This window comes from Vigna umbellata, chromosome 4, assembly GCF_029865625.1.
Source record: "Vigna umbellata cultivar VRB3 chromosome 4, Vumbellata_1.0, whole genome shotgun sequence".
In the NCBI taxonomy this organism is placed as follows: Eukaryota; Viridiplantae; Streptophyta; class Magnoliopsida; order Fabales; family Fabaceae; genus Vigna; species Vigna umbellata.
Genome location: NC_142168.1, coordinates 39,183,700 through 39,255,788, shown reverse-complemented (window position 1 = coordinate 39,255,788; position 72,089 = coordinate 39,183,700). Strand labels below are relative to the sequence as shown.

The 72,089-nt window shown below is 30.8% G+C and overlaps 3 protein-coding genes and 1 long non-coding RNA gene across 4 annotated transcripts; 1 reads left to right on the top strand and 3 right to left on the bottom strand.

Moving 5' to 3' along the window:
* Window positions 1–7,517: 7,517 nt before the first annotated feature.
* LOC148200138 (uncharacterized) lies at window positions 7,518–8,611 on the bottom strand. Its single transcript, XM_088114653.1, has 2 exons — window positions 8,412–8,611; window positions 7,518–8,254 (listed from the first exon to the last, which is right to left on the bottom strand). Exons 1-2 carry the CDS (start codon window positions 8,566–8,568, stop codon window positions 7,611–7,613), a joined length of 801 nt encoding a protein of 266 aa, XP_087970779.1. The 5' UTR covers window positions 8,569–8,611; the 3' UTR covers window positions 7,518–7,610.
* Window positions 8,612–17,665: 9,054 nt separating this feature from the next.
* LOC148200137 (uncharacterized) lies at window positions 17,666–18,958 on the top strand. Its single transcript, XR_015786305.1, has 2 exons — window positions 17,666–17,823; window positions 18,755–18,958. It is a non-coding gene; the product is annotated as an uncharacterized LOC148200137 (long non-coding RNA).
* A 2,087-nt stretch (window positions 18,959–21,045) lies between these two features.
* On the bottom strand, window positions 21,046–22,912 carry LOC124840678 (uncharacterized). Its single transcript, XM_047316775.2, has 2 exons — window positions 22,334–22,912; window positions 21,046–22,221 (listed from the first exon to the last, which is right to left on the bottom strand). The coding sequence occupies exons 1-2, from the start codon at window positions 22,491–22,493 to the stop codon at window positions 21,344–21,346; spliced, it is 1,038 nt and encodes a 345-aa protein (XP_047172731.2). The 5' UTR covers window positions 22,494–22,912; the 3' UTR covers window positions 21,046–21,343.
* Window positions 22,913–27,195: 4,283 nt separating this feature from the next.
* LOC124840679 (agamous-like MADS-box protein FUL-L) lies at window positions 27,196–48,606 on the bottom strand. Its single transcript, XM_047316777.2, has 9 exons — window positions 48,447–48,606; window positions 48,125–48,316; window positions 38,615–38,690; window positions 29,036–29,100; window positions 28,515–28,614; window positions 28,334–28,375; window positions 28,222–28,263; window positions 28,035–28,126; window positions 27,196–27,525 (listed from the first exon to the last, which is right to left on the bottom strand). The coding sequence occupies exons 2-9, from the start codon at window positions 48,307–48,309 to the stop codon at window positions 27,426–27,428; spliced, it is 702 nt and encodes a 233-aa protein (XP_047172733.1). The 5' UTR covers window positions 48,310–48,316; window positions 48,447–48,606; the 3' UTR covers window positions 27,196–27,425.
* Window positions 48,607–72,089: the final 23,483 nt, after the last annotated feature.

The window sequence follows — 72,089 nt, the reverse complement described above, 5'->3', positions numbered from 1 at the left end:
TAAGTTCATATCATTGCTATTACATGGAGATTTTATTAAAAAGGGAAAAAAGAAAAAAAAAATGGAGAGCCGTGTGATAAAATTACATCTCAAGACAAAACAACACTTGTTATGAAAAAAAAAAACTTCATGATTTCTTTTAAAAAAATAATTTCATACTTTAAACTACTTCATATAATAAGAAAAAGATAAATTCTTTACCATATTAAAATATGTATCATTAATCCATCCTCTCATATTTCAAAAAATGTCTTTAATTTTTATAAGTCTTTTATCTATAAGCTTAATATTAAACTTTTTTGGCCTATTCTAACCAGTTTAGTCCCTCGGAACCATTATAATTGTCAGAGCCCATCACCAAGACAAACCTGTAATTTGATACTACTTTTGCCTATAAAAGAGCATGTTCATCAAGAAGACAAAATACCAATAAAATCTAAACACCATATATTGGGTAATGTTTATTTTATTTATTTATATTTTGTATTATTTTAAATATAATTCTTTTATAATTCAAAGTCAATATTTTTTTAATTCAATTAACTAACTTAGATAAAACAAAGTTACCTATAAGTCCTATTCTTATTTTTATACCTTCTCAAGTATACGTTTTTATTTCTCTTTGAATTGTTTTTATAAATTATATATATATATATATATATATATATATATATATAATATTGATCATTTATTCGTCATTTAATTTATTTTTAATCATATACTAGTCTTCTTTATTAATTTGTATTTATAATATTTAATTTACTTTTAATTAAGTATTGATCCTGCCCACACTAAATTAATTTTTTCATTAAATAAATTTTCAGTTATAAATTGATCTTATTGATTTTGTTTATTTGTATGTTTAATTTTCTTTCTGAATAAGTTAATATACATGGATATTTTATTAAAAAGAAAAAAAAATATGGAGAACACATGATAAAATTATCTGACATATAGGCAAAACAACACTTATTATGAGAAAGAAAAAACCCATGATTTCTTTTAAGAAAATTATTTCATACTTTAAATTTCATATATATTGAGAAAAAGATAAATTCTCTAGTATACTAAAAGATTTATCATTAGTTATTTATCTCAAATTTCAAAAACATCTTTAATTTTTTGAAGTTTTTTCTTTGGAGGTTTAGTGTTAACTTTCTTTGGCCTGATTTTTTTATTCTAAAATCTCTTTACATAAGCATTAGATCGGAGAGAGATTATTCTCATATACAAGTTATTTTGTAGTTCTCATATATTGGTTAAATTAAGTGAATATCAATGCTAGAAATTTTGGTCTTATGACTTGCTCTTTTAGAAGTTATGTTATCATTAGAATGACTTTAAAAGATATAGGCAATGTAATTAGTCAATATTATTTAATTTTATTGTTTCAAATATAAATTTATCCATAATTTAAAAGTATACTTATGTATTTTATGAAATAAAAAATATTAAATAAATCTAACTGACCGTTTTACTATTATGAAATTAGGTAATTTTGCTCATTGTTCGGTATACAAATAACTAATTATATTTTATATACTAATTATTATTATTTGTTTATAATATTTCTATAAATAAAAAAAAAGGTGTGGGTAATTCACATAATATTTTAAAGCAATCACAAAGAAAAAGTAAATATTTAATTTTAGAAAATAATTTATATTAAATATTAAATGATCTTTATGGTATATCATTTTCTAATCCTCATAAAATACTTTTTGTCTTTACGATCTGCTATAATATAAAAATACTGTGCCGTATATTACTACAATCCCTGCAGTGGTCGCTCCTCCAAACCAGTTTATCAGGTTCTATTTGCCTACTGCTAAAAGGAAGCATTACACAATGTTTGTTTCCTTCACAGCACTTTTAATATGAAATGTAAGACCCAAAAAAAAAAAAATCTATATATATATATATATATTTATAGTAGTAAATTTTAGTATTTTATTAGAAATAATAATTTTAATGGATAGAAAAATGTAAATTTTGGATATAAAATTTTAGTAATTTTAGAAGGAGAGGTTCAAATTTTTGGTAACTTATTTAGTAAATTTTTTTAAATTGAATAGTAAAAAGTAAATAGTAAATAGTAAAAAGTAAATAGTAAATAGTAAAAAGTGAATAGTAAAAATAAATTTTCAGCATTTGGATTTCTTAGCATGGAAGAAAGTAGTAGGTAGAAATTAGGATCAGATTTGGTGAGAAAATGATTGAAATATTATTTTTAAATAATATTAAAATAATAAATAATATTAAAATATTAATGAATAGTAAATTTTTTTTACTATAAATAACCATGGGAGGGAAGATTATTCTGCACCAAGAGAAGAGAAATCAAGTGAGAGAAAGTTAGAGAGAAATTTTTAGTTGCAAGAAGGGTAGAGGTTCTGAAAGGTTTCGGAGAAATAAATTCAGAGCAAGAGACGTCTGGAATAGAGGTAGGGGAGCTAACTTTTCTATGCTTTTATATTATGATTTAGTATTTCTATGCTTTTATATTATGACTTAGTATTGTTTTATTACTATTCATATCTTGAAATTATGTATGAATACTGTTAATGCTTACTGTATGTTTATCTATATTGAAATTCGGTGTTAATATTATATGCTGTTGTTTTGAATCTGTAAATAAGAAATTTGTTAAAAACTAGTTGAGGAACACTTTGGCTAAGGAAAGATTTGGTACTTAAGTTGTCCATTGTGACGCACCTCTCTTTCCTGGAAGTCTACTCGACAAGTTTTTAACTTAAATCTTATTGAACAGATTTTGTACTATTAAAATATTGTGCAATATATCTTGTTGGAATGGAAATGTCTGATGAATTCATTTTTGTGGTAGATATGGAATTATGAATTATAATTGTGATAATTGCATTTTATTATACTGCATTTGAATTTATGCATCTGAACATGTTATGGGTAGTATGGGGAGATTTTGTAAGGGTATAATGTGAGTTGAGGAATATTAGTATGGTATGAGTCTTGTGGAGAGATTAAATAAATGTTATGGTATTTGTGTATATGTTGATGTTGAGGGTCCCGTAGTTGGAGGTTATCCTGATACTCTAATAATCATCTAGTCTCAAGTAGAGAGGGATGAATTATGTGGTGAGAGGAGCAGGAGGTCCTGGTCTATGTGCCGGTTTTGGACATAGTGAGGGGATTAACCTTGTAAATGGTATGAAGTATTTTGAAAGTATATTAAAAAAAAGAAGTAGAAGTCATTACAAGTGCATAACTTCCCGTGACCGCTCATCAACGTATCATCCGGATGAGTGTCTATTGGGTATTGTGGTGTCTATTGGGTATTGTGAGACGAGTGTCTAATAGGAATTGTGGTATGAGAGTGTCGAACATAATTATTATATGATGTTTATATCAAGGTAATTATATATGTTTTATAAATGATTTGTTGCATGTTAGCTCACCCTACTTGTTTGTGTTTGTATGATGTGATTGTTGTATGATGGTATGAGTATGTATGACATAATTATTATATGAGGTTTGCATGCATGTTTCATAAATGATTGGTTGCATGTTAGCTCACCCTACTTGTTTGTGTTTGGGTATGTGCGATGATCGTATAATTCGTTATACGGGAGCAGATGAAGGAATGTTGCCTCACTCAGTGCCAAGGAAGGGAGAAGTAGAAGAACTATAATTAGAACATTTTTACATGTATAGACTTATATCAACTAGGAAATTTTAAGTGTGAGATTACGGGATGTTACCGTAAATGTAATGTTACAATATATAAATTATGAATTATCCAATGTGAGAATTTGGGATGTTACATTAATGGTATCAGAGCAGTTCGTCCTTAGGATGACCTCTGTGTTGTGGGTCTTCCGTGTCTTCTCTGTGAAGAATTGAGTCTAAATGGTATAATTTACCATTTCCTCTAAATCTAGATAGTAGAGTATTGTGTCTAACTATCATGACTTTTACCATAGATGATTTTCCTTTCTTAATTATGAGGGTTTGAGGAAATATATTAGAATTAGTTAAAGCCTTGATAGGGAGATATAATACTAGAGTTTAAGTTTCAAAGGATGAGTGAAGATGTTGGTGTTTAGAAGTAAATTTTTAGAAGTTTCTAGAACAAAATTAATAGATGAGATATCTTACGTTTCACAAAAAGGAGTTGAGTTCAAAGGCTAGATTAAGAGAAGCTTTGGATAAGCATGAATGTGGCAAGGTTTGAGAAATCAGTTTGGTTTAGTATATCAGCAACGTTAGAAGTCAGAAGAGAAGGAAGTATTGATGAGAAACAGAGTGGCATTGTGTGAGATTGGTAACATGGATTGATGTATCAGTGATGATTGGAATCTGAAGAAAGAAAATAGATGAAGATTTGAAGATAAAGCTTAAAATAAAAAGGGATAGGAATACTGAAGTAGATTAAGAATAAATCAAATATTAGACGAAGAAGAGTAAATAAGAAGTTGTATAAGGCATAAAGAGGATTGAGAGAAAGTTTAATAGGAGGAGAAATTTATAAGTTAAGAGAACACGAGGTCTTTAGAGAAGAATGAAGTATTGGAAGGATTCTAAGCTAAATGGATGATTAAAAGGAGATGGTTAGATTTTTTTCAGTAAATACATTAGAGATAAGATTTGAGAATATGTGATTTTGGTATGAGGAGTAGTGGAGAAAATCCAGGTACGAAAATTTTGGCTTTCGGCTTATGCAAAATATTTGGTATTTTTATGATAGGATTAAAATGTCATGATTTATGGTTGTAAATTTTATTGATTTTGGAATGTTAAAGTTAGTAGAGGTAGTGTAGGTGGAATTGATATTATTATGAATATGGCAAGATAAGGAAGAAGAAGAGTTTGGAAATAGATAAAAAGGAGGGTTGCAACACTAATGTGATTAGGGAATTAGGAATAATTAAGAAGTTGTAGGTTGTAATTGGAGCAATTTCATCAGGCATGTTATATGGTAGTATTCAAACCTCAATGGTGATGTCGCACCTTGATCTCTATCCAGTGATGTGTATGAGTGAACTTGTTGATAATTACTTTTAATTCGCATAAGATAAAAAAAAAAATTTTAGATTTAGTTAACACTAAATATCCTTGGGATATGGTTTTGATCTCGGGAAACACATTATAATTGAGGTAGGTTTAATGATGGTTGTGATAGGGCTAAAGTAAGAGTGTTTGGAAGGTTTATGATTTTAATTTTTGTGAGTACATTTCAATTTGAGATGCTAGAAATTTTATGCACAAAATAAGTAGAGAAATGATTCAGGTTATGAGTGTGAGACTTTTCTAGTTGAATGCGTTCAGATGAGTATTAAATTAAAAATTTTTATTTTTGAATTTTCGAGGACGAAAATTTTTGTTGTTGGGGAGAATGTAAGACCCAAAAAAAAAAATCTATATATATATATATATATTTATAGTAGTAAATTTTAGTATTTTATTAGTAATAATAATTTTAATGGATAGAAAAATGTAAATTTTGGATATAAAATTATAGTAATTTTAGAAGGAGAGGTTCAAATTTTTGGTAACTTATTTAGTAAATTTTTTTAAATTGAATAGTAAAAAGTAAATAGTAAATAGTAAAAAGTAAATAGTAAATAGTAAAAAGTGAATAGTAAAAATAAATTTTCAGCATTTGGATTTCTTAGCATGGAAGAAAGTAGTAGGTAGAAATTAGGATCAGATTTGGTGAGAAAATGATTGAAATATTATTTTTAAATAATATTAAAATAATAAATAATATTAAAATATTAATGAATAGTAAATTTTTTTTACTATAAATAACCATGGGAGGGAAGATTATTCTGCACCAAGAGAAGAGAAATCAAGTGAGAGAAAGTTAGAGAGAAATTTTTAGTTGCAAGAAGGGTAGAGGTTCTGAAAGGTTTCGGAGAAATAAATTCAGAGCAAGAGACGTCTGGAATAGAGGTAGGGGAGCTAACTTTTCTATGCTTTTATATTATGATTTAGTATTTCTATGCTTTTATATTATGACTTAGTATTGTTTTATTACTATTCATATCTTGAAATTATGTATGAATACTGTTAATGCTTACTGTATGTTTATCTATATTGAAATTCGGTGTTAATATTATATGCTGTTGTTTTGAATCTGTAAATAAGAAATTTGTTAAAAACTAGTTGAGGAACACTTTGGCTAAGGAAAGATTTGGTACTTAAGTTGTCCATTGTGACGCACCTCTCTTTCCTGGAAGTCTACTCGACAAGTTTTTAACTTAAATCTTATTGAACAGATTTTGTACTATTAAAATATTGTGCAATATATCTTGTTGGAATGGAAATGTCTGATGAATTCATTTTTGTGGTAGATATGGAATTATGAATTATAATTGTGATAATTGCATTTTATTATACTGCATTTGAATTTATGCATCTGAACATGTTATGGGTAGTATGGGGAGATTTTGTAAGGGTATAATGTGAGTTGAGGAATATTAGTATGGTATGAGTCTTGTGGAGAGATTAAATAAATGTTATGGTATTTGTGTATATGTTGATGTTGAGGGTCCCGTAGTTGGAGGTTATCCTGATACTCTAATAATCATCTAGTCTCAAGTAGAGAGGGATGAATTATGTGGTGAGAGGAGCAGGAGGTCCTGGTCTATGTGCCGGTTTTGGACATAGTGAGGGGATTAACCTTGTAAATGGTATGAAGTATTTTGAAAGTATATTAAAAAAAAAGAAGTAGAAGTCATTACAAGTGCATAACTTCCCGTGACCGCTCATCAACGTATCATCCGGATGAGTGTCTATTGGGTATTGTGGTGTCTATTGGGTATTGTGAGACGAGTGTCTAATAGGAATTGTGGTATGAGAGTGTCGAACATAATTATTATATGATGTTTATATCAAGGTAATTATATATGTTTTATAAATGATTTGTTGCATGTTAGCTCACCCTACTTGTTTGTGTTTGTATGATGTGATTGTTGTATGATGGTATGAGTATGTATGACATAATTATTATATGAGGTTTGCATGCATGTTTCATAAATGATTGGTTGCATGTTAGCTCACCCTACTTGTTTGTGTTTGGGTATGTGCGATGATCGTATAATTCGTTATACGGGAGCAGATGAAGGAATGTTGCCTCACTCAGTGCCAAGGAAGGGAGAAGTAGAAGAACTATAATTAGAACATTTTTACATGTATAGACTTATATCAACTAGGAAATTTTTAAGTGTGAGATTACGGGATGTTACCGTAAATGTAATGTTACAATATATAAATTATGAATTATCCAATGTGAGAAATTTGGGATGTTACATGAAATATGACGACTGTGAAGATCATGAAGACCTACTATACAACGTTATGTTGATGCAATGCAACTTACTTTATGAGATGTTACTGCTTTCATTTGTAACTGCTTATTATGAATCAAACATCTTAGTCTGAGCATTCGTAGATGCATATGCACAAGCTTATAATGTATAAAAGTGTTGTTTTAAAAGGTTTGAATCTTCATTGAATTCTCAAAATTCACATAGCTTTACAGACAATAAACAATCTGAAATGAATTTATTGTGATATGTGTGATCAACGATTATTTGAATCATGTTTACAACAATCTCACAAAAGTGTGATTAGTGTGGTGGCAGTGGAGTAGGAGGAGGTTGCACTGGATTTGGAGTCTGGGGAGGTAGAAGTGGACTTGGAGGTGTCAGCACTGGATTTGGAGTCTGTGGAGGTAGAAGTGGACTTGGAGGTGTCAGCACTGGATTTGGAGTCTGTGGAGGTAGAAGAGGAGGTAGGAATGGGTTGGGTGGTAGGAGTGGGTTTGGACGTAGGAATGGGTTGGGTGGTAGGAAGGGAAATGGAGGTAGGAGAGGAAATGGAGGTAGGAAGGGAAATGGAGGTAGGAGGGTGAATGGTAATGGAGGGAAAAAGGTATCTCCTGCTGCATTTTTATCTGATGGGTTTGAAACACTTTGCTTTTGATTGCAAAAGCTTGGTTTTTGAACAGGTTTGAATGAGAAGAAGCCAGCTGAGAAAATGTGTTCTTCTTGCTTTGTTGTAATGAGACTCACTGAAGAAGAGGTGGAAACTGAGGGCACATCACAATGTGTGTCACTGCTGCTAATGAGTTTGACAGTGCATCCCTTGATTCTCTTCTCATGCTTCCACACTTTGAATGGTAGCTTCACCTTGAATTCACCATGTTTATCTGTCTCCACTTCTTTCTTGAATACTGAATGCCCAACTTTGCATTCCACACCTACTTTGGCAGCTGCTCATGACAGAATAATACATATCAGTCAAAAGATCAAACACTTTAAGGGATATATGATATGATATATATTAGTCAAAAGATCAAACACCTTATGGGATATATGATATGGTATGTGAAACTGAAGCATGTTATCAATAAGAGAATCAGAATGAACCTGAAATGAAGTGGGTTTTGGGGTTGAAATCATGTTGAGAACATGTGTCACAGTACACAGTGCCAACTACAACAGCAGAATGGTCCTTCTTCTCATGAGCCTCTGAAACACTACCATAAGTGAGACTGAGAAACAGAACTACAAGAAACCAACACATTGTTCAAGGTTGGTTGTCTCAGAAACTTTCTGTGAGTGTAGGCCTAAAGATGATGGTATATATAAGGATGTTCTCACACTATTGGGATATGAAACAGTGTGATTAGTCAGAAGCAAGAGATAAATGTTCTGATCTTAGAAAAAAAGGTAAATTCATTTTTCCTACTTTTCCTTTTTTTTTCTAAAAAAGTTGAAAATAACTAGCATACTCTAATTCACTTTTGCACTAAATTGGAAAATACACTAAGTACTAATGTATTGTTTTAAGAAAAGTTCATAGTATATATATATATATATATATATATATATTATATATATATATATATATATATATATATATATATATATATATATATATATATATATATATATATATATTAAATAGGCTATATTAAATTATTAATTATATTTAATATTTTGTAATATATTACATTTACATGGATGTATAATAATTAAAATGTATATCATATTTTACATTTATATGATAAATTATTTAATGTAAAGATTTACTAATTATTAGTTTTTATATATTACTATTATAAATTAATGATCAAGTTATTCAAAGAAAATCTGGAACATGTTAATCTCTAAAAAATATTAAATTATAAATATATTAATACATAATATGAATGTATTGGTCAATGGATATATCAATTTATATCATCAATAATTACAAATATATTTGACTATTTAATTATATTCACACATTGTCATAAAAATGGTAAGTCCAACAACACGCATTAATTTATTGACGTATATACATACAAAATTATAAATTATAAATTATTAAATATTTTTTCTTGATAAAATATCAAAGGTGAACAAGTTGAAAATTATTTACTTTTTTTTTATCCTGTTTTACTGAATATACTAATTTAAAAATGACACTTACCATTGTTTTAACTTAACAGAGTGTTGAGACCGAGAAAATTATCATGGTAATACCATTAATTTAAAAGTAAATTATCAGGATTAAATTAGTATTTTTTTTAAAAATATTAGGATTAAAAGCATTTTTTTCAGGTATAACTTCAATAAAGTTCAATTTTGAAAATATCCAAAACTTATTCCATCTTACGTTTTCATTTTTAAAGTAAAATTTTAATGTGGAGAGCTAAATATTTCAAAACAGAAACAAAATGAAAATTTTGATATTCCATCTTAAGTTTTTATTTTTATAGTAAAATTTTAATGTGGAGAGCCAAACATATTCAAAACAGAAACAAAGTGAAAATTTGATAAGAAAGAAATTAAAAGTAATTATAGAAAATTAAAAGAGTATAATAATTTACCAATAAAAAACACTTAATTCTTACAAAATCATTATTTATATCAATTATATTTGGAAAAATATACATATGCACAAACACATGTACAGTCACTCGTTCATATACATAAAAGCATGCATGCAGAAGTCCACACATATAGATTCATATTATTAAAATATTCGTCAAGAAATATTTATAGATGTTTTTTCGTTATTCTCTATCAAAATTTAACATTTGACACATTTTAATATCTCACGTATGCAACCCGAGTATATGAATCAGGATGGATTTAAAACATACAGTTATTCAATACTCAACATTTTGGTTCCCTTTCTCATACTCCGACATGTGATTTAATGATATGATGAATTTTCATTCAACCTTTTACCGATGTTTTAATCTACGTGATTAGAGCTTAATCCAAATTAAGAAATCTTTGTTATGACTATAACATTTTTTTAATACCTCACAAATAGTTAGTTCATACTGTTAAAAGGTTTAAAAATAACCCGTCATACTTTAATATGCCATTTTTTTTTTCTCAGCATATATAAATACATACATAATATGCATAAATACATCCATTATTATATAGTGAATCATAATAGTAATCATCCAAACACACAATCAAGTTAGAGCAAAAGTACAACACTCTATGTTTTTTATTAACCGCTAAAATACAACAAAGCTTTAAAAACATGTCTTAGATGTTATACATATGGATAATTATGTAGTTTACTTATAATTGTATATCATTTATTTAGCATGAATTTGATGTAAATATTAATAAAACAACTCATTTTACCTTTAATTATGGAATAAGGAGCAAATAAGTTATAAAAAAGTGAAAATTGATATGTTAATGCTGCTTTTCCAGATAAAATGAAAGAAATTAAGAAGATGAAATGGAGCCCTAAAATTGACACTAAGCATTGAAAGGTGGTTTGTTGAAGATTCAAATTTGAGTCATGTAACTTAGCAACAATATTGGCACTGAGCCACACATAAAGAAACATTCACTACAAGAAAAACCTCAAGCCCATAATTGACAGATAAGCCTCAAGAGAAAACCCACATGGGAAGAAAGGAAGAAAACTCACATAGGGAGGAAATCTCATGGTTGATATATTTATCAAATATCCATATGGAATTGTAGAAAAATTGTTGGTAAAAGTAGACAAGTTTTACTTCCCAATAGACTTTTGAAAGACCTTTCATGATGATACCCAAAGTCATCATTAATGTTGACAATGACACGTTAAAAGTACGAATGTAGGATGATGGGGTAAATTTCAGTGTATTTAAAGCAATGAAGCATCCTAATGACAAGAAGCATTGTTTCAGAATGGATACATTTGATGAGGTATGTTGCAGATCAAAGAAAAAGCTACAATAACAAACTGCATAGAGAAGGTTTTAACAAACTAACTTGAAGGGTGGACTAACAAAAAGGAGGAGGTCATAAAAGTGTATTTAGAAAATCTAGACATGGCCAAAGAGATTTCCTCTGCTGTAACTCCAAAAGTGATGCTCAACTTTAGAAACAAAGGACAAGAGAAACAACAACAATTAGAACTGAAATAGCTACCATCTCATTTGAAATATGTTTTTCTTGAAGAAAATGGTGGAAACATGTGATTCTTAGCAATTCCCTCACAAGTGATGTGGAATCAAAGCTAGTGGAGGTTTTGAAAGCCAATAAAAGTGCAATAGGTTTGACCTTGTCAAACTTGAAAGGTATTAGTTCATCCTATTAAATGCAAAAGATTTTGGTGGAGGATGAATGCAAACGTATAGCTTAACCTCACTATGATTAAATTCTTACAACGATGCACTTTTATAAGCATCATATCATTGATCCAAATGTTTCGTCTATGCAATAGGCATATAACACATTTTGTATATCTTATTTCGTCTAATAAGCTAAAGCTTTGATAAAGAATAAGGATGCATAGTCTTAAATGCAACATCCCAAATTCTGGGATGTCACAGGTTTACAAAAATCGATAAATTTCAAACTTTCTTATAGCACGAAAACATATTTTTGGAAAACCTTAACCTTTAAACATGCATAAGCTATTTAAAACATAATAGTTCCAAAAGCCTTGTCCAAATTATATTATTTCAAAAGTAATTAAAATGACTAAGAAAATAAACTAGCTACAATTACATTATTTCAAAAGTCTATACTAAAAGTACTTTTTAAAGAAACCCAAATCTTTCCCCTGTCATCTCAAGTGGAATACTTAGGACTACACATTGTTTCAGGTCAAGGGGTGGTTGTAGATGCTTCTAAGGTACAAGTTGTGTTAGCTTGGCCTCTTCCTACTAACCTTAAGCAATTAAGGGAAATTTTGGGTCTTATGGGTTATTATAAGACGTTTATCAAGGGTTATGCATCTATTGCATCTCCTTTGACAAATTTTCTCAAGAAAGACAACTTTAATTAGGATGTTGTTGTTACTATAGCTTTTGAAACACTCAAGTTTGCTTTAACTCAGGCTCTAGTACTCGCTATTCCATATTTTTCTACTGCTTTTGTACTAGAAACAGATGCGTTAGGGACCGATATAGGAGTCGTGCTCAATCAAAACAATCATCCAGTTGCTTTCTTTTTGGAGAAATTAAACTCTAAACTTCAAAAACAATCAGCTTATACATGGGAACTTATGTCATCACTGAAGCGATAACAAAATTAAGTCATTACCTTTTGGGACACAAGTTCTTAATTAGGAAAAATCATAAGAGTCCTAGGAGCCTTAACCAACAATCATTACAAATGCTTGAACAACAAAATTTAACCAACAATGCCCAATCTAATGGCCAATTTGAAGTTGTCAATCATTGGTTGGAAATGTATTTACGTTGTTTGGCTTATGACAATCCAAAGATGTGGCTGAAATTTGTTACCTTGGCTGAATTTTGGTATAATACTTTGTACCACCTCAATATGGGTATGATGTCATTCAAGGTAATCTATGGTCGGGAGTCTCTTAGGATTGACAAGTATGTTACAGATTCAAAGGATCCTCCTACTTTGCAAGAACTGTTGCAACAACGTGATGTTGTTCTGCACTAGTTAAAAGGCCATTTTCATAAAACCCAACAATATATGAAGAAGCAAGCGAATAAGAGGAGACATCATGTGGAATTTAAAGTGGGAGATATATGGCGTTCGTTAAGCTCCAACCTTATAGACAAGCTTCAGTTGCTTTGAGAAAACACTAGAAATTGAGTATGTGATACTTTGGTCCTTTTCCTATTATCTAATCACTAATGCAAAAATCGCATACAGACATCAAATATTTTGGGCTTTTAACGACGAATTCACGAACGACGTCACATCAAGAGACGTTAAATTGACGTCGAATTCAAAAATTCGACGTTAAACTAACGTCGAATTTTGTCAATATACGACGTTAACTTAACGTTCAATTTGTCAATAGACGACGTTAATCAATTTTTTTTAATTAACTGTGATAGTTTTTTACAACTCTACGAGACCTGAAAATTAGAAAAACAACAAATTTCAGTTTTTGGTATTTTATAAAGCAAGAACTATGAACGTAGTACCAACAACAAACAACAATAAACAACAACAAACAAGTTCAATCAAACAACAACAAAAAAACAAGTTCAAGCAAACAACAACATACAAGTTCAACAAATAAGTTCTTCAAAACGAAAACGAAAACTAACCTTTAAAAAGTGTGTTCGTCGGAATAAAGTGTCGTTACTAGTGACAGAGAAAGCCAAATGCGCCTATGAATGACAAGAGCACGAAAATAATCGGTCAAAACAAACGAAAATCATACATAAAGTAGTTAATTAACATGCATTTGTATCAAATGAAAGAAATATTACATGTGATGGTCGTCAAACTTCGTTCGAGAAAAGTTTGAGAAGAGAAGAGGGTCTCGCGCGCTAAGATAAAGTGAATGAATTTTCAATCTCCCACTCAATTTTTTATTGAATTCACTAACCTTTTGATGTCTAACGCTGGGACATTCGATTTTTTATATCCTCTTATATCGAATTACAATTCTAAACGACGTTTAATAATTGTATTTATTTACAAAAATTTCATCGGTCATTTTTAACATTGGCTATTTAGTGGTTGGATGTTGAACGTGTGACGTTATACGTTGTTTTTTTTTTTACTAGTGAATGTATTGGTCTGTTGGCTTACAAGTTGTTGTTGCCATCAATTGCTCAAATTCATCTTGTTTTTCATGTGTCGCAGTTGAAACCATGCCATGGTGTTAATTAACAATCATATATTTCACTTCCTTTAGTTACTAATGACAGGGTCCTATATTACATCCACAAAAGATTTTGCAATCTCGAGTTATTCTGTAGGGCAACCATTGGGACGACATTGGTATAGAACATGCTACTTGAGAGGAATTTTCTTATGTGGAAAACGCTTATCCTAACTTCAACCTTGAGGACAAGGTTGATTTTAATGGGAAAAGTAATGTCACAAGTGGATAATAGTATAAGGGCAAATGAAGAAATAAATTTAGAGGAGAATAATCATGTTAAGAAGAATGAATATGTGTCAAGTAATCCTATAATTGTGGGTAACTAAAAAAGTGCAAGGATGAGGATGGTCAATTCACACATGAAAGATAGATTATGTGTGAGGTGGAAATAATTATATAAATATGAGAGGGAGTGAATTTTTTTTTGTTATATTCTGTTTTTTCTTACTTTGTCTATCTAATTACTATTATTGTGAAATAACACTGGTTTCTTATGGAAATAGAACTTTCAATAAAATAATATTTTAAGAGATTTTGCCAAACTATTTTGACTTTTTAACCTTTGTCATTGCAGCTTTAAATTCGCAAATCAAGATTTTGTTCAAATTATATCACCAATCTACTTAATTGTTCAAGTGTTAATTTATTAAATATATAAACTGCTCCATTTTAATGTGAACTCTTTAAGCAATCAAATATGTAGATTACAAAATTAAAAATAACTAATAAAAAGTAACTTACTTCTAATATTGATTCTAATTTAAATGTTCTTTCTCAAACCATAAGTTTAAAAACATTTTTAATAAGATCAGAGTCCAAGTCTTCTGAATGGGGAATAATATTACTATACCCTACCCTGGTGATCGATCGACTGAGGAGAATCCGGAGTCAAAACAGACCACCAACCGACTGTCAGGTAAACGCTAACCAGGAAAGGTAAATATCATTAATGGTTCATTAATACGTTTAATGGCCATATTAAGGAGGAATATACTGTATTTATGAGTGATTGACAAGTTATATTGGCAAAAAATATAATGCACTAATGGTTAATCAATAGACTTGGCTGCCACAAGTCCTATAAATATACAATTGGTATCGAGGTACATAGATCATTTTCTATCCTAATAAAATAATGACCTCTTCATGAAATATATCTAACTTGAGCGTCGGAGTGTCTTCTGCAGGTCAACAACCCATCAGAGTGGATTGTGTTCTCAGAAAGGATTGAAAATCAAAAGAGAGCAGAACAAAGAAGAACGACCAACCCTCGGACTAATTCAACTGAAATAAATATGATTGTAAAAAAACATACAGCAAAAAAATATATTTTGAATAACAATTAAAAATAGACAGTTAGATTCTATTGCAGAAAAAATAGCTTCTCCTAGTTAAAGCATGTGTGAAGATTTTGTAAAATAATATTTTGAATAACAGTTAATTCCTAAAAGAATACACATTACGAAATACCAATTAGCATAACACTTTTTGTAGTATCTTTCTTTTACAGTTATTAAAAGTATTTCTATAGATAAACTTTATATATTATAGTAACATTCCTTTACATTAACTGTTCCTGTAGATAACATTTTTAAATAAAGGGTTGAATATGTTTTAGTCCCTAAACTATTGGTCGTTTATGGTTTTAGTTCCTCTTTCAAAATAAGGTACAATTTGGTCTTCATTCTTTTCGAAACTTTGGTTTTAGTCCTCGAAAACTAACGCCGTTAAAAATGTGCTGATGTGTCTAATTGCTTTTTTTGCTTACGTGTGTTAAGTGATATGGGAATGGAACTGATTTTCGAAACAACTACTCTCCAAGTCAAGCTTTTCTCGGAGTGACCCAATCTCTACCTTCACTTTGTCTTCTCTGTTCTTCAATTCTTCTTCTATTTTATCAAAGTCTTTAACTTGATACACCACACGCAGAAGTGACACAAGCTCCGAGCGAAAGAAGAAGAAGCCGCTACCTCTGGTGCAAGCAACGGAATTTGAGCAAATGAAGAAAGAAGAAGAAGGAAGAAAGAAAGTGTGTTTGGAAACGTATGAAAGAAGGTGAACTGAAAAAGGTGAACAGGGAAAGGGAACGACGAATATGAACTTATACACCTTTTCACTTTCAATAATTAAGTATCTATTAATTTTTCCTTTTAACCATACAAATCAGTTTTTCTATCACATAATAATTACAATTTCAATTTCTACGAAATTCAAATAAGTGAAAGGGTACTGAATTAAAGTATTTTAGGTTTTCTCTTTATTTTCTTTTTTCCGATGGAAATAAAAAGAAAAAAAATAGAAAAAAACAATATACCTGCTCACATAGACTATAAGTTATAACCCTTTATATAGCTTTTATCTTCAATAAATTTCAATCAACACTGTCATATCCGAAAACTTGGACTGTATCATACAATCATAAACTAAACCAGAAAAAGAGAAATCATATGTACAAAATATATGACTTTATATATTGGGAAACTTTTCATAGAGTGTTAACAGAAACATACCAAAAGGGTTGCTTTGACAACCGTGTCTGATAGGGGGTGTTCGAGATCACCATTTTTCTCAAGCCTTAAAAGAACATCAACTAGATCTTCCCTATGATCTCTAACAATGTTCTGAAGTACTCTATCCATTCCTTGATGAATCTTCTCAACTCTAGTCCTAATCCCAGTAATAACTTGAAGAAGTCCAATAGAAGGATACAGATCAGAGACAGAAAACCCTCCAACTGTCGGCGTCTTTTGGACTTCTCATGGCACTTCAACCCAAAACCGAATCTGGGTCTTTGCAGAGCTCTATTTCTACTACTTCTCAAAAGCATTACAGCGAAATGAGTATCTCGGAGCTTGTGTCACTTCTGCGTGTGGTGTATCAAGTTGAAGACTTTGATAAAATAGAAGAAGAATTGAAGAACAGAGAAGACAAAGTGAAGGTAGAGATTGGGTCACTCCGAGAAAAGCTTGACTTGGAAAGTAGTTGTTTCAAAAATCAATTCCATCCCAGATCACTTAACACACGTTAGCAAAAAAACAATTACATGTGGACAGAGACGTTAGACACATCAGCAACGGCGTTAGTTTTCGAGAACTAAAACAAAAAACGACCAATAGTTTAGGGACTAAAAACATATTTAACCCTTAAATAAATGTTATTGCTGATGAGATTCACTTATTATATAATATTATTTTAAAAAGAAATAATTATTGTTAACTCATTTCAGACATCATTAACTCATCTTATATTAACAAATAATTATATAATATTTTTTATATCCAAAAAAATAATAAAAATTTCATTTATTTATTAATATAGTAATTAGTAACATCAATTAAATATTATTCTAAAATTATGAGTGAACTTTGTAAACAGAACAAATATAAATTTCGTTACAAATGTATTTTCTTAATATATTTCTTTATATATATATATATATATATATATATATATTATATTATTCTTATTACTAGATGGGGTGGAGCGGCACCCAAACCCATACCCGTTTGGATTTGGATTTGGATTTGCTTATTGAATGTGGTCTAAACGACAATCTCTGCTTCGTTTCTCCTTATTATACTTTCTTATTTCTTCTTCTATTCGATTTTGGCGCCAAGAAGAAGGGGTTACTGTGAAACCCTAACCTAACCATGCCGCAGAGCAGAGGTTCTTCAGAGGCCAAAAAATCGACACTTGAGGCGCTCCAACCCCCACGTTCGAATGGTTCGCTTCCAATCTTCTTATTTCCAGAGGTTATATATATATATATATATATATATATAGATATATATATATATATATATAGATATATATATATATATATATATAGATATAGATATATATATATATATATATAGATATATATATATTGGAGGGGATTGTACGATTATGAATCACTTGTCCTAGGAAGGATACTTGCTTATTGTGTTTTTGTTGGAGGAATTGAAAGGCTGAAGGAGCATATGAGTTTGATTTGGTATATGGACTTTCGTTATGTGATAAGCAATTAAGAATTGAATAGTTTTATGTTCAATATCCAGAAGAATTGTGGATGAATTCTTCCAATGCTTTTTGAATGGAAGAATCATTTTATGGTTCCTTATTGCTTTCAGATTCAGTAGGATTTGAGATTGTTGGAAATTAGCCTAGTGAAGAACTGTGTTTGTCTCTTAAATTGCATAGTTGAGTTTTGGAAAGGGGCTTGGTGGTTGGTTAGGATGACAGTCAGTGACAGAGCTTGAGAAGAAATATTGTTGGGGTCAAAATATTTTTCACGACTTGTATACTCATGTCATGTTTGTTATTCAATGAAAAATTGGAAATTTTATCTGTTGATATACTCATTTTATGTTTTTGTCTTTTCCACAAGCAGAAACAAAGGAAATTTTATCTTTAATGTTGCAAGAATTCTACTTTGACTCTGCTGTGGTACACCATTATGACCTTCAATCTTGTTATAACTCAATGCAAAATTTCCTAGTTTCAAACATTTTGCTCTTGCTTTACAAACCCTTTGTGCTCTAATGGTCGCTATATCTTTAATGTGCATCAAGTATTGCAGTAGTTTTTGGAATTGGATTATCAACAACATTTGTTTTCACATCAATGTTAGTTTCACTATGCAAACTAATTTGTGGTCGTTTATTCGTTTTAGGTATTTATGTGATGAGTTGAGGTCTTGTTCTTGTGGGCTATCTGATCTGGTTTCCTTTTAAAATCATCTGCCAGTTTGTCATTTTGATCAGTCAAGAGATATATGGCTTGCCCATGTTTGTGAATAATAACTGAAGTTGTAACTCGTGCACACAATCATCGAATTAAACTACTTAATTGAATGAAAATTTTATTTTCAGTTTTAGGGAAGTTATATTTGTTTTAGTTGATAAAGTACTGATTCGGTTTTAACATTTCAAAAATAGTTGTATCCATACAGAAAATTTGAGGGAGAAGAATGTGTAGTTATTACTTTTAATGTCTATTTTTACATAAAGGATTAAATAGAATAAAAAAAGGATATTTCAATATGTACTTGCTATTGTAAATGAATGTGAGGGGAGGCTTTGCTGTACGTCAATATTTCAAAATAGCTTGTTGAACTATTGGTATCAGATTCCAAAGTAACAGTGGATAGGCTACATCAAGATGAGGAAGATATATCAGAATGTGGCTTGATTAATCGGCAGAATAGGAACGTGCTCAAGAATTACCGTTCTTTCTTATTTCTACTTTCTCATTGACATGCATATTTTATTTGCTTTTAAATAAATGAGTGTTTTAAAAATTATTTTTTAATATCATTACTTATTTATTTAAGCTCATCCTTTGTAAAAGGTAAAGTTATTTACCTATCATCCTTTTGATATTCAACAATTTATATTCTCTTTTTTAATGCAGTTGTTGTTTCTAAACTTATTTTATCTCTCTTTTTTAATGCAGTTGTTGTTTCTAAACTTATTTTATCTCTCTTTTTATGTAACAATTGTGCTTCCAGGATTATTCATTTCTACTGTGTTGTTTGACATTGTATTTAGAACTTTTTAATGTTTTATATTTAAACAGAATTGTGTTTTATTTTTATAACGTTGCTAAAATGTTACTAAAAACTTTAAGAAATATTTTTATAATGCTAGTTTTTTAAATAAAAAATTTACTAAGTATTTTTATTAGTGTTTTAAAATTATTATGTTTTTATTAAATAAATATTACTAATTTCTTTATAACATTTTTATTAATATGTAAAAACGCTACCTAAAATCATTAGTTACATAGGACATACTTTTATGAAATGTTACTAAATTATTTTAGGAACATTTGATAAAATATTTAGTAACATTTCTTTATGTTTTAAATAACTTTTTCTAGTGTTACTATCTGTAATATATAGTACGTAATGATAAATGTTTAAGTTTATTTATTTGAAATTTATTTAATATTCTACTTTTTAGTATAAATTAGCACAATTAAACTTTAGAAGATTACCTGACTCTTTGTTTGTATATATCTAAAATGATATAAAAATTTATATTCCAATTTTCATTTTTAAATGTTCAATTTTTAATATTAGAAATTATAAAAATAAATTTGAGGAGAATGAAAGGTTAGAAAAAATTACTTTACACTTACATAGCACGAAAGTAAATCATTTCAAGTGGAATCAACGAATTTTTTAGCTAATTTAGTTATTTTAGTTTAAAATTTAAAAGTTAACTATGATGGATACTCCTAATCACTACGTTATATTATGTTGACATTAGTCAATACTTAACCTTTAATAACAACTTGATATAGAAACCAAAGTTTTTAGCATTCCAAAAATATAAATTTTATTTTTAATTTTTCATGTTTAATTTATTATTTTAATAAAAATAAGATTCCTAGACTTTTTTAAAACGTGTTTTGCATGTGTTTTAAACAGAATTGTCCTAATGGAACAAGGTTAAACGCTAATTTTCTTAAATCAAAACAATGTAAAAATACCACCTTATTATTTTAATGCAATACTATATTGTCTTTATTAAAGATTCTGATAAATAAAATTTATTTAAACTTTTAATAGTAAAATTTAGCAAAAATGTATCTAATCTGTAATGTTATTTTTTTGAGAGAAAACATCAATATATTTTAAAAGGATCTATGAAAATCAAACATAAGAATATTTTATTTTCTAGAAACGTGTATAAAGATTTTAAGAAATGGAGATAACAATTATAAAAATCATTGCTCCGGTATTTCAATATGGAAAATAAATTCATTTTCTCCAGGTCTCCTTAAGCAACCTGAGTGCAGCCTAATCTTAAAATGAAAATAACTTACAATCTGTTCGCCTGAATTTATGATATAGTCATAATTTATAATGTATAATAAAATCACAACTATAAGTGTGCATTTTCAGAACAATTCAAAGATACAAATCACACAAGTAATAGAAATTTAAAAGATTGAAGCTTTACGATGTCAAAATCCTCATATTTATTACTAATTACTAACATAGCAACAATGTATATTTTTATTTCCTTAGTAGCTACTTTATCTGCAAAGTATCCTTCTGCATGTCTAGTTATTTATATCATAACCATATTTATATTGTACACTATATAAAGCTCATTCAGATAAATTTCTCAATAAATATTCATAAAAAGAAGAAAATAATGAAGTAATAAGGTAAAATCACCTCTTTTTATTTTCTTTTTTTACAAATATCTGTTAAGAAATTTTTACAAAATGTCTGGTAAGATCTAGTTAATCAAGGCGAAGTATTCTTGGAAGAAGCAGGTGTGCCAGGACTGTGAGGTGGAGGGAATAGAGGTGGGAACAGTGGAGGGAAAGGAGGAATAGGGAAAATTGGTGCTGGTGGTGGAGGTGGTGGTGGTGATGGAGTTAAACCTGGTATTACTATTGGTGGAAAAGGAGGAAACAAAGATGGTGGTGGGCTGGGTGGAGGCTGGAATGGGTTAGGAATGAGGGGTGCATGTGGGCTTGGAGGAGGCTGGAATGGGTTAGGGATGAAGGGTGGTGGGCTTGGTGGCTGGAATGGGTTGGGAATGAGTGGTGGGCTTGGTGGTTGAAAAGGGTTGGGAATAAGAGGAGGTGGTTGAAAGGGGTTTGGAATGAGGGGAGGAGGCTGAAATGGATTAGGAATCAATGGTGGTGGAAAAAATGGATTTGGAGGAAAAAAGAAATCTTCGGCTAAATCTTTATTTGATTGAGATTTGTCTGAACTTTTAGTTGGATTGGATTTGAACACTGTAGTTTGAACTTTTGGTGGAATTTCTGAAAAGGGTTTCACAGAAACATGTGGATTGGAGTTTTGAACACTCTGTTTTTTGTTACAAAAGTTTGGCTTTTCTACAGGCTTGAATGAGAACAACCCTGCTGAGAATACCTGTTCTCTTTGATTTCTTGTCTTAAGACTCATTGAAGAAGAGGTGGAAACTGATGCCACCGCACAGTGAGGCTCACTGCTATTTATTAACTTGAAAGTACACCCTTTGATTCTCCTCACATGTTTCCTCACTTTGAAAGGTAGCTGCACTTTGAATTCCCCATTCTCATCTGTCTTCACTTCTTTCTTGAATCTTTGTACTGAATTCCCATCTTTACATTCTATACCTACTAAGGCACCTGCACAGGGAATAACCAGACATTAGCCACCAAGTTCAAATAACACCTTATGGGTATGACATGATATGATATGAAGCTGAACCAGGGATTCAATAGAAGAAGCAAAAGGGACCTGAAATAAAATGGCTTCCCCTAGAAAAATCCAGTTGAAAACATGTGTCACAGTAGACAGTGCCAACCACAGAAGCAGAAGGAAGCCTCTTGTCATGGTTAGCCTCAGAAAAACTACCGTATGTGAGGCTGAGAAGCAGAATTACAAGGATCGAAGACATTATTCTAAGGCTTGTTGTCTGAGAAACCGTGTCTGTGAGTGAAGATCAATTGGTGGGTGTGCTCCCAAATAAATAATTAGGCTCACACTATTCAATTATAAGCTCTTATTCCTCTTTACTCTCTCTTTCTCTCTATGATAAAGACAATTGAAAACAGATGTTGACCAGGAAAAAGGCTATATAGTAGTTCAATCATGCAAAAACCACCATTAACTGTGTTAAGAGAAGTGATTTGCTGTTTGTTAAGACTTTACTGGGGGCGTAAAAGTTGGACACAGGTAAGCTCTCGGTTTCTGTTTGATAAAAAAGAAAACTGTAGAAGATAATGATGCATAAAACTAATATGATAATACACTTTGGATAGTATAATAAAACAAGAAAATTTGCTTGGATGTTTGTTCCTTTGTTGGTGTGTGAAATGCCAAAGTTCGGTCCTGTTGGTTCACGAGACTATATAAGAAAGTAACCCCACAATTTGTGAGAAGGACATTTGACACTACAGATGACAAACACGTAGGAAATATGTCTTTGCTGGAGTCACACTGAGAGCCAAGACAATGCTTAACATGACACCTGTGAATTTGTAGATGTCAGACGCTAAGAGTTTAGACAAACCGATGAACTGTGTTCGGATGACCTGTGAGGTGCATTATTTATGTGATGCTGCATGTGACAATGCTACTAAAATAACACTAAATTATGACGGTTTGAGGAGCTTACGAAGAAACATTGTCTTCAAGTCAAAAGTGTAGTGCAATAATTAAGTGGGTTTTGGTGCAATTTATTTTGACCAAACTGTTTACTGTGGTTAATTGGGCTTTTTTACATAATTATTTTTTAATCAAGCAAATTATCTTGAGAAGAAGCTACACTTCTATGTAATCGTGATAGAGTTCATTAGTACAAGGTTCCTTTATCATGTGATTTGATAAATCTATATATATTTGAAATTTATGCATGATTTTCATATTATCTGTGATTGTAATTGTCTGGATGAGTTTAGTGTTTTCTTATGATTCAAAAGTGAGGTTTATGAGTTCGTGAATCTATGACTTTTGTCTATATGTTTTACTGTTTTTACATTAGTTTAATACTTTATATATGAATAAAAATAACAAATTCATTAAATGACATGATGTTCTGTTTTAGAGATATTATTATCACGTAATTCCCATAATTACAAAATTAAACTCTTCCTCACATATGGAGGTATTTATTAATAGAAAAAATATATTACATTGAATGAAATATATATTTATATTTTGAAATATTTATCATTAATAATCTTTATATAAGGAGTTTTAATGGTCACAGAACTTTACATTAGTAACTTAGTCAGTAAAAAGGACTGTGAAGAGATATCTTGGAGTTTAATAGAATATAATTGACAAATGTTACACACTTTTGTTTGTTATTGTCTTTTAAGTTCATAAATATCAACCAATAATTATTTTATTATGTGTATATGAAATAAAGAGCAATGATACACAAACACCTTAATTTTATCTACACTAATTAAATGTGATATAATTTATAAACTTATGATTTTTATTTTCTCTCTAAGTATATATTAAGTGTCAAGTATATTTTTTTTATTGTCCATGAATCATTTTCCACGAAATAAGTTGCTTATAAAATAGTTATATGAAAAGGATGCGAAAATAGAGTTATGTTTTAGTGAAAGGCATTCGAGAATGGGGATAGTTAAGTTTGAAAAGAGTGATTATACAAGTGTATGAAGTTGTCAAATTTGAGGAAGTCGTCGTCTTCACGGGTGTTTTTGATTCCAATCATTGTATGCCCACACATATGAATTTCCTTGTGTATGATTAGGAATTCTGGGACCACAATTGTCTAATAATTTCTTTTATCATACAACTAGATAGAAAGAGAAGTACCCACTTTACCATATATTAGAATTTCAAATTGTATATTTCAATCTAGATTCACACTCTAAAATTTTTATCATTATTTGGCATAAACATTCATAAAAGAAGAAGGAAATGTACCAATAGGCATATTGATCAAATTATACTCGTAATGCTAACAAAACATAAATTGTGGGACATTGTAATAATTCCTAATACAATCCAACTTTACAATTGAGGGTAAAGTGTCAAATAAAAAAGTCTAATCAGCTAGAAGATCAATAATCTAGTACTTTTTGATGTGAACTATAATCGTAAAGTTTAAACAGAACAAATTTTAATGATTTTATTTCAACAAAGTAAGAGATGAATTGGAGAAAATAAAGGAAAAACTTGGAAAATCCAAGTTTGGAACTTGTTAGCATAAACACAATCAAAGAAAAAGTGATCATCATTCTCTTGAAGTGATTCACAAAGGTTACACATAAAACTAAGATCTATGGTAGAAGATTGGATATGATTATATCAATAAGAATCTTATGATGAAGTTGTCAAAGAACCAAAGTCATGACTGAAGGTATATAAGACCAAATAAACTTATCCCTTGAATGGACTCCATTATATCTAGGAGATAACTCTGCTCTAGTTTCACATTAAGAATACTAAGACATTCAAAGTCTAAAAACATGATATTTAACATAAAAAGTCACCATAGTCGTAACATGAAGCAAAGAACAAGGAATAGACTGATTAATAGCATTCCAAGCATGGAGAATCTCGGATTTCAAAATAAGACAAACATTAGAAGGAATTTGTAGGAGCTTAGAAAGAGGTTTTCTTCATAAGCTAAACATCATTTCAAAAATTCACATTTTGATCATTACCATGATTCCACTAAAAATTATCTCATCTCAAAATAGAAAAATATTTATATATGACAAGTTTGTGGAAACTTATTAAGAAATCTAGCTCTCATAAGATATAACCAATTCGTAGAACCATACAAAAAATCTCAAACTTGAGCTCGTAAATAGAGTTTTCTTCCCAAATATTAACCAAGCCAAACCCCCCATTTAAATTTAGAAAGACAAGTAGAGCTACACTTCAAAGTAACAAGATGTTGTTTAGAAATATCAGCAGACTATAGATATAATTATGAATGTATCTTTCCACCCTATTAAAAAGACAAAGATTATCTATAAATTTGAAATTTGTATGCAATAGTTCCTGCAATCATAGAGTTGACAGAATTGTACCTTATCCAATGAATTTTTTTTCTCTTTTGCTTATGGGCTAAATATTTAATGAAACACTAAAAATAATTCACAATTGCAATACATGTTGGTTCATAAAGCTCTCAAACATTCATCTTGATGTGCAAAAATTAAATAAAAATATTATGTTGTAGTGTGTTTGTACAGTGGATTTTGTGATGGTAACTTGTTTTCATAAGAATTTCAAATATTGTATACAAAATATGTTATTTGGATTGAGAATTTAAAAAGATGTCAAAGTTCTATGAATTTATGAAGCTAATTTGATTAAGTAAAATTATATATTTTTAAATTTTACTTATAAAGTAAGAATTTAAACTTCTCCATACTTTTTCATCTCTCAATTCTATCTTAGTTTTCTTTATATTTTGTCTTTGACTTGACTTCTGTCAAGATGTCATCGGTTTGACTAAAATTGAGATATTGCCAACTATTCTTCTTTTACTAATTCCAATTAGATTTCGTTTAGACTAAAGTCAATAATGGTTATTGCTTTATTGTCGATGTTATTTCTTATCAATATAACTCAATGGTAGTTCTCAACTTACGTTAATAAGAAAATTTCAGTCAATATCAATAATGTTTTTCGATTAATGCAATTAAAATATGTTGTTTACTTCGTGTTAGATAAACTACTTTTAAGTTGTTTATCTAGAATACATAATAATAGTTGAAATTAACCGAGCAGTGTGTGATAAATTAACATAAAATAAATGAATTTGTGAATAATATATTTTATAATTTAATATTTGAAAAAAAAAGGAAATCATTTTTCCAATTTAAGGAAATAGTTTATTTAAATCCGTGATATGGTAATATATGTTTGTTCTTGAATTTTCTCTTTAACTTTTTCAAAACTCAATGTTGAGCTCAACATTTTAAGTGACACCCTCTCATCTATGTCATGATTTTTCGTTGTTAATTAAAACCTGATTGGCTCTCATATCCTCTCTAAATTAGCAAAACCTTTGAATATCTTTAAAGTGGTATGTTATCAATAAATATTTTATAACCTTTTTTTCTATCTAAAACTTAAAACAATTTAAATACTAAACTATTTTTCTATCGAATTCCTTAAACAATAATTATGAATGTTAGAATACTTTACTATTTTAAATTTTTCATATAAAAAAATTAGGAAACCATACTAAACAACATATGAATAATGGGACTTCACATCTTATTCCTCCTCTCATGTAGCTTCTTCTATGCAGTGCCCCTTCCAAACGACCTTTATAATTGGAATGATTTTGCTTCTAATTATTTTGATATTGTAATCCATTAAAAGAAAAAATTTAAATAATAACTAATTTTATTGACAAAAAGATAATTATGTTTTAAACACCCTGTTCTAGAAATTTTGTTTTAAAGATTCTATTCCAAAAATCTCAGTTTGAAAGTCTGATTTTCGAAATCATGTCCAAAAAATCCACAGAAGAAATAATCTGAAAATCACTTTTATGATGGAAAGTTGTCCTAGGTAAGGCCCATTATCCTTGTTGAATATACTGTTTTGGTCCATTCGTAGCTTTGTTTCCTCCTTCTTAGGAAGTTTCTTACTGCATGGAAAATTCACTTGCACTATTTATAGTAGCATTCTTGACCAATGACATTTTTGGCAAAAAACCATAAAATTTGAAGGCACATCCTATTCAAGAATGAGCAGTTATCAACTTATACCACGCATGGCTATACCATTATTCTTTATGTTTTTGACACATACATATATATATATAGCTTATGCTTTTAATATTCATCACATGTATCAAACATAACACTGCCGCACTGCTTCATCTCGCAAACTGATGCAGCATCCATGGTGGTATCAGAGTAGTCGTACTAGGAACTGTTCCTCCTTCATCCACTTCCTCCACTCCTCCTGAATTCTGACTGCACCATTTTCACACTTCTTATAATCCCAAAACTCTATAATATATACACCACCAAGATTCTCTAAACAAATTCAACATCAAACCTCACCTAAACCATTCTTTTTTGTCTTTAACATAATTTCAACATGTTTTAACATTTTGTTAATAAATATAATGATTTTATAAAAACTCAAATTTATTGCATAAGATTATAGAAATAACAAAAAAATCCTATATAATTACAAATATTTAGATTATATATGATTTTGAATACACTGATTGTCAATTTAAATAATTCATAATAATCTAAGATATAAATATGGGTTGATGTCTATATTTGTGTAGTATTCCATGTTCGTATTTTTACCATATTACATAGAGAATTACACTATATTATCTCTAATTTAATATAGGAATCCCTAGATGAAATGAACACAAAGTGGTGGGAATAAAGTTTAAACAATAGACATTTAGAAACATTGAGTGTATGTTTGTTATAGATGGTGAGAAGAGAGAAGAGAAACATACGCAGGTGTTAAAGAAGGAACAAGTCTATGATGTAGTTGTAGCTGTGGAGGACACTGTGAACGTTCAGCCACTGCCTTTCCTTTGTCCTTAATCTACTCATCAATGTAACAAACAGGTCAAGCTTTTTTTCCTTATCCCTTCTCTTAATACAAAACTCATACATTACACAGCCACATATGGCTTCTACCTTCTTTGTAAGTGTTCCATTTTGCTCCTGCAGTTGCTTTGCCTGTCATATCCACACCATACTTTGTTACTATTATATGCAAATGTAGTTATTCTGTCACTCACCCTCCTACCTTTTTCTGCAGATCTGAGATCGATTCATTCATCACTTGGTTCTGCAACAATCATAGTCATCATATGAAGATAATTAGCCACTAGAAATTAATTTATATATATGCTATTAATCTTTTAATTTGAACTGCATTTTCTCCACTTGTTTCTTATTTGTTTGCAGATGATAGAGCAAATTTCCACCTTTCTAGTTCGGATGCGCTTTATAGCTGTGTCAAGCTGATGCTCCAAACTCTGAAGCTCTCTCAAGCTCAAGGGATCCAGATCTTGTCCAACAAAGTTCCTATATTCAAGATATCATAACTTATTTGTAATTTTTATATTTTTACAAAAAGTAAATGACTCTGGAGCATCTTCAAAACGATAAATTATTAAACATTATTATTTGTTCACGTAAATTAAAAATTAATAGTTGAAACTAAACATACTTAGTAGTTTTAGGCAATTTAACTAGGCATTTGTTGTGCAGAAATTTGTAAGCACGCTCTCAGAGATACCTTTTGTGTCTGAAGAAATTTGAAAAAATCACCTAAAATTTTGGTGTTAAATTGAGCGACTTTTTCTTAGAAATCATCATTTGGAAAAAAGAGCAAAAGGGTGTTTTTCGTGAGAAGAGAAGACAAAAAGGTTATAACTAATTGAAAGACTAGCAGCATGGCTCAAAGTTATTGTTAAGTTTATACCAGAAAGGATCAATAGGGTACCTTAAGTTTTTCTCTAAGACTTCAACTTTGCCGGTGAGCTTGAAGCATTGCAAGGACCAGTTGCCCTACAATAGAATGATACTGATGGTCAGAACATACGTATACACACTTAATTTCAAACTAACTTCAGCTTGTTTTTTAAAAAGGAAAACTTTGATGTGCTGCAAGTGTGTGTGTGTATATATATATATATATATATATAAAGAAGAAAAGAGAAATACTTGACTAAAATCCACAATTAACAAAAAAATATTACTTAAATCTAATAAATAACGGAAGTTATTTACATGTTGACACTCATTTTTTTTCTACTATCATCATCCTACACTCAATTAAATTAATATGTCAATAGAAAAAGCTTGTGTCAAATGTATTTTCGTAGAAAATCATACCTAATAAAGGAAGACAGCATTACAACATAAGGCATTGGTAGATCATTAATGCAATGCTAAAATATCTTTTCAACAAAGTTTACTAAAAGAATCATTTTCAAAGAGACCAGGTCAAATTTTTTTAATGATTAAAAGTACTTTTTAATGGTGACTATATAAGTAATCATTACCAAAATAGTTTTGGGACAACCTTTCATTTAAAGAGTGGTTGTGGCAAACATTATAATTATTTTTTAAGTTGGGATAATGCATTTTTTACTACAATTTTAGTCTCTTTGGATATTCATACTCCACCTTTCAAATTGTAGTCTTTGCATGATTTTGTTTCCATATCTTAAACAATCTTTGAATTAATGTGTTATTTGCAATATCTGCAATCATCATTTAGAGAAGTTCTTCTTTGACTTCTCGTCTTTCTTGAATATCGCTAACCTCAAATTTATCTTTTAACATTCTCAATGTTTTAAGGTGAAACTTCCTAATATACATAATAAACTTAACCACTTTAAGTGTAGTGAATTCAGTTTCGACATTAAAATTTTTTCCAAGTTCTCTTAGGATGACAAAAGAGAAGCTAACATGGGCATCCACTAGTGCAGTAAGAGGAAACGACACCGGTTAATTTCACTCATAGGCAGCGGTTCCTGAACCGAGGCATATTCAGGCCAGACAAAAAGTGGTAGACTCTTTGCCTCGGTTCCAAATCGAGTTATTTTGTCGGTCTCTACGGCCTCGGTTAGAACCTGAACCGAGGTAGTAGGATCTTTTTTTTTCTTTAGCGTGCTTCGGTTCTGATTTCAATTTCAGATTCTAATTTCAAACCCCAAACTAAAAAACGTTAAAAATGAACAAGACCGGCGCTTGGAGAGAATAATCCGAGGACATAACCACGCTGTTTCATAAACTCAACAAACTCAGATAACACAAATGGAACCCCAAAATTAGATGAATAACTGAAACCCTAAGTTGCAAAAACAAGAACAAAAACCCCAGATCTGAAAATGAAAAACCTAATTCTCCAATTCTCAATTTCAGAAACCCTAAAATGCCAAATCGAAAAACGATTCACTCCGTTGCCGCCTTCCTCGCAACGCGCCACCGCCGTCCTCACGCAATCGTCTCCATCGAAGAAGTCGGAGTTCGAACCTTCACGGAAGTGCTGCCGCTATCAGACGCGACCTCGCTGCTATCAAACGTGACCTCGCCGCGCCTCGCTGCTATCAGACGTGACCTCGCCGCGCCTCGCCGCTATTAGACGCGACCTTGTCGCGCCTCGCCGCGTCTCTCCACGTCTTCGCTAGCCACTCACCTCCATCACAACACTCTCGCTGCTCATCCGCGTTCAAGGGAAGAAGAGAAAGGGAAGAAGCTTCAGCATATACTGCCTTGCTGCTGGTGCGCGTTCAAGGGAAAGAGGAGGATCTGGGCTTGCTCCGAAAGGGATCTGGTGCGCCTTCAAGGGAAAGAGGAGGATCTGGTGTGCGTTCAAGGGAAAGAAGCTTCACCCTTCATTAGGTCACTAGGCCCACTTGGAATCAAAAAGAGAAAGGATCTGGGCCTATACGGCCTCGATTCAACATATAACAGAGGTAATATTACTATATTGTTTCTGTTTCGGTTCTTCAACCTAACTGGTGCCTATTAATATTGACTTGACTGACTTAACGTGTTGCAGGCGTGTTTCAGGTCTTTATGCTTCGGTTCTGCGTGCAACCGAAGCAGTATCACGTTTTCTGACCATTTCAAACGAAAAGCCTGGAAAGTTAGTATATGTTTAGGCACCGGTTGCCTTTGAAACCGAGGTGGTAGAGCTCTTCTGCACCGGTCTTCTTTGAACCGAGGCCTATAAGGTCTCCTTAATTGCGAAACTGCCACCGTGTCTGGATAGGCAGCGGTTTGGTGTAAACAGAGGTCTAATATGCTAGTTTAAAAGCACATTTTGTACTAGTGATCATTGCATCTTCGTCATTTACTTTGAGGCATACATATTGAAGCTTCATCAAGATTAAATTGAACACATTAAAATAAGCGTCATATAATCGAAAAGAGCTTTCTTTCTTTCTTTTTTCATTGGGTTTCTTCCACTAGGACAAAAACATTTTTTATAATGAATTTTTATATTAGTTATAATTCATTATGTACAAAAAAATATACAACAAAACTCTAAATAAGATAACAATTTCTATACTAGTTATAATTATAAATAGTATAAAAATAGATGCAATAACATAACTGTAAATAAGATAATCATTTTTATGTCGATTGTAGTTATAATTGATATGAAAAGTGGATGCGGTGTAATAAATAAGAAAACTTTCTATATCAATTCTAATTATAATCGGTAAATAAGAAAACCTACAAACTCTTCAACTCTCAAAACCACACACACTCCCATCGTGAATCCTCTTTTCTTTGGTCAGGCCACCTTTTTGCAACCATGCCAGTTCTTCTTATTTTCTCTCTATCTCTCTTGTCTATCTAAATGTCATCTCTTGTCACTAGACCACTCCTCCATCCAACCATGGTCATCGCCCACAACTTCGATTTCCCACAACATCCAACCACCAATAGATTTTCAAATTCCCATATAACAAAATAATTGTTATTCATATTTGATTATATTATTTTTCTTCCTTCCATGTTCATTTCTCATCCTTTAAAATTGACAGCTTTCATTGATTATCTATGCATAATATTCATAAATTAATATAAGATACTTTATTTGTTTTGGTTTAGTCCATAAAGTAACAATCACATGGTTGTAGGGGAGAGAATGGCGAATTGAGAGTTGGTGTTAGGCATGTAGCACGATAGTAAAGTCTCACACCTTTTTCTGTGATTTCAAGCTAGAGTATGCATCTTGGAGTGCTTTCCACTACCTCTCATGTATTTTTTACTAGTTCCATGTTTATGGTATATTACAAGCCTAGGTGGTTAAACATGTTGAAGTTTTCTTTTGGTGCCATAAGCATTATAAACTCTATAATTACAATGTAACAAAATGTTTAACCGTTTTATCACCTGTATACTTGTTTTGTTTCAATTTAGCATTTATAATTTTTTCACCATTCAAGTTCTGTTTCAATTTAGCATTTATAATTTTTTCACCATTCAAGTTCTGTTTCAATATGTTTGAATTTAGCATTAACAACCACCTTCATTTTTTTAATATATAACACTTTCTATACCGGATCTAGAACAAGTATAGAAAAAAATTTTAACCGGTATAAAAAAGCTTTTTTGCACTAGTGTTTAGTGTGATTTCATCACTTGACCATTTTGTAAAGATAATTATGGTAGTGACAAGAATGAGAGGTCCTCTACTTCAAGTTTTGTCCCCTTGAAGTGGAGAATTGATAAAAGGATTTTTGTTTCATGAAAAGTGACATCCACAGTTATAATGATATCGTGACTCTCAAGATGAAAGTATGTGCACCTCATTTTATTAGAAGGATAATCAATAAAATGACATTTAAAAGCTCTAGAATCTAATTTACTACGATTAGAATGAACAAAAATAGAATATCCACATTCATGCGATCAGTAGCTCTAGAATCAAGAATTCAAGTTGAGACAAAAGATAATAATATTGGAATTACTCTTACCTTTTATGGATAATGTATATGATTCACATGACCAATCATTAATTAAATCATTCTTCTCAAATGATTATGTTTCTCTTCATAACCTTTCATAACAAATATTGAATTAAAACCACAAAAATAAAAACGTAAGACGAGATCATTTAGCATAAAAACCAATAAATTCATATTCAAATCAAAGTCAAATAATATGTCACCACCCTTTTGAATGGGTTTAAGAGGTTTCATTGACCTTATTTGTGGCAGCAACGAGTGGGCTTTACAAGCCAAGGTGGGAGAGCTATATGCATTGATAGTAGTGGGATGCTTGATGATTGTGAAACTTTGTTAATGATGCATTTATTTGTGATTGTTATTAATGATGATGGACAACAATGGTAAGGGGTACTACTAATGTGTTAGCAATACAAAGATTGAAACTTTTTTTATACTAACTCGAAATATGTAAAGAAAAAAAATAATTATTTATAACAATCAAATTTGTGATAAAACATCGACAAAAAGGACAAAAGTATAAGCACTAAGTCATAATAGATTTCTTTGTGATTCATATAAATAGAAGGTTGGTAATGAAAAATTCAACACCTATAATTTTGACTAAGTGTTGAGAAAAATAAAACACGAAAACATGGTAATATTTTCTTTCTAAGATGAAAGTCTTGTTAAAAACAACATATCATGAAAGATATTAGTGTTCCGTGTGTTGATAAATGTGATAATTACTTATTATTAACCCTGATTAGAACCTCTTATTTGTCTTTTTATCATGTATTTTTGTGTTAAATTTCATGAATAGATGCAAAACTTGTATGTAGGTGTTATAGAGTTAGATACTTACATGTTTTTGGATTATGTGGTAGGAAATTGGAAGTTTGGATGCTTTAGTATTACTACCAGAATAGGCTCGCCCAATGAGCCATCTCCACTCACCCAACAAGAAAATGACAAGTTTAGCCTAGCCAAGAGGCCCAATGAGCTAGAAAAAGCCATGTACCTGAAAAGTGACTTATCGCCTAGTGAGAGGATTTGGTGGCCCAGCGAATGTCTGCTTTTCGGTGACTTTTTAAAGTGTCGAGTGGCGAAGAAAGGGATAATTTTGGATGTGAGAATGTAACTAAAGCTAAAGACACGGGTTGAGGCACTTCTAGGGCTCAAAACCTTCAGCTTCCTTCATTATTTTCATCATCTAATACATCCTTATATTCTAGAATATATATGAGTAGCTAAACTCCATTTCATTGGAGTTGGATGTAAATGTACCTAAACTCTTTTGTAGTTTTTTGTATGCAATAAAATATCTTTCATATTCCTTCTGTTCTATTTGTTTTATTCATTTGCATGATGGAATATCTATGTTATTACGTTAGTATCTAATTATTGGAAAATGTTTTGGAACCTAGACATGGATATAACAACCAAGAGGCTTGGCTCTAGACATAGACCAAGGCTTTTGGTCATTCTTGACATCTTTTCTTAATGTCAATCTTATGTTTTATTACATAAGGTATTAGTATTTTAACATAAAGGTTTATGACTTGTTTCTAAGGAATTAGGAATTGTTTACCTTTGATGTAGATGCTTGAATATGTTAGAGATATTGCACAGACGGGTGATTAGAGTTTGGGTAATGAAATCCAACTTTGATGAGTCTTTACCCATATTACTTTACAATCTTTATAACTAGTAGTTTTATATGTTTTAAACTTATTTCAATCGATCACTATTTATATTAATTTCCTAAACTAGTAAGTAAACATAATTATCTAGACAAACGCAAATCTCTTGTAGACGATATTTGGATCTACAATTTATATCAAGTGAACAATTTTGTACGTTTGCCAAATATTTAACAAGTTTTTGGCGCCATAGTCGAGGGTTTTGGTTGTTGTTTAGACAAATTATGTGTTGTCTATTGGCTTAAGCCTATTTCATTCATTCATTTACTCTTTACTCTTACTTTTGTACAGTGACATTGTGTATATATTCATTGTTACCTGTTCACCTTGTCTTTTCTAGTATTTCTTGTTTTGCATGAGAAGAAGAGAGTGAGCTGACAATCTGCTCTTTGATCCGGAAATTGAAAGAATAGCTTGAAGGAATAATAGTAGAAGAAGGAAAAACAGGAAAGCTAAAGAAGCAACTTTCATCCCTGATCAATCTTTCATCTCTTCATCTGATCAAGAAAGGGAAGACATTGCTGCTAATCCTAATGAAGAAGGTGAAGAACAAGCTAGATGCACATTGGCAGACTATTTTATGGTCACAAGGTCTCCTCATTTCAATAGCATTGCTCGACCAAGGGTGAATGCCACAAATATGGAGATGAAGCTTGCTCTCAATCACTTGGTGCAAAACAATCAATTCAATGGGTTATCTCATAAGAATCCTTATACTCATTTGGCCACATTCCTAGAGCTATGTAACACTGTGAACATTCATCAAGTTTATAAAACTGATATCTTTCTATTTAAGCCTCTTTCTAAAATTAATATTTCAAAAATAAACCTCATTGTATATAAAAGAAGTGCATTTCTATTAGATAGGATGAAGATAGACACTAGCAACTTAAAACAAAGTGATCTAGTGTATGCAAAGGTGGATGATATCCCAAAAAATCCTATAATTAGGAGTCATATGTTGTCAATGGAAGTTAACATTAAAAAATGACTCAACATACCATATCTTTTAACTATAACTCGTGTATTATGAAGGTAATATTGGCCTCATGTTCTTAATAGATAATGCATTAATTTTATGAAAGACGAGATGAACAAATGAAGAAATAGGTTAGACTATAGACACTAACAAATAAGAGCTTGCTATGAAATATGAGATGAAGTCTTTGATTCTTAATTAGGCATGGATACTACGTACACTAACCGTGAAAAAGAGGACATTTCACAACAAATTAGTTTTTCAGATGAAGGAGGATGATTATGACACCAAAAGATATAATGGTAAACTAGTTGTTAAAGGGTTTAACAAGAGTGGACTACACTTGTTCCAGTTGTGATACTAAATATTATCATGCTCATAAACATTATGGCTACTTAAGAAATATTCCAGTGTTTCGGAGTGTAGGGTCGAGATAAATAATCCAACATCCAGTAGATCGCCCAAGGGTCCAAATGTTGTCTTCCACTCCAAGTCCTCTTGTAGCAGTTCATCTGAATCATTCTGACGGAACATGTAGAGGTAATCTAATGCCAAAGTCAACTTAACTTAAAAGTAAATGCAATCACCTACATCCTTATCTCAAATATTGATAGACTTTGGGATGACTTTTGATTAGCAACGGTCTAATTACGGACTTTTGTTAGTAATTACATTTTAGTTTTAAGTTCTTTGGCATTAAAGTTAATTGCTTTGACCATTGACCGATCAATTAAATTGCTCAACCATTTGGTCCTAATGGTGGTTTATTTGTCCGTCTTATTAATAATTGACCATTTCATCTATAACTAACCCGACAGTCATCGGTACACCCACTATGCTTGTTTTCGATTGAATGAGTAATTAAAAACAATTTTATGAAATTAAAATTCATTCCTATTAGTGACTCGATGTTCAGTTGTGAAATTGGTCTTTAATACTTCAAAGTGACTAAATATTTACGACCGATTAATGACAACAATTTTGGTACTATGATTTTTGCTACTATTTATTTTCAATGGCTAGACATGTTAACAACCGATTTCGTTGGTGGCTAAAATGTTTTGTTCTTGCTATAAGACAATGGTACGAAAAGTTTGTTGGATTCTTGAGATATAAATCCATTTATATAACTTACATACTTTATTATATAATTTACATACTTTATGTGAATGATTTGCTAATAACATCAAGTTTAAATATGATGAAATTGAAAAAGTGAAGGTTAAATTGTAAAAAAAAAAAAATGACATGAAGAATTTGGATTCAAGAAAGAAAATCCTTGTAATGCCAACAAAAGAGATAAATAATTGAAATAGCTAGAAGGATGGTTGTCAAAACTAGAATTCATTTGTACTAATAGCTAGATGTCAATACATATAGCTTATAATGATAAAGTAGTGATACTAAGAAATATCTAATAAAATAAGAATCAAGCAAACATATTGATATTGATAAGGGTAGTAGTTATTTACAAACTGAAGTTGCTCAACTTTAGTTGGTCTAGAAAAGTAGCAAAAGAAGGAAGTTGTATTGGTAGAAATATGAAAACAAATTGATGTCAATCTTCGCATTTTATAAAATAATGAATTTTAGTAAAAGAAAAACACACCAAGAATATTAGTGAAATAAAAATTTTATTTATATTTCCCAAGTGTTATAGGATTGTGAGTTAAATTGTATGCATTTATTTTAAAATTTTCTCTTTTAATAAAATATTTGCAGCAACTAAAAAATATAAGCAAAAAGTTAACTGAATTTTATTATCATTTTGAATTATTATTTTATATTTATTTTGTTTTTAATAAATTTAATTATAAGAAATTTACATCAATTTCATGTAAATTGAATGGCTTCTCTCTTTAACCTGTTGTCTAAGAAATTATTATGTGATTTCTCTTTTTTATTGTAAATGAACTACTGAAAAAATTGATTAAAGGCTTTTTTCAATTTCACTCTTGTTTTGAGCACCCCAAAAACAAGGGATTGCTAAAGATTTGTTTCTCCTTCTCTGCATTTGTGCAACCTATTAGTTAAACATTTTCCCTTTTCTCTTTTTCTCCCTACAACTGCACAGTCACTTCAAGCTTCTCATGCTTACACTTTATCCCTCTCACTTTCTGCTACAACACAGATTCTTACAGTGTCTTTCTCACTCTTGCTTCACAATTTGCTAATCATTATGTGTTGATATGATTATAAGGGAAACTTAGCAAATGACACCTAACTTTGAAAGAGGAGGCTTAACAAAACCAATTCTGGATGTCATTAAGTGAATGCATTTGAAATCATATTCTCTTTAAAGTTTCAGTTTTTATGAAAAAAACACTTCAGTTGATTAAAGGAAAAGAGTGTTAGAGTGTTTATAGGTCACTTTTTAGACATGACTTAGTTTTTTGCTCCTAGGGTTCCAAACCCTACAGTTATGTTGGATGGTTTTATTAAAAAAGTGTACATGTCCATATATATTGTCTCTCTACCTAATATCAGAATGAAACCTCGTTTACATTAAACATGATGTTAGATTACAAAAGTTTTCTCTTCCTGTGTTCTAGCTCTACTATGCATGTTCCTTGTGAACATCTAAAGAGAATCCTACACCTGTACGCTATAAATAGCCTCTTTTTTTACAGTGTGATTTTGGTTCTTCGGTTTGAAAACTACACGATTTTGATTGTCATCAAACACTCGTAGAAATGTTAAGGTAACAAAATTTGTATAAATAATACGCATAAGCTTCATGTATACCACAAAATGCATCTTTCCGCCACATTCATGTAAAAACTTCCATTATATATGAAAACAGAAGTTTAAAAATCACATACTAGCAATATAAGTTATTTAAATACAAAAGCTCAGATATTCATAGTGTTGGCGATGCATTATATATATAGATAGATAGATATTAAAAAAGCTGTGATTCGAAGAGGTACCTGTGATTCATCACCATCTTCAACAAGTTGCCCTATGTGGGCGTGTCTCTCATATCTTTCAAGGACGTTTTCCATACTGTCACAATAGAAACAATAAAACATTAAAAAAATTAATACTCAGAAGTATATTATTCACTATAAAATTACAAAAATAAATCAAAATATACGCTAATATATGTAAGAAATAAAAATGTGACACTGTTCTATTATGATCATTAAAAAAATATTTTTTGTATTTGTAAAAAAAGTGATAAAAGAAATAAAATAGTGAATGTTGAGTGTCTCTGAAAATTTATCCTATGTCAAAATAATACTACCTGTATAGAAAAGCAATATGTAAAGTGATCGTATTTGCATTTTATACATACTTTATCTGGGTATATCTTCATTGTTTTCAATTATTGTTAATTAACATCTTAGGATACTTAGAGTAGGGTACCCTCTGGTTAAGCTGTGATTTCAACCTACGAAACTAAGGATTATTCCGAATATTCTGCAACAGTGAGTGCTTCTACCAAATTATAGGAATAGTTGTTAGGGTCCTGTTGGATCACATGGCATGGCCAAATGGAAAAATAGCAAAGTACACTCTCTTTTTGGAATGGATGGTTTACATAGGAAAGAGAGAAACATGTATAGAGAGAATGTAAGAGATGTCATTATAATAAAAATAAATGAGGCAAAAAATAAGGTGAAGAAAAAGGATAAATTATTCTGCTGAATGTTTTTCTTACTATGTAGAATCGCTGTTATACTAAATATAAAATTAGATTTCCAATTGAAATTAAAAATTGTATTTAATTATTAAGTACTTTTAGAATCAAAATCATAATTTTGATGTTGGATAGTTTTTCATATTTATAGTACAACTTAAATTAATCCTGTAAATTCTTAAACTTTACTCTTAGTTACCATCCTACATTCTGAAATAAATCATTTTCTCCATTTCATTCTGTTTTATTTTTTTTAATTTCTGACACCATTTTCATCATCATCATCATCACGTATGCATGATATAACTATTAACTTGACCATTATTATCATTCTCACATTAAAAACAAACCATTTGTATCCTCTTAACCTATACTCTTCAACTCCATAATACAACCAATATAACTTATCAATTCAACTGTTCAAGGAACAAGTTTAACTGTGTAATTTATTTAGATTATTCTATAAATTATTTAGTTCGATAATTTTTTATTGGATATAATGTTTTATTGTTTTTTTTTAAATTGCACTTTGAGTTATTATTAATTTTACTCTACATTTATTTAAAATCAACATGATGCTACTTTCTAATAAGAATTTGTGCAAAGCATAGTTTAGTAAGATATAATATTTTTATAATTGTGGAATAATATTTAATATGTTTACATTTATGTTATTTCTATGATATTTCAATTCATAAATAACTATTGAGACAGTCCAACTAATAATTTCTATATAGATTAAAATTTTCAACCAAACTCATCCATTTTTTCATGAACTCAGGATAAAATTTAAAGTAATGTATGATGAAGTATTGAAAACTATGTTATACAAAGAAAATCAATTTCAAGCTTATAAAACACTTTAACTTATTTAATGTTCCATTGGCGAAAACATGTGATATGCATATTCATAGTAATTGAAGTAGGGACATAAGTCTGAAAGTAACCATAACAACAATCATTATAGCAATTAAATTCTGACAATATGATGGCTCATCAACAACATCAAAAATATCTGTTGGAGCAGTAATGGTATGCAATAAAAAAAAATCATGTAGGAGTAAGTTAGAAGAGTTATTATTCAGTCGACAAGAATTGAGAAGCAAACAGAATAAATTTTCATTTCACATTGCAGAAAAACGAAAATTATTTACGATTTATTGACTGATATTCACTAATAAAAAAATAATGATTTTAACTCGACCATGACATCGATTTCATCCCAATCGAAGCATAAAAAGACGTGATGACATTTTTGTAATTATCACAAACGTATATGTTTCAGTTAAAAAAATAATCGAGGTAATAACATAACTGGAATATTTTTTGTGATAGACTTTAGGTAGCGGTTCTTTATAGATTCGAGGCGGTAGAAGCCTATTGCCTCGATTAAAAAAATAATTGAGGTAATAACGTACGTTTAAGTTTAAATTTCGCGAACACAAACATTTTTAGACAGAGTGTCTTCGTTTAGGTTTAAATTGCGTTGCTGCTTTCTCTCGCTCTTGGGGTTCTCTCTGCTTCTCTCCAACTCTGGTTTGTGTTTCGCATGGAGGGAAGACTCCCTTTCGCTTCTCGGTGTTGGTTCGTTTCTGCAGGAATGGAGGCGACTTCGACAGCTTAGACGCATCTTTCTTTCTCGCGATGTGGTGGCAGCAAAGGGAAGTCGCGTCTAACTCGAGCTTTGGGTGGTTTCCTTTGTTTGTTTTATACAGATTGGTAGCACAAAGTTTAGGGTTTCTGACCTTGTAGCGATTTGGGATTTTTTTGAATTTGATTCATCTGTTTTGGGACTAGAGTTTTGGATTACGATTTGCAAATTTGGGGTTTCTATGATTGCAAAATTTTCTTGCAATTTGAGATTTCAAATTAGGGTTTTAATTATTCTTTAGTTTTGGGAATTTTTGTTCTTGTTATCTGATTTTGTGATTTGAGGATTTAGGGTTTTCGTTTCGAGTTTGGTTTTTTATCTAGTGGTCTTGCTCGTGTATTTTGTTTTGCGGTTGGGTCTGGTTGTGGTGGTCTCCACATTGGAGCAACCAAGAGAGTGGATGCAGGTTGGATGTTAGCGGTGATACTGATTTTAAAAAATTCCATATAAGAGAATGTGATTTAAAAAAAATAAAGGGCTTTGGCATCAGTTCTAGCTTGAATTGTTGTCATAGGCCCATGTTATTACCTCGGTTGAACCAAGGTTATAACTCCTCCACCCCCTTTTTTCTTCCTTACTACTTCGGGTGCAGAAGAACCGAAGTAGAAACCTTGGACATATTACCTCGGTTGGAACCGAGGCCAAAAGTCTCCAACTTTTTTACCTCGCCAATATAGACCTCGGTTCGAAAACCGAAGCGTATTGTCAAAAGCAACCGCTGTCGTTTCCCTTCGCTGTACTAGTGATTTTTATTGAATTATTAATGAATATAATCATTGTTAAATTTTAGTTATCGACGAATTTATTAATAGATGTGATTATTTAATTTATCAGCAAATATATTTGTCAATAAGATTATATGTGAATTTATTGATTTATTTACCAACGAAATAAAATTTATCGGTAACTTATTTGATGAATACAAATTGACATTTTAAATTCTCTTTTTCAATTTATTTTTCTTTTTCCACAATTTCATATGCACAATTCTAGTTCTAGTGAAAATTCGTAACATTATCCTAGTCGTGACCATTGTAAAGTTGTCGTGATGTGGCCATTGTCCACCATGATCGTTCGATGCCAACTTTTTGTTTATGGGTTGAATGAGCTTGTTGTCGATGGTCTTTTACATTTTCTGTTGTTTCGCTCTTCAAAGTACCCTGTCATTGTTATTGTTGCACCAGCCGTGGAGAGGCTTTGTCGTGTTCGCTATCGGATGGATCATCGAAGTAAGTTTTGATGTACAATGACCATTGTTTTTCACTTGTGAATGTTCTTATGAAGTTTGTGATGAGGAAAGCCTTCACTGTGTGAATCAACATAACTTTACTAACTTAATCAACGATCACCTAGCTTTCCTTTTTATCCATTTTGCATTATGGGACAATTTTGTTGTGTATTTTTGTGTTAGACTCGGGTAGCAGTGTATAGGTGGTTATTGGTTAGTGATTGCATTGGAAAAGACTTTATTTTTGGGTGTAGGTTTAGGTGTTTGGCAAGTCCATATACATTGAACCTTGAGTTATAGAATAATGGATATCTAGCTTTGGGTTGTTGGTTGAAGTAGAACAAGAGTTTTCCTTATTAGTTAACTAGGTACGATTGTTTAGGTTTGTTTGGTGAAAAATAGGGTTGAAGTAGGAAATCACATTTAGAACTACTTTGATATAGTCATAGGCTTAAACTTTGCATAACAGTCTAGCAGGCTGAGCTCGATAGCATAATAGACTGAGCTCAACTGAGCTTTACAACAGAATAAGCCAAGCTCAATAGATGCAAAGAATGAGCTCTACAGTTGTAGAGGATGAGCTCGGTAACTCAACAGGAGGAGCTCGACAACATTACTGGATGAACTCGGTAACATTACTGGATGAGCTTGGCAATATTACAAGATGAGTTTGACAACTCCAAAGCTAGGTTGTTAATCCTAAAACTTCATCAGATGCACAAACAAACTAATTAACCTAATCTATTATTTATACTTCCCTAGAACTAATTATAGAACTAACCAAAACCTACATTAGACAAAATAACTAATCTAGTCTAGTAACTAAACATGATAGAGACAACCTTGGGTAGAACCTCCAACGACCAAAACTTGATTAATTGAATCTTTAAATTTAAAATTTAATGTTGGGGTCAACTATGCATTATTAGTCATTTTAAGTAGTGGTTCAAATTTGATAACATAGTTGAAGTTCTCATCCATAGTAGTTAGATGTATAACCGTTGTTAAAGTGGTAAGAGATGTTTGAAGGAAACTTTTGTCCTAAGAGTTGGAGAGTTTTTCCGAACGGCTACAACAATATAAATATTATGCTCTCGATAGAGAGATTAGATGTTCATGTATCAAGTGCAAAATGTACTAGAATTTTGAAAAACGATGTAGTTAAAGTTTACCTATACCAAAAAGGATTCATCCCAAATTACAAGATTTGAACATTTTATGAAAAAATTCCCTCTGTTCATTCGAATGCATGTGAAAATTATCACCCATGCAGTTTAAGCACTTTTGTATATATCTATGAGATTGATCAATTTATGTATATGCAAGAAATGATAGATAATGATATTAGTTGACATGAACAAGGAGACAATACTTAGTTAGAAGAATCTCCAAAATGGAATTACTTATAAGTTTTAAAATGATCGACAAAAATAAATGAGTTTGTATTTAAAAAAACAACAAAGTCAAAACTTTCAATATGATTAAAGAATAAGTTTGTATTTAGATATATATCTATTGACAATTATCGTCAGAAGATATCTATCACTAATTCTTGCTAACACTTTTATCAACATATCAATAATCCACTAAAATTCATGTACTTTTTTTACATGTACTTTTTTTACAGTTAAGATTCAAATAGAGAAAATAAAAATAAAAGTGGAATAAAGCAATTAATATGCTAGAAACATGTATAGACAACGTAGTATTAGAAAAAAATATGATATAAATGGTATAATTATCTCTTCTATGGGTATGCATTCATGCAATACTTATAACTGATATTACCTTTAAGACTATTTTTTTCTTACCATATGCCATCATACATTTTTTTTTATATAGCTTACATAATATCCTACTAAAATAGTGCATAACTAATTTCTCCTCTCCTTTTTTAGGGAAATTATTAAAAAAAAAGTAGAGAGTGATTGGTGTAATTTGAAAAGAGATGTAGATATTAACAAGGTATTTTATATATATAAATACAAAAATATATCATTACTCGTTTTTATTTAGACTTAAAATTGTACGAAGATTATGTCAGCTTTTTCTATTGCTAGAACCTGCTCTCATGGAAGTGCAGTGTTCAGAACAATAAACTCTCTCTCTCTCTCAATATCCATTTCTCCATAGATTCTCCACCTGCAAATGCAGTGTCTGAGAAACCAACAAAGGTTAAATACCTATCAGCAGATCCAAAGAGGAACCTCAACATTAAATGCTGTGGAGGAAGAACTCCATAGTCCAATGTTTTTCAAGCAATGCTTTTTTCAGAAAAAGATGGAGTCAGAAACCTCTTTGTGAGCAAAACCCTATGGGTTCTGCATAACTCTTAATGCATGATGGTGGTTGAGAGAGAAAATCGTTCAGAATACTACAATGCATTGTTTGCCTAAACATGAACATATGGCAGCACAGAACCTGTTGACTTGTCAGAGAGGGCCCTTCATGGCCATAAATACTTTCAATCTTCAAGAAGAACATCGAACAAGAATGTTAAAGAACAGCCTTACACGGTTCCCTAATTGTCGACGGTTTTTTTTAATAATTATACATGTTCTTGACTCAAACACCGATGATTAACATTTCTGGACAAATCTGGTTCATGGCTTTTTAATATAACAGTATGTCTTTTTTGTTTAATTATGTTTTTTATGGACTTGTTCACTTGAGTGGATTTGAGGGAGAGTAATTGAGGGGATTAGAGAGGATTTGAAAATAATTTTTTTTTGTTGATTATTTGAATGAATTTGGAGGTAAATGAGATTGGATTTGGAAGTAAATTTTTTTAATCTGTCACGTCAATCAAATCCTACACTAATTCTCACAATCTTTACTTCCAAATTCATTCTCACTTATCTCAAAATTGACTCAAATAAACAACAACAAAATTTATTTTCAAATCCTCTCAAATCCCCTCAATTAGTCTCCCTCTAATCCACTCAAGTGAACAAGGCCTTAAATTTGTTTGAGAAGGAAAGTTTAAGTTTAATTTAATTTTATAAACTGATATGATATGTAAGATAAGCTTTTTATATACTTATTATATATTAATAGATAGTTAGATAATAATATAATAACAAATAACACAATAAATTTAACAAATATAAATAAATTTAAAACATCAAGCACAAAAGGAACCTAGTATGCATATATACAGTCATATGTATTCACCATAGGACCTAGTGCAAGAGATGGAATTCTACCTAAGAGGGTATTGATTGGAATATATAGACCTTCCCAGACTGTTCTCAAGATTTTGGAACTGCAACCTTTTCACGAGACAACAACTATTTCTCTTCAAGAAACTACTCTTGTATGAAAATCTAGATAAATCCAACAGATATAATTGGTGTACATAGAACAGATTTTTAGTTTTAGCATTACAGTAAGTTTCTTGTCAGAAATTAGTTATAAATATAATGATGAATATTTCATGCCGTGATGACCAAAACAACATTCCTGTGTCTGTAACTATGTCTTAAACTTTATAACTCGTGCATGCTCAGCAAAGAAGGAACTATATATCTGTTCAAACACTCATGGGTAATTTGTTCGTAAATTGTATCTACAGATTTTTTAAGTTGGCCCATATTAATTGTTCATCCATAACAACAACATTTTATCACAGATCATCCCAACCCCAAATTAAAACTGAATAGAGAGTAGCCATATATAAAGATGCATGTATTACAGATAGACATTTATGGCATCTGTAAACCAAAATTAGCTTGAAATTAAGGAATTGAGGATCAAACTCTAGATATCTGTATTTCATAAAATTCTACAAAAAATACTTTTAAGAGAAAGATATCAGAAAGGCAAAATACAGTTTCCATTTGATTAAACTAAAACTTTGATTATTAAGATTACGAGTTTTGATCAATTTAGTTACTCACTTTACATAGCACTGGTTTAAGTTTGACTTTACAAAACATTATTTTAATTCTTTCCAATGAAATTAATGTGTGATTAAAATTAAAGTATATTAATGTTTGACTTTACAAAACATTAATTTCAATTATTTATCAGTTGATCCCTCACTACATTATTTTAGTCCATTTCATTGAAATTATTCTGCAGCAAAAATAAAATACATTTTACTACAAGAAGGGTTAAAATAAATGGTAATGACTATAATGTTAGTGATCACAATGTGTGCTTATTCATGAGAATCTACACATGTATTCAGAGAGAGAAATAATATATAGAGAGAGAGAGCAGAGAGAGAAATGATATATATATATATATATAGAGAGAGAGAAATGATATATATATATAGAGAGAGAGAGAGAGAAAGAGAGAGGGGGGGGAAGATTAAACATCTCTTAAAAGTTTTAAAATATTCAGTTTAGATTAATACTATTAATATACGTGAATGGAATCTTAAAATTAAAAAGAGAAAAAACAAAATCTATACGAACATATCATTCCAAAACTGTACTATCTTTGACCGCTCTAATATTCTCAGGAAAAAAAAATGCAATTATATCACACAGTAAAAGCTACATATATAACAGAAAATTATCAAAAAGTTAACATACTATCTTTTGTTTTAATATTTAAAAATTAAAGGAATATGGGAGATTCCGGAGCAATGCTTAGTTTCTATTTAGAAATTAATAAATTTATGAAAAAGAAACAGGTTGTGTAAGAAAAAGTGCCTGCAGTCATTATGCATATTTAAAACACAAGAAGAACAGAATCCTTTTTATCAGTCATGAAATTGTATTTTTGGAAAAGATGAGGAAGAAAGGAACAGACAAAACTGTGATTTAAGACTGACGATGAAGATAGACAAAGATTATTTCATAAAATCAAGATGTATAAATAATATAATTATTCTTGGTTACTCTTCACATCCATGTTACTAATGGTGCATGAATCCCAAACTCCTCTCACAAATATCAATTCCTTTCACTTTCTTCTCTTCCAACATACTATTATTATATTATACTGCATAATATTTATAGCAGTGTATATAAAATAATCAACAACATCAGGCTACAAAATCTTAGTGTAGCAGCCAAAATGGCACGGAAAGCTCTAGGGTACTCTGAATGTATTTGTTTGGTGGTAAATCAGCGTATTTATAGTGAACAAACAAGACAAAATATTGTACTATATATAAGTATCAATACACTTCATAACGATGGAGCTCAGCGTTATACTCAAAGTCCAATATAAGTCAGAGGTTTATTAGTACTGTTTCTGTTTGTGCCAGAAAATGATACACTGTCTTCAATATTAAATTCACCAGTAAGATTTATTGAAGTAAATATAAGCACATTCAAAAAAATAATAATAGAAAAAAAACATTCCATGGTTAGAACCAGAATTAGATCAGAAGAGAATGAAAACACAAGATCAACAAATTAGAAAGATCTATCGTGTTAAATATTTCGTATTTCACTTTCCGGCTAAAAATCGAGTACCAAAGCTTAGAAAAACAATCTACAATTTGATTTTGAATGCAAGGTTAAGGTTTTTGGTAACTTGAGAACCACAATTGTGGTTGTGTACATTATTTTTCTGCATAATTTCCTACAGCAACAAAGATACTGGGATGAACTGTAAGTGTGATTATAATTTAAAATCTTGGTGAATGCTCTTTGTGGGGTTGACTTTTAAGCAAGGTGGAGAACGAAAAAAAGTGGAAAGATAAACAAACAAAAAAGAGATAATTAACCAAATAACTGGTTAATTTAGATAGATTTGCAAAGTCCAGAATTTCATGTATGTATACTTATAAGTATATGATTTAGCAAATGCATAATCAAGCGAGAGAATCATGATAGTGAATATAGAAGAACCCAACAAGGAATGAATATGGGGAAGAACTGAGGAGTGAAAGAAGAGAAAAGGAAGAAAGAAACAATTAACGTGGTACTGAAAAGGTGGTCGGTTAAATAACGAACCTGGATTCAGACGAATAGTCAAAGAGTTTCCCTTTGGCATTGAAGACAATCAGTGCGACTTGAGCATCACAGAGCACAGAGATTTCATGAGCTTTCTTGCGCAGCCCGGTTCTCCTTTTGGAGAAGGTGACTTGGCGACTGATTTTGTTCTCGATCTGCTTCAGCTGAACCCTTCCTCTTCCCATCTTCAAACTTTCCCAATTAAGAAAGACCAAGTAAGAAAAGGGAAAGAAAAATAGATAGACAAAGAAAACAGCACGCAAATAAGGAAACCCTAGAGTGAGTTCAGAGCAGAGAGAGAGAGAGAGAGAGAGTGTAATACCTAAGGGAAGATAAAAGAAGAAAAAAAATGGATTAAAGGAGAAGAGAAAGTGGGTGGTGTGAGTGAGGAATTCGCGTATATAATAGCATGGTATCTTTCTATTTTTGTGGTGTGCTAAGACGATTCGAAAGTGAAGATAGTTTCTTCCATGCTGAAGAAAAGTAAAAGGATAATGGAAAAAATAAAAGGGGTGAAAGAGAGAGGAACGAGGTTTGGGTTTGGTACAGTGCGGTGTCGAATTTGTATTGGAGGAGGAGAATCGGGTACGATGCGTTGTCGATGAGGGATTGTTGGAGAGAGACACGTCGTTTATGTCACGGATTATGACAGCACCTTACGAGGTTGTGGGGTCAGCTTCCACACATGCGGAGGCCAACATGGAAATATGTTTGCAATTGCTCTGTTTCTTTATACCACCAATGTCATTCCTTCTTTACTTCTAACATCTTTTCTTATCATTTCCAACCATATATAAGGTAATCTATCATATGTAGTTATACTAGTAGACTTCTTCATCATCTAATTCATATACAACTAAGTACTCAGGGCTTCCTATAGTTTAAAGGTCGATAGTAAAATATATTATATATTATATATATTGTGTAGAATTTTAATCTCAAAATGGAGACTTCTACGTTTCAAACAAGATTCATAAATTTATTATTTTAAATTTTTTGTTGAAAGTAATTTCATATATTTCTTATATATAAAATTATTCATAATTTTAAATTAGTTAGGATCTCATTTTCAAATTTTTGTACGAAATTTTTTAAGTATGTTTATTTGAAGAATCAAACTGTCGACATTGTTTATATTATTAAAATTTCATACTGACCAGTAATAAAAAAATTATAATATATATGAATAAGTGTATTAATTTTATAAAATTGAATTAAGTTTAAAATTTCCTCTTCCTAAATAAAAGTTTTATACACAAATGAAGACTTCCCTTTAAAGTTTTGGATTAATGATATTTTCAATATTTCTTTTATATGTAAATTGATTCATACTTCAAGACTTGTCATATTCCAATTTTCCATGTTAGATATCAACTATTTCTTCCTCCACTCAGGATCGAGTTCTAAAATAAATATTTCAAAATAAAAGGAATACTTATTATCTCAACACCAATTTTAAGAAATTTTTTTTATTAAAAATAGTTAAATTAATCACTTTTAATTAACATAAATTGTACTTCTTTATTTCTACTTATAATTTTATTTAAATAAAGTGTTATCGTGTTTATATTAATTAATTTATTATTTTTTATCCTATTTAACTAAATTTTTTAAAGGACATTGTTTATAGTATCTTATAAATAAGAAATAATTAATTTTATTATTAAACATGTTATATATGATATAGATATGACTAAATCCTAAAATATAAAAGTGAAATGACTAAATCTTAATACATAAAAGTGAAATGCAAAAGTTTTACTTTATAAGTTGATTGTATAAAGTTTACAATCGTTATATGATAAATGTGAGAGATTCAACGTCAGAGGAAGTATTATGATTTCACATTTATTAACAATTCGAAATTACACTATACAAGTGAGTATAAACCAGACATAATAAACTAATTTTACATGTTGAAATAGATTTAAATTTTGATTTTCTAAATTAACCTTATACTGATTAATGATTTTATTTTAAAAGGAAAATTCATAACTTTATAACACGTAAATTTTTAAAAAGAACATTCCATTTTTCAAGGATTTATTCATTAATGTAGACATGTGTAAGAATAATACTTTTTTATTTAAGGCATAAAGCTAAGTCATAATACGAAGGATAGACAATATCTCAAATCCTCCTAAATACATTTGTTTTTAATAACTCTATGTTTATAAGCAATTTAACAAGAAATAAGTTTAAGAGTTGGTCAATTATTTTTGTAAATTGAAAATAAATTTTTATTTGTTATAAATAGCAGGGTATTATATGAAAAATTTTGAAATTTAATATTTTAAAATCTATTTTTGAATTAATTTTTTATGTAAATTAAACTTTCAAATATTAATATTAACTTAAACTTGGATACATCATTCGTATGCCCTAAATTTAGTGCAACTTGTAGCTTAAAATGTATACCTTATAGTCAACAAGATTTTTTAATAATTTCATTAAAATCGAAATTTTCTTTTACATCGATCATTGATCATTATTACAAACATTTTATACAAGTAAGAAGAAGATTTCTCTTATGTCCAAAGAGTTTGTGATGTTAAAAAATAAATATAAATATCATTTGTCTTAAAAAGAAGTATAAATACAGAAATCTTCAGATAACAAGAAACAAAAGTATAATTTGTATTGACTATATGGACACATAGAGGTCTATAGTGTTTGAAGTTGAAACAAGAGAGGAAAAAGTCTCGTAAATATATGAGAAGATGTGGACAACCAAAATGATACTTCATATGAACATAAGAAAGTTAACACATGTTTTGTGAAAAATACAACTTCATTTTAGGTACATCTAGAAAGAATCTATATATCATTTTCTTAGAATATTATGAGAGTGTGAAATTTTATGAAGTCACAAGATATTGAAAGCAAAAAATGCCTAAAATATATAGTTTTCTTAGAGGCTCCACTAGGTTAACTTTTAAAAAGTAAAATGCATGTTTGACACAAACTGTTTGGTTACAAAGGAAGGAAAAGATAAGAAAGGTATTCCTCTTATTCATGTCTACCATGGAAGGAACAGAAAAAAAGTATGCATATCAAAACCTATCGTTGTGACAAATGGTAGGGAAAAGGAAAGATGAGTTGATACTTAGAAAATGGATGCTAACGATATACGATAAGAAAAAAAAAGTTTATGCTCTTAGACCTTAAACAAGATGAAAGGGACAATTTCCTTTAGGAATGAACTTCAAAAGCTTTGTTACATAGATAATGTTCTAAGTCTCTTTCACCTACTGTTGATAATATATAATATACAAGATTAAAAGATAACAAAAAAATTAATCTTGTTTTTTTTCAAGTCAAAAAATGATGTTTCTATTTCTAGACATCTTGAGTTACAAACCACGGAATGTGTTTATTTAAAGTCTTGCAAAATTATACCTAAGAATGTGAGGATGAGAATGTAATATTCCAATGTTTGGTACAAGTTATAAAAAAATATATCCCCAAGCATGACTCATTTTCAGGAATCTATATATTAATATATGTAAAAGGGTGAAAAACATTATATTCCCATCAGTATAAAAGATATTTTCTAATTCTCACTTTCACTTTGTTTCTCCATTCTCAAAAAGCAATTTTGTTTTCATACAAGAAGCTTTGAATCTTGAAGATAAAAAAATGAATTTATTAGTATTGATGACAATATGTTATGTTTTAGTTGTATGTGTACAGTTATTGAATATACACTAAGTGATCATAAAAAATCTTTTAGAAGTTATAGTAAAATATATTTAAAAACACTCCAATTTGATTAATTATGCGAAAGGAATGATTTAACAAACCAAGGGTTAGGACCTCACTTTTTGAGAATCTTCCTCCTAAGAGCTTTTGCGAAAAAGTATTAGCATGACTTACTACATGTAAAACAAAAGATTAACCAAATATTTCCTTGATATTTATGAACTGTGAAGAGGAAGAAAACATCACATTTCATTTATACATCCCTTATTAATTTTTCACTATTAATATAGATGATCAACTTGGAATTTTTTGTAACATCCACAAAACCTTATCCTATCACCATCTTCTTTAATCATTTATTGTTTGAACAATTAGAAATATTATGTTATCAACCATTCATAACATTTAATAATGCTACTTGATTTTTGTTAGATTTTGACACATGGTTGTGTGAAGATTTAGAAGAAGACACACCTTGTTCCTTCAAAGAAGATACTTCATGTTTTTTTTCTATATGAATTATGACGTGTGCTTTGTGTTCATTTTTTGTAGAAACTTATCATACAAAAGTTTTGTGGTAAGTCTAAAAGTTTAAGTTCCTCCAAAGTTGGTGTTTCTTAAGTTCTATTCTGTCTCAATATCATTATTCGAATCATGCAAGAACATTATAATATGACCTCAATGGTTTCTTCAGTTCACACTTTATAAGCAAAACTTCCATTTCTTTAAACTAGTTATCTCAGATATTAATCTTTATAGATTAAAAATCAATTTCATTTTGTAACACAAGCAATACTTTTTTAACTTCTAACCCTCAGTCATATCACTTAAAACGTCATCCCACAATATCAGTTTATAATCATTAAAATTTAATATAGTTATTTTAATTTTGCTCATTCTCTAAGTTCATGACATATATGTTTTACTTTTCTTTTATATTCAATGTACATTTTTGTATTGGAATCAACACTAAGTTTAGGGATTTTTTTTAAGGAAACCTTTTTTTCATGCAATTGTTTTTGTCCTCTGACTTTTGGTCTATGGACATGAATCTCTTTATCATCTCAGACATTCATTTCTCTCACTTCCACAAAAAAGAAGGATTTTATGTTCTTTCACTTTTCACCATCATGTTTACCGTTCCATTCTTCTATATTGTTATACAAAGTTTATCATTAAAATAAAAAATATTCTCAATATTTTATAGTGTGAAAACAGGTAAAAAAATTTAAGAAAAATGTTTACGGTTAACTTAACGTGTCAAAAACACTATTGAGACAAGTTAATGCCCTGATAATGATGTTATTACATTTAGTGGATATGACTTTAACACGTTTTGTTTCTATTTCAAGATAAAAGATGGCAAAAATAAAATCCAAAACAATTAAGTACCATATGATGCACTTTGTTAATTCTAAAGTCAAAGATCTCCTTATAAAACATCTTTAAGTTATTTGGAGTTATACAAAACATATGAAAATTAGTTATTTGACAATATTCAAGTATAAATGGATAAAGAACAATATAGGTGTATCAATTGATGCAGATTGACATAGATCTTCACTCTAGTAAGGCATAAAATTGCTAAGGTTAGTGATTATTTGGAACTCATAGCTTGATGTAATGTTTCTATTGTCATTACAACATGGGATGAGGTTAAAGAGACAAAAAGAACATCATGTGAAAGGATAGGTATTTGAGAACACCATATTAGTTAATTTCATTATTTCCTTACATGTATATTGAATTGATAAGGTTTCATTATTTGACGTTCCTAATATTGGGGTGGTTAGGAAGAAGATCTTATCTACCATTAAATGGAGGGACTTCAAACATATATATTGTCATTGTCATTTCCCAAATGTTTATAAGTGAAGAATTTAGATTTATGCTTAATTATATTGATCATATGTTATATAGGATTCCTTGGTTAAGCAAACCACACGATGCTCATTTTTTTTTTCATGATTGAGATCATATTTTGACGACGACCATAGGAAGACCGCCAGGACGTGTGTGGTATTGGTGGTTTTTGGGGACTTTAAGATTAGTTCCATCCACCACCATGAAGAAGTAAGACTCCTATAATTGTTCCTCTATTCATTTCTTTACCTAATGAATTAGAGATTGTTGGGAGAACTTCAATTTTAAACATTTTGTAATTCAATTATAGGTCATATAAGTCATATTATGTGTCATATATTTACCATATTACAATGATTGCATTTAATTTATAAATCATTGTGTTAGGTACATTAACAACTTAACTGTGGAGCAAGGAAAATAATAAATATATGGATTTGTTGAGTCTCAATCCATGCATAAAATGAATTTGGGAATTCAAATATTTAGATCCAACAACATTTGTAAACATGGATGGGTGACTCACATAAACATATATACTTGAGTCTATCTCACCATAAGCATAACCCACCACCCAGCATTTGCCTCCACCTCCATCTCCCTCATAATACTGTAGTGTTCTGCCAAGGGTTTAATAGCAAAATCTTCTATCATAAATTTAAAAATATCTAATATGTAGAGACCTTCCATGTAAAATGAGCAAAAGAAAAAATGACAGTTTCAAAAAAGAAAAAAATAACATGAAACATCAGAAAAAAAGTAACTTCGTTGGTTATAGAGAATTAAACCTAAGACTTAAAAAAAAAGATGCAAATAGATCAAAGTTTCATATAGAAACCAAAACTAAAATTGTGTGATAGTTTAAAGATAAAAACATATTTAAACAATAAAAAATCCTTAATGTGCATTTTTTATGTGTATATTATAAAGACCAAAAAGGGCACTATAACATGAAAAAAGATGAAGAAAAATTCAGAAAAGTTATATATACAAGTTTTGACCAGAAAGAAAAGACAGATCTCTTGTGAACCGTCAATTTGAAAAATTACCTGGGACAGTGCGATCTGACTTTCAACTACTAAAAGAACATAGATTTGTGTGGTCCAATCCTTTTTAACGTATATGCTGTGTATGTTATTTGGCTTTTGATAATCAATGTTTTAATGAAACTGGAAAAGGACTGCTTTATTAAGTACATCATCTTAAAAATGTATTTTAATGGCAACTTTTAATACATAGTAAATAATCTTTACTAATTTTATTTAACATTAATTACGTTATATTATTATCTATTCAATGAAGAAAAAATCATATCTATGGCAGATGAAAACATTGAAGACCACATGAACTGTCACAGTTAATTTTGACTTGCCTTTGAGTTTCCAAACGCTGACTCATCAAAATAAAGCATATGGACGTACATTGAACTTTTTTCTAATGTTTTACCAATGAATTGTGCCTTTATATATGATAAAATTTCAAACTTCTATTAAAAGTAAATAATGAAGAGAGGAGATCAAATTATATAATTAATTATCATTTATTATTTAACACCAATAGGTTTTTTGTTGAATAATTATATCTAAACATTATTATTATTATTATTATTTTAATTTGGTGTTGGACTTTGATCTATTACAAAACGTTTGATTTGGGTTTTTTCTATATTCGAAATATGTTTAAGAGACTAAATTTCATTAAAGATGATTTTGTAGATTCTCTTATAGAAATTTGTTACTGACCAAAATAATAGATTATATATATATATATATATATATATATATATATATATATATATATATATATATATATATATATATATATGTATACTATTTACAAAATGTTATACTAAGTATAGCATTATTTAATCCTTTAGTTATATAAATCAAAACTAACACGGCATATGTTTTAAAAAAATATAGGAAACTAAATATTTGTATGGTTATTTTAGATTTAATACAATTAACAAAAATAATTAAAGTAATATATAATTATAATTTAAAAATTTATTGTTAAAAGGTGTTTTGGGATATAGGGTGGAGGTTAATGATCAAATGTATATTAGATCGTCCAAGGGTATAATGTCTTTAACTTCAAGTTCTCTCGTAGTTATTCATTTTGAAAAATACCTGTAGAAGGTATTTCGATTTTAAAGTTAGTTCAATGTTTGACAATTTAGATATTAATGACGCAATAAATGTAGATCCCATGCCTCATTACCATCAACCTATATTTATAGATTTTAGAGTAGGCTTGTGATTAGAAGCGATTTAATTACGGCCAAATTGTTGGTAATTATCATACTTTACTTTTAAGTTGTTCAATATTAGAATTAATTGTCATGACCATTGATTATCACTATGACTCCTCGATTGTCAAGGGTGGTTTAATCGTGTGTCTCATATGGTACACAAGCTCCTAAGTCCGAGCCTAAAATGACTAACGAAGAGATTTGTAATAGGATGAGTGACGCTCGCCATTCGTGCTGTTAATGGGTGGTTACCATCCTTAATTGTCTATTTCAGGAGCCTCTATATCGTTCCGTAAAGTAGTTGACAATCTTTTGAATTGTTTGAAAATATGAGTATTGAGGGAAGCGTGTGTGACACTTTGAATCTCACGCTAATCGAAATTCAAAGAGTCAAATGTTATGAGCCACTGGATCTAGCTTGATCCGTGGCTGAGGGCAACTAACTGGAATCCTTTATGGCTATAAATATAGGTGGTCCTCACTTTTCATTTTCACTTTCGTCTTTAATTTTCTTCTGCCAACCAAACATTCTTCACATTTTCAAGTAATAATGTCCATTGTTGATCTGTCTTCGTTTGAGGAGTCCATCGGAAGGGGCGACAAAGGTATGCAGACGACACATCTTCGTCCTTGGTGTCATTATCGATCTCATTCTTCGATTTTGAGATTAACCAAGCGAGATATAGCTTTAGTGGATAATGTAGATACAAATAAGGTTGCAGATATTGCTGACGATGAGGCTGATATCACATTGGAGATAACCGGAGACAATGAGCTTAACCTAGCACTAACTCAGCTGTACCCAAACGGTTGGGCCTTTATGAAAGCGTTTGAGGTTCTTTCTCGGCCTCATTCCCACTCCCCCTATTTTTCTGCATTATTTTTGCACACGTCCAAACTTTAAAAAGTGTTGGGTATACCTTATATTCGAGAAGGAGAGGTGGTTATTTACCTTGTATTCAACCTCTTTTAAGGGATTCAAGACCAAATACTTCAAGGTTGGAATAACAGAGGCTGGTCGGCCTAAGTTTCCTTTATATTTGATTGAGAGCCCTATAAAAATAGCTTCATGGAACAAGTCGACAATAACGACGAGTAAAGTGGAAGTAGTGAACCTGATCGATTAGTTATCTCGTCACCTCAATTCTCGAAGTCTTGTCAATTGTCGTGGGTCTAAAAACCTCTATAATGAGGTTTTTGGTAAGATTTATTCTTTGCCTTCACTTACTGGTTGACTGATGTTAAGTTGGCTAACTTTTTTGTTATCTTTCATATACTATGGCCTCCCACAGTCCAAAGGGTATGAAACATCGAGTTGCCCAATTGATGGCGTTGTTACCCTAGGCCACGCGACCGTTGCTGTAGAGGGGGCTCAATGAGCCTGCATCAAACGTAACTTCTCTAAAGACCGTTCGTGTGACCTCCTCCTGCTTGAGCTGCCCTTGTTTCCCAACCGACGCATCTGACTATCGTCCCCCTTCGCTCACAAACAGAAAAAGGTAAAGAAAAGGGCCCAACGTGAGAAGGAAATGTCTACCTACTTCCATAAAAGAAATCGTAAAGATGGCGGCCTCTCAAGGCCCTGAACTAAAGGCAACTTTAGTATTGAGTTCCAACTTAATACTAAAGTATCTTTATGCTTGGCTGTAGAGGACAAAAAATTAGTGAGCAAGTTATCTCAGCAAGAGTTGTTAGACACTACATTCAAGTTTAACAGTCGGGTGACTCTCTTAACCCTTCAATCGTCGTGGAAGGAAGCGTTGAGCAGGGTAAGAAGTTGGCTGCCATGCGGGAGGATATAATCAAGGCGCACAAGCTCATTATTAATCTTAGGGTGCAACTGAAGGAGGCGACCATCGCTCACGCAGGTTGCTAGAATAAACAAGAGGAAATTGCCCTTCAACTACAAGAAACGCGTGTGACGGAATGACGATCTAAACTTAGATTGTCAAAAATTGAATACGGTCATGAAAGAGTTATCCATCTAAAACATTGAACTTATCCAACAAAAGGGTGATTTGGCCAAAGAAAAGGACGCCTTGACTGCTTTGCTTGAAGAGGCCAACAACAAGGTGTTCAATAAGCATCAAGCCAGTTTCCACAAGGTCCTTGCCCAAGCAACCTTCTTCTTCAACACCCCTTTAGATGAGAGAAAATTTGAGGTCATGAAGGATGTCTACCATGGTAAGCTAGTAAACATCCAAGATATTTCTTCAAATAAATATGTCGAGGTTGAATCGAATGTAGAGGTTGTTGCAGAATACTAGGCGGCTGAAGAAGAGTAGGTTGTTAGCGATCAGTTCGACGGTTAGGGGGGGATCAAGAATAGGTTCTCATGGGGGGTTCATTTTATAGTGGTCAGCGGACAAATAATCTTTTTGTAGGACTTTTACATGATTTGTTTGGTCGTCGCCACATGATGTTTGTAAAGGATATGACACTCATATAATGAAGTGTCATTTTTTCATTTATTACCTTAGTCATTTTTTTCCGATTATGACTAATGTTATTAATTGTTTGGAGGCCTCGCGATCCTTAATAAAGCCAATTGGTTACGTCCTAACACTAAGATAAAAATAAATTTTAAACATGTGCGACCACTTGAGCAGTTTGTTATAGTTGATGATTTTAGTCATCTTGTGACTTGATTGATTGAAGTTCGCTTAGGGGAACTTTTTATACCGAGCGACAAGGGTTTGGAAGGGGTTCACAGTTCATTAACCTTTTTCGTTTGTTCTTTGGACCAGGTGGCAAGGGTTCACGGATGAACTCGTTCTTCGCGAGCTCAGTGCGAGGTTGACAGGGTTTCATAGATCAACTCGTCCTTCATCAATCTCTTTCATTTGTTATTTCGACCGAGCAACAGGGGTTCATAGATGAACCCATCCTTCACCAACCTCTTTCGTTTGTTATTTCGATCGAGTAGCAGGGGTTCACGGATGAACTTGTTCTTCACTAGCTCGGCGTGAGGTTGGTAGGGGTTCACGAATGAACTTGTCTTTCACCAACCTCTTATGCTTCATTCGAGTTACACTTGCACGCATTTTCTTGAAAAATTTTCCTTTTATTAATTATCGTAAAATTTAGAAATGGTGTGTAATCACCCTTTCGTAAGCCTCTAATTACATGACTATCACTTCCCTTCATTCCTACAAAGTGTCCAAATCCACTCGTAGCTGCTCGTTGTTAAGGTCCATGTCTTGGACTTATCTACTAAGTGAAGCTTCACCCATAGGCAACATGACATGGGTACCATACGCGAAGTTAAAAGTTGTTTCTCTAGTGGTACCGTGGAGTGAGCAACGGTAAGCCCATAAGACCTCAACCAACTTCTCCACTTAAGCACCTTTTGACTCAACTAAATGTTGCTTTAGCTCAACTATAACGATTTTGTTGATCGTTTCTACATGGTCGTTCGCCTAAGGGTGCTCCATTAAGCTTGTGACGTGTTTGATGCCTAAGTTCTTGTAGAACTCAACAAGCTTCTTATCGATAAATTTATGGTCATTATTCAATATGACTATGCAAGGAAGTCCAAAGCATCATATGATTTTCCATACGAACTTCTGCACTTGTTGGAATGTAATGGTTGTCAATTGTTCATCCTTCACCCACTTAGTGAAGCAACAAATGGCAACCAATAGCAATTTTTTCGTTCTTGACCAATTGAGAATGAATCTTTGATGTCCATTCCCCATTACGCGAACGGTTAGGGAGAGGAGATGTTTTGTAGCTCTGTCACTTTGATGTTGTTACCATGCTCTTGGCAGCTCTTGCATTTCTGGACAAAGACTTTGCAATCCTTTCCATTGTCGGTAATAGTAGCCTACTAGCTTGCTTTAAATGTCTATCATCCATTGTAGAAACCATACACGCTGTTATGCAACTCGTTAAGTACATACTCAGATTCGTCTTTTGAAAGGCACTTTAACAAGGGTGGAAGAACCCTCGTCTATACAAATATTCTCCCACAAATACAAATTGAGCGATCATCCTCGCATTCGTTGAGTTGATGGTCTCACCCTCATCTTGCTTCCTCATCAAGACCTTGACGTCCTCCCTTCAATCTTTTTGTCCAGCCACGGATGTGGTCATGCAATCCTATGTTGGCTTTATTAACACTCCCTTATTACTGTGGACAATTATCCCTTCTCTTTGCTGCTTGCCAACTTAGAGAGGATGTTTTTTCGTGCGTTCTCCATTCGTGGAATGTGGTTGATGTCCATGGTCTCGAAGCCTTTGATTAGCTTTTTGGATTTGTGAAAATACTAGAGGAGTTGGGCATCTTAGATTTGGAAAGTCTCTTTCATTTTACTGACCACTAGCTAGGAGTCCTTTCAACAATCTACTTGTCGCGTTCCCACATCTTTAGCCAATGTTAGACCTACAACTAAGACCTCATATTCGGCTTGGTTATTGCAAACTTTAATCTTGAACACCAACAAGTGCTCGATAACAGTATTCTTCAGATTGCCACTATCTAATCTAATACATATCATTCCAACATAAAAAAATTGATAACAATTTGTACTTCGAATAATACTCTTACACCATTGGATTTATCCACTTGTAATTAGTTTTTAAAGGCATGTCATCTTCAGTGTGTTCAAGTGAAATGAAACAGAAATTCAAACTTAGCTCTTATTTTTATTTTCACTCAAATGAAATATTTTTCATTTAAGAAAAAATAACACTACAACTTAACCATTAAATAGACTAAATTTTCACTCAAGCTTAAAATTTTCACTCAAGTTAGCCAACTTTGGCTAAGGTAAAAAAAACAAGTAATTTTTTTCTTCTTTTCTTCTAATATTGTGCTTTAATGAATTATATTTGAATATTTATTATAAATGTAAGATGAATATTAGTTTTTATATTTGATTGATTTGTAATTTTTTGTTTAAATAAGTTATGTTGCACATAAATAGTTATTGAGAATGATAATACTTGTATGAATTTGTAGTTACATATACGTAATTAATTGTTTCATTGTTGTATTAAGTATTGACATCTCTATTATAAGATAAATTCCTTTTTGTTTCATTAATGATTTAAGTCACATAAGCTAAGATATTAGGTGATGAAAACATGAGTTATTGTGTACTATGACATGTGTATGTGTGACTTGAGTTATAATAAACTCAACTTGATCTATTTTCTTAAGTTTGCTTACAAAGTTAAGTTTTATGTACTATATCAAATGTTAAAACATACTTAATATGAGTATTTTTAAAAACATAAATTAGTATTCCATTGTTCAATATATTTGAAGCATATATATGAATTTGCATATTAGAATTTTGATAAAATTGAATTATTTTTGTTTTCTAATCATAATGTTTCCTTTTTAATATATTTTCTCAAAGTTACAAGTTTACTTCAATAACTTATCCTATGTTTTTTTTGTAAATTATAATGATTGAATTATGTATATGAACAAATATAAGTATAAGTTTAGGTAAAAATGTATCAAAGAGAATAAAGTTATTTTTTCATTTTCATTATCTTAGTATAAATATTTGTGTTTATATTTATTTATGTATGTTAAGATTGTATTTTATCTTATTATATAAGTTTACTAGAAGCCTTTTGATGAATTTATAATATAATACATGGTTTAAATATTAGGGTATTACACTATAATCGACATCATATTAACGTAATTATGGTTATTATAACTTTGACTTTCACGTTATTTTTTTTCTTTCTAACTAATTAGATAGAGTGATAAAAAAATACTAATTACAATTTCTTAGCTAACATTACGTAAAATTTTTATTTGTCAAATTATTTATTTAAAAAGTTTAATAGTTTTTATCTCATTATTACTATTATTTTTAAAAAGTTTAATTTGAATTATTTTTTTAAAAATAATCAATATAGTTTCCTTTTTTTCAAATTAAGGATAATATTGTTAAAAAAATTACATGTCAAATGAATAGTAAAATACGAATAATGAATAACATAACGTTGATTAGAGTTGACTTACTGCTCGTAATAAATATTACTTAAGTCTAATAATGTCATTAATGATAGAAGAGACACGTCACATCAGTAATAAATATTATTTAAGATTAATAATATCAACCCTATGAATTTGATCAAATATATTTTATTTGATTAATTTCTCTAAAAGATAAGATTAAATTAGAACTATTCAAAAGAGTAAGATAAATTTGAAAAAGTAATTATGAAAAGAAAAAAGGTTATTAATTCTTTTAATGTCACTATTTTAAAATAATGGACCAAAAAATTAATTCTAAAATAACAAACATTAGTTTATATTAATTTTGATCTCTTTTTAATTCTATTTATTAATATTGTTTTTTATCTGTTAATAGTATGGAAGATGGTGGCAATCACTTGCATATCGTGTCCGTTACTGAGAAAGCAGGGGCCATCATTTATCATTATTATAGTCTATCTTTCATAGGCTTTGTTGAGAGTCCTTAATGCTAGCACTGTCAGCAAAACAAAAACATACAAAACAAAAGCAAAAAACTTCAAAAACTCATGTGACTTGACACTGAAAATGATTTATGTTTTTTTCAAAACCGTAAATTTCAGGTAAAACGAAAAGGATAAATTTTAAGTAATGAAGTTCATCATTGTTCAAAACCCTCTTAAATAACCAACCCTAATAACTTTTATTTACTTATCACTTATTTTCAAAACTTCGGGATGAAAATCTTATTAACTCATTTGTTGGAAGTCACACATCGACTAGAGATAAAATCAATTTATATTTTATAAGTGGATGTAAACTTCATCTACAAGCTAGTTTTATGGATTGAGTTAAGCTTAAAGTTCACTTCTAACATAGTATCAGAGCAATGGTTAGAGTCTATCCTAACAATATTTATTGTTTGTTGGACATATTGTTCTACCCGCTATCAGGTCGCTACCGAACCACCTTTTATAAGTGAGTGTAAATTTCACTCTACAAACCGGTTTTGTGGAGTTGAATTAGACTTAAAATTCACTTTTAACATCACTTTAACTAACTTTGTATAATTTGACTTTGTATAATTTGTATGGAAGTTATAGTCATCATACTTCAAACATGTCACTTATGATATATGTCTAACATATACACGTTAAAGAATGAACAGGGTAAATAGTACAACACAAAAAATTGAGTTACAAAAATTTTCTTTTAGAGTTGGTCGTGTCGGGTACTAGTTTGATTTCATTCTCTATTGGTGTCTTTTATGTTTTTCACTAGACAATAAAGGTTAATTATTTGTTTTTTGGATGTTATTGTTTGAAACTTTTTTTCTGAATGACATTCAATTTTAGTTTGGAATCTTGATAAGGATGAGTTAATCTAGAATATTTTACTATTATAATAAAATTGTTATGACTTAATGATTATAAGTAGTGAGTAGTAACCTAATCGACTGTAATTTTAGTAGGCAACAATCTAAACAATAAGTTTGCCAATAAAGATATATGTTTAATTCTCATAGAACGGTCAGTTAAGTGTGATTAAATATGAAGTTATGGAATAATAATGTGAATTTAGTGATAGTGGTTAAAAATATTGGTGAGTGATATTAATTTATAGGTCTATAATTTTATTTTCATTTTAATGTTATGAACTAATTTTCAGCAAAGTTCATATATTACTTAACTTCAAATAATACTAATTATAATTGTATCATATCATAATTAACATTAATATGTCAATTTTGCTTTTTAATTTTAGACAAATCGGCTAGAATGATTGATTTTAAAAAATTAATAGTTATTATTCATTATTATTAATATAATTATACCAATTTCATCTTTCTATCTTAAACATTTTCAGTTTTAATTATTTTTTTACAGAAAATAAATTAATATAATTTCTTCCATCAAATTAATAATGATCGAGTTACAATAATAATCTGTTATATAAATAATAAATAACATATCATTATTCAAAATTTATCAATGGGAAGAAGTAACGGGTGAACCGAACGATAATGTCACATGTTACTAGAATATTGACGTCACCGTGAATTTCATAAAAGAACATTACCTTGACTATTTAAAGCAAAAAGAGACTAAATCAAGAATATTTTAAAAAAACATTATTTTCATTTTAGTACTTATAAACCAGATCCGATATATGTACTAAAACAATTACGAATATTTTGGGCTATTTTCAATTTTAATTATTAATTTTGTTTAGTTATGCAATAGTATGGAACATGTGGCAATCAATAGCACATCCATTAAATGGGTTTGCTTTAACACCTTTCATATCTTGTCCGTTGCTGAGGAAACACGAGACATTATCTGTTATAATTATAATCTATTTTTCATAGGCTTCATTGCCTAGCTTTGGCACCAAAACAAAATTATACAAAACAAAAGCATAAAACATAAAAAAGAGTCCAGTGACATGACATTGAAAATTATTTATATTTTGCTTTTCAAAATCGTAAATTTCATGTCAAAATAAAGATAAATTTAAAGTAACGAAGTGTATAATTGGTTTTAAGGTTAATTATGTATTTTTTTTTCTAAAAAAAATATGGTGCGATTTTAATTTTCGTTCTTATCACAAACTTTTAATCTTGTTAAATATTCATACGAATATATGATATATCTTTTTCGTTCAATATTGTTAACTGCTTTTTGAAATAACAAATAACAATTGATATTGGCATTTTAAGACAATAACATATTTGATTGTCTCGTAATAGAGATAAGAGGGGTTTTGAGAGAATGAAGAGAGAATTGAAAGCACCGAAGGTATACACATCCCTGAAACTTGAACTTCCTCCCATTGTTAGGTTGTTAATTATAGACTTGAACCAATTGAAGAGATAATGAGAGAAAGAACGATGTGAATCCTTTCTTTCAATAATAGGTAGATTATCCCATTATCCCTTTTTCTTGTTATTTATCCTATTTATTATGTATTTACTATTCAGTGAGTAACTTTGTAAACTAGGACCAATAAACGAAGAAAAATATATAGCTATGTAACTTAGTAATTTCAATTGTTTTTTAAATTACTAATTTACTGCATAGATGTAAAAGAAAGTGTTAGACCTGTTATTATTTATTGCAAAAGATAAATATAACGTTGCGCAAGTTTCGTGCAGTTGCCAACGTTAATTTATTTTTGTTATGCAACGTGCTGTCAACGTTTTCCGCAAGCAAAGGGTTCCAACGTTTTGCAACGTTTAAATTAATTAAAATATTATTTTTCTAAAAGATATTTTGGACTTTTGGGATCATGGGCTTGATCCATGAACTCTATAAATAGGGAGCTCCTCTTCCATTCCAAGACACACAAAATTTCATTCTTTCTTATTCTCCTCTTTTCTGAGTTTCATTCTCTAGCTCTTTTTCTCTTCTAAAATTATTCTGGGTTATTCTTATACTCTATTTAGAGTTCCTTGCTAGCTCTGAGATCCTCAGAAATTCTGAGAAGTTCCTGTTGTATCCTGGGGGGCTTGCGCAATACACTGCCGATAAGTCCTTAAGGGCAGTGACCTACACGCCTCAGGAAGTATTTTGTTTGTGATCTTTATTCTACTTTTGTCAGCTTTTACAACAATCTTAAGGACTTATGGCTGACAACAACAACAACTCAATCCCGGAGAATCAGAATAATGTTTCCGGAACTCAGACGGTCTTCGCGAAACCTTTCTCGGATGTATCAAAAATTGAAGTCTTCTCTGGTCAGAATTTCCGGCGCTGGCAAGAACGCGTGTCAACCCTCTTAGACATGTACGAAGTCGCTTTTGCTCTTTCATCTTCAAAACCCGAATCCAGTCTCCCTCCAAATTCAAAACAAGTTGAAGATTGGGTTCATGCAAACAAGGTATGCCGTCATACTTTACTTAGTGCACTCTCTAACGATTTGTTCGATGTATACTGTTCCTATAAGGAAGCGAAAGAAATTTGGGATTCGTTGATTCTCAAATACACTGCTGAAGATATAGTCAGACAAAGATTCATAATTGGGAATTACTATCGCTGGGAAATGGTTGAAGATAAGGACATAAAGTCACAAATTAATGAGTACCACAAGCTACTCGAAGATATCAAAGCGGAGAACGTTCTTCTTCCAGATGAGTTTGTTTCAGAGCTTCTGATCGAGAAACTGTCGCCTTCATGGACTGATTACAAGCAACAACTAAAACATAGGCACAAGCAAATGTCACTTTCAGAGCTGATCACTCACATAATTATTGAAGATACCAACAGGAAAGAATGTGCTGCTGTAAGGGCCAAAGCATTGTCTGCAAAAGCAAACATGGTAGAAGATAAACCTGCTCCAAAAAGGTACGAACACAAACCTGATCACAATAAGAAAAATAATTTTCGAAAATTTCGCCCCAACACATCTAACCCCACCTTTAAGAAGAAAGGAAATTGCTTCGTATGTGGGAAGCCGGGCCATCATGCACCGCAGTGCAGACGCAGAGTAAGAAACGACAATCCTCCTAAGGCTAATATAGTCGAAGGAGATGACATTATTGCTGCGGTCGTTTCTCAAGTAAATCTGATGACCAATGTGAGCAAGTGGGTAGTAGACTCTGGTGCTACTAGGCATATCTGTGCAAACAGAAGTGCTTTTACCTCTTACACTAGTGTAGGGGATGGAGAAGAACACGTTTACCTCGGTGATTTCAGGACCACTCCTGTTCTGGGAAAAGGGAAAGTTCTTCTCAAACTCACATCTGGAAAGACTCTGGCCTTGAGTGATGTGCTACATGTGCCATCAATCAGAGTTAATTTAATCTCTGTAGCACTACTGGGAAAAGTGGGGGTTAAAGTGTCATTCGAGTCTGACAAGATTGTAATGACAAAAAATAATGTTTTTATGGGGAAGGGATATTGTGATCAAGGTCTCTTTGTACTTAACATTTCCGAAAATATTAATGAATCATCTTCTTCTGCTTATATTATTGATTCATATGATATATGGCATGCTAGATTAGGACATCTAAATTCTTCCTATGTTATGAAATTAAAACAACTAGGATTAATTAATATGCATGATAAACAGAGTAGTAAGTGTGATATATGTGTAGAATCTAAAATAACAAAGAAAGCATGTTTCTCTGTAGAACGCCAAACTGAATTGTTAGGGTTAATTCATACTGATTTAGCTGATTTGAAACAAACAATGTCTAGAGGAGGTAAAAATTATTTTGTGACCTTTATAGATGATTATTCTAGATACACCAAAGTATACTTAATCAAACATAAAGATGAAGCCTTTGATGTGTTTCTTACCTATAAAGCAGAAGTAGAAAATCAATTGAATAAGAAAATTAAGAGGATTAGATCAGATAGAGGTGGTGAGTATGTGTTATTTAATGACTATTGTGTTAAAGAAGGTATCATCCATGAAGTAACCCCACCGTATTCACCTGAGTCTAATGGAGTAGCTGAGAGAAAGAATAGAACTCTTAAGGAGATGATGAATGCTATGCTTATTAGTTCTAGTGCACCTGATAACCTTTGGGGAGAAGCCTTGCTTACTGCGTGTTTTTTACAAAATAGAATACCTCATAAGAAAACTGGTAAAACTCCGTATGAGATGTGGAGAGGTTATCAACCTAACCTCAAATATTTAAGAGTGTGGGGGTGCCTAGCTAAGGTGATGTTACCCGATCCTAAGAAAAGGAAAATAGGCTCTAAAACCTCTGATTGTATGTTCTTAGGTTATGCTGAACATAGTGCTGCCTATAGGTTTCTAGTTCTTAAAAGTGATACACTTGAAAGAAATTCTATAATAGAGACGAAAAATGCTGAGTTTTTTGAACATGTTTTTCCTTTAAAGGTTAGTGAGACATCTCAACCTATAGAAAATAATAATAATAATAGTGAAGCCATGTGTGAGGAATTAAGAAGAAGTAAAAGACAGAGGAAGGAAACTTCGTTTGGTAATGATTTCTATACATATCTAGTTGATAATGATCCAAGTAACTTTGTAGAAGCCATTAGTGCTCCTGATGCAAAACAGTGGGATAAAGCCATTAAGACTGAAATTGAATCAATTCAGAAAAATAATACTTGGACCTTAGTAGATTTGCCTAAAGGAGCAAAACCCATTGGTTGTAAGTGGATCTTTAAGAAAAAGTATCATCCTGATGGATCTGTAGAGAAGTATAAGGCAAGATTAGTAGCAAAAGGTTTTACTCAAAAACCCAACATAGATTATTTTGATACTTTTGCCCCTGTGACTAGGATTTCCTCTATTCGAGTGTTGTTAGCTTTAGCAGCAATCCATAGGCTAGTGATACACCAGATGGATGTTAAAACTGCCTTTCTAAATGGTGATTTAGAAGAGGAAATTTATATGACTCAACCTGAAGGGTGTTGTACCTGGTCAAGAGAAAAAGGTATGTAAACTTTTAAAATCTTTGTATGGATTGAAACAAGCACCAAAACAGTGGCATGAAAAACTAGATAATGTATTGTTATGTGATGGTTTTTCACCTAATGATGCTGATAAATGTGTGTACTCTAAATTTGAAAATGGTGATTGTGTCATTATATGTTTGTATGTGGATGACATGTTAATTTTTGGTACATGCAATGAGATTGTTACTAGAACTAAATTATTTCTAGGATCGAACTTTGAAATGAAAGACATGGGTGAAGCCAACGTAATTTTAGGTGTTAGAATCATAAGGAAGGGAGATAGTATATTACTATCCCAAGAACAATACATTGAGAAACTTCTTAAAAAGTTTGGGTATTATGATTTCAAACCCGTGAGTACCCCTTATGATGCTAACTCCAAATTAATGAAAAATAGAGGAGAATCATTATCTCAGCCTCAGTATGCCCAGATAATTGGGAGCTTACTGCACTTGATGAGCTTTTCTAGACCCGATATTGCTTATGCAGTAGGTAGACTAAGTAGGTACACTCAATGTCCAAATCAAGAACATTGGAATGCACTTGATAAGCTTATGAGATACTTAAGAGGTTCAATGAATTATGTCATTGAATATAGTGAATTTGGGTACAATGATGCTAACTGGATCTCTGGTTCAGATGAGACAAAATCCACTAGTGGTTATGTATTCACACTTGAGGGTGGTGCGATTACATGGAGATCAACCAAGCAAACAATTATTGCGAGATCAACAATGGAATCTGAGTTTATTGCTCTTGAGATGTCTGATAATGAGGCGGAGTGGTTGAAAAACTTCTTAGCAAACATTCTACTAAGAATGAAACCAACCCCAATTACAATGGAAAGAATAGACATATAGAATTGTGACACAATTTGGTGAAGTAGTTGCTAAAAAGTATAACTATTTCCATTGATTATGTGAAGTCTAGCAAATCCTCTGACAAAACCCCTGGGAAGACAAATGATATTAGAAACATCGAGGGGAATGAGACTTAAGCTACTTGCAAACAAACAAGTGATGGTAACCCAACCTTTGTGATTGGAGATTCATATGGGTAAAAACAAGTCACTTGTTAGTTCAGATAGCACTAAATTGATTTTAATCAATTATGTCTCTTCCTATGGTGTATGTGTGAAAGTGTTAAAGACTGCATTATTGAGAGGCTAAACTTTGTCATTAAAATTCTATGTGGTGAAAGAATTTTAACTTAAACAAAGTTTTTAATGATTTTCATATCCCTTATGGGTGTTGTATGATTTGCAGCATACACTTGATGAAATCACCTATATGAGTGTCGAGTGGGGCCACTTGCATGAGATCTTGGCATGATCTCTAGAGCACTCATGAATATTAGGCACGTGCATGGCCTATTAAGGGCAACACAGCGATAACAACAAGGATTGTGGGGGTGTATTGTGATTGATAAACCTCTAACACACGTCAAGTGTCTTTGGTTCATATATCTTGCTATACCAACTATACTGTGTGTTAAGTTTATCGTTCTAGGACTGGTTCATATAGCTTGCTATACCAGCTCTGATGCATTACATCTTATAAAACCCAGGATATTTTTTCTTTCTTTCTTTCAATCATTGTTTCTTATCTTTTGCAATATGTGGGGGATTGTTATTATTTATTGCAAAAGATAAATATAACGTTGTGCAAGTTTCGTGCAGTTGCCAACGTTAATTTATTTTTGTTATGCAACGTGCTGCCAACGTTTTCCGCAAGCAAAGGGCTCCAACGTTTTGCAACGTTTAAATTAATTAAAATATTATTTTTCTAAAAGATATTTTGGACTTTTGGGATCATGGGCTTGATCCATGAACTCTATAAATAGGGAGCTCCTCTTCCATTCCAAGACACACAAAATTTCATTCTTTCTTATTCTCCTCTTTTCTGAGTTTCATTCTCTAGCTCTTTTTCTCTTCTAAAATTATTCTGGGTTATTCTTATACTCTATTTAGAGTTCCTTGCTAGTTCTGAGATCCTCAGAAATTCTGAGAAGTTCCTGTTGTATCCTGGGGGGCTTGCGCAATACACCGCGGATAAGTCCTTAAGGGCAGTGACCTACACGCCTCAGGAAGTATTTTGTTTGTGATCTTTATTCTACTTTTGTCAGCTTTTACAACAAGACCTACCAAGTATCTTATTCTATGTCAGCCATGATAAATGAGTTTACAGTAGTACATATAATTTGTTTGGGATTTGTGCACTTATTTTCTCTATTTTTTACTCTTATTCTATTTTATTATAGCTACTAAAAATATTGTAGAAATTTGACTAACCTTTTATTAAATATTGTATGTAGGAAAAAAATTGAAGAATATAAATCCACGATATCATCATCTCAATCAAAAAAAATATCCACTTTAGATTCATTGGCTCTACTTTAGGAACCCAAGAGCATTGTGGAAGCATTCGCAGTTTAGGTTTGGATCCTTGCCTATCTAAAGTCTTTAGAGTCAATGCTCGTTGTTATGGTGGATCATTTTTAGCTTCTTCTTCTTATGTTGAATTACAAACTCAAGTTAATGAATATTTTACTTTTATGTCAACTTGTTGGTTACCATTTTTCTTACCTTTAAATTAGTTTTTTCTATTATAGGTATTTTTATTGATATCACAAGTCAATGAAATGAAGACAATGATGACATTTATGTTTCAAAATTATCAAAGATCAATTGTCTTCACGGTTTTTCATATTTCAACCTTCACTAGTAATAATTGCTAAATTTGTTTTATTTTTTAAAATATCTTATTGTCTAACTATAATTTTATATTGTCGGTATTTGATCAAGAAAATATACCAAACGAAGAATGTAATGGAGAAGAACAAAACTAATCATTGTTATTAAACGTGTTTCTTTGTAATGTTTACGATTGAATAATGTTATTATTTGATGTTCAACAATTAGTTGTATCAAAACTTCTTTATAGTTTATTTTAAACTAATGTGTATTTTGTTTATTAAAGCATTTTTAAATAATCAAATAGATTAAATAATACAAAAAATCTTATTTGCATTCCCGACGGTTTTAGAACCCCAATTAGTATCGGCGGTTTTCTAAACCCCATAAGTTGAAACGGTTTTCAAACCTCAGTTAGTTTTGGCCGTTTTGAAAATTCTCTGCAATTTGCGGCAATTTCATTAAACCTCTGCAAATAGTGGCAATTTCAAATGCAAATAGTGACAATTTCCAAGAAACATATACAAATAGATGCAGTTTCTATGAAACATATGCAAAACAAAACCTTTACAAATAGCGGCATTTTCCTTAAAATCTCTACAAATAGCAATAATTTTTCCAAAACCCCGAGAAATTATAGTGATTGAAAAATTAGGTTTAAACCCTTGAATCGTCCTCGTATTTGTTGGGAAATCTCAAGTGGGTTATCGTATTTTTAACTATCTCAATTGGGTCCATATATTTGAAAAATTGAGTCAATTGGGTCCAAATATTTGAAAAATTGAGCCAATTAGGCCTTGTCCGTTAAATCTTCACAGATGGTGTTAATAGATGCTTACGTGTTACATAATTAGTACGTTGATGTCAAAATATTTTATTATGTGGAATTTTTATTTAATTTAAGAGATTATGACATGGCAAAGGGTTTTACTTATTTTCATATTAGGGATTTATTTATTTTCAGAGTTTTGATTAAAGACATTCTCGTCATCCCCACCGTCACAGCCAAGCTCTACCGTCCCAATTTCACACCCCAAAACGCCAAGCTCCCATAAGTAATATACTTCCACGATGGCGCC

Coding starts and splice junctions, on each gene's coding strand:
- LOC148200138 (XM_088114653.1), bottom strand. CDS start 8,568: ATGTGTTGGTTTCTTGTAGTTCTGTTTCTCAGTCTCACTTATGGTAGT. Junction 8,255..8,411: donor CAAAACCCACTTCATTTCAG/GTTCATTCTGAT, acceptor TGTCATGAGCAG/CTGCCAAAGTAGGTGTGGAA.
- LOC124840678 (XM_047316775.2), bottom strand. CDS start 22,493: ATGTCTTCGATCCTTGTAATTCTGCTTCTCAGCCTCACATACGGTAGT. Junction 22,222..22,333: donor GGGAAGCCATTTTATTTCAG/GTCCCTTTTGCT, acceptor TTCCCTGTGCAG/GTGCCTTAGTAGGTATAGAA.
- LOC124840679 (XM_047316777.2), bottom strand. CDS start 48,309: ATGGGAAGAGGAAGGGTTCAGCTGAAGCAGATCGAGAACAAAATCAGT. Junction 38,691..48,124: donor GACTATTCGTCTGAATCCAG/GTTCGTTATTTA, acceptor CTATTGTGACAG/TATGGAAAACGTCCTTGAAA. Junction 28,615..29,035: donor GTCTTAGAGAAAAACTTAAG/GTACCCTATTGA, acceptor TCTTGAATATAG/GAACTTTGTTGGACAAGATC.